Genomic DNA, 72,089 nt, shown 5'->3' on the forward strand with positions numbered 1-72,089 from the left:
GAACCTCATATCAGCTATAAAGAAGAATCACCGCTATATCACAATCGGTCTCAGCACTATCTCATTGATTAAAAAAATATATAAGTATTACAACCACAATCAGTCTTAGTACTATCTCAACTTTAATCGCAATAATCACCTCCGAAAGCTTCGCCCATAATCATCTTGAAGCAGCTTGAAATGCAGTAATTTTTTTTGTCGTAAAGGACCGCTCGGAAAACACTACAGGACGTCGAGCCTGGTCGGTGCACTTTACATGAGCATAAGCGATTTAACTAATCGAAAAATCGTATTTCGTGACCTCCTTTTACGAGCTAACAAGCGAGTGCACTTTGAATAGAGAAATAGTCACAATGGTTGTGGCACAACCTATTAGCCTTCTGCTCGCTTCGCTGACATAGCAGCCGCAAAGCCCCTCATCTCGCCCAAAAAAAAAAACATCTGCTTAACACCAATTTTTCCCACCCAACAGATGAACGCTATTTCGCTTTATGGGAAGCTCTGCGCACAGAGTTCACTACAAAAGTTGGCTTCTTTCTTTTTCTCACGCACACACGTCTTTGAAAGTTCAATGCTTTGGTATTGCAGATTTTACTAAAATAGCTATATCTATTCACTTTTTGTTGTTCTTTTAGTTTTACAAAGTGTATACCTGCAGAGCTGCTGCGGGGTTGATATAAGCTGTAACACAAAGCCCCCCCCCAGGCAGATGGAAGAGCCAACATGCGCGTCCTCATTCAGCTTGCTGGGTGCATCAGAGGAGTAGAGAGAAAGTGTGTGACAATTTAATAAACAGCAGATAGGTCGGCGTAAGCTCGTGTAATCTAGCCTGCCACCAAGGGTGATGAGGGGGACAGGAAGAGGTGGTTAATATGTACCGCAGCTACATGGCGCAATACTCTAAGCAGAACAGTAGGTCACGAAATAAGCAACCGGCGGCTAACCAAAAATAGCAGTCATAGAATTGGCTGGGTTTGCATCAATGCAAAGTCATTCTGCCAGTGGGGCACGGTGAAATTCACAGCTTTTAGTGGACGCATTCTCCATAGACCCGATTAAGAATAATATTTACGACAAGATGGAAGTTATCTGAGAGTGCAGCAACAGCGCCTCCACTAACACTTTCGCAAGAGCCCGATATACATCTAGGGCCATGAAAAAAAGCATATTTATAAACTCCCCGCAGGGGCGTCTGCGCAATTAGGCGTTTGGTGCGTAGCGACACCACGGACCCGAGCTAACGGGGGAGTTTTGTCTCCCTCCCACGAGTAGCTGTGCGTGGCTTTGCCTTGTTCGTGAAAAAGGAGATCCTGGGGGTTAAGCCGACGCTGGGTGATTGGACCTTTAAGGCCCCCCGGCAGAAGCAACACACTTCTTTGGCCCAAGCTTGACGTATACGGCACCCCTTGGCTGACCCACCCTGGAGAAATTAGCTGTCGCCTTTTCCTATCTCTCTCCCCTAGAACTTCGTCTTTATCTCTCACTAGCCTGTCCTGTTTACTTGTCTGTTCTGTTCTTCCGAATTGGCGGCAAGTGTTAACCCTGCGCAAATAGCCAACCTTGGCGTAGGCGCATTGGGTTAAGGCAGTGTTGTACGGCTGACGCCTGCAAGCTTTCAGCACACGCAAACTTGCAGCGTGCCCTTGTTGGGCTCCTTGGTGGGTGGCCGCCAACGCTGCTGAACAAAAAATAAGACTGGCATGCATAGAGCATTCGCCCTACTTACTAATCGTACCGGCTTAATGCTGGTACGCACGGACAACATAAATTTTTTCAACTAGCCAACACAAACATTTTCTCACTTCTATGTCATTCACTGTGAGAAAACAGGAAAACAAGCCAGGACAGTATCTCCTTCGTAGTTGGCAGGTGTCTTACCGAAACTCTCGGGGCTGGATAAAAGGTAACCAAAATGGCTAGCGGAGACCTCCTCCTTGAAATTCGCGACAAAGAACAATTTGAAAAGCTAGACAGCAAATCATGTTTTGGTGACGTACTGATTACCATAACACCACACAGATCAATGAACATAACTCGCGGAGTAGCATCTGACGCAGACCTACTTGACCTGACTGAAACTAAACTTTTGGAGGGGTAGAAGACCCAAAATGCGACTAATGTACAGAGAATTATCATCAGAAGAGATAACAAGGAAACGCCTACAAAACACCTAATACTCAAGTTTGCTTCCAGTAAACGGTCGGAGTCCGTTCAAACAGGGTACACGAAGACCTCTCTCAGGCCGTACATACCGAAGCCTCATCGTTACTTCCAATGCAAGAGGTATGGCCATGGCTCTAAAAGCTGCCATCGTCGCCAGACATGTGCACAATGTGGAGTACTAGGCCACGTGTCTGAGAACTACAAACAACCGCCACACTGTGTAGACTGCGAAGAAAACCATGCCGCATATTCACGCTCCTGCACATACTGGAAGAAAGAAAAAGAGATAATTACTTTGAAGTTTAAGGAGAACATTTCATTTAGGGAAACAAGGAAGCCCCGCCGTGGTGGCCTAGGGGCTAAGGTACTCGGCTGCTGACCCGCAGGTCGCGGGCTCGAGTTCCGGCTGCGGCGGCTGCGTTTCCGATGGAGGCGGAAATGTTGTAGGCCCGTGTGCTCAGATTTGGGTGCACGTTAAAGAACCCCAGGTGGTCGAAATTTCCGGAGCCCTCCACTACGGCGTCTCTCATAATCATATGGTGGTTTTGGGACGTTAAATCCCACATATCAATCAATCGAAGCAAGCAAAAGGGTCTCACCATTTTATGGTCCAACATATGCTGATGCAGCGCGTCACGGGGCACCGCACCAGCCCTCGCCACTCCTTCTGCCCGCGCACACCGAGCCAGCGGTTGTGGCACCTGCCCCCAAGGTGGCTATGGTCCAGACTACATCGCCTACTCCCGAACAGAGATCGGAGACTCCAGGGTCGTCAGGTCTGAAGGCCTCACCTCACCAGGCGAGGCCCAATATTCGAACTACTAGCTCGCACGTGCAGGCATCGAGTGCCTCTGAAGAAGAAATGGATACATCGGTACCCTTGGTGCTGAAAGAGCGGCGTGGCTTCTTGGAGCGCGCCAAGAAAACAAAAAAAAAACAGGGCCTGGTGACGGCCCTGTTAGATGAACTCAAACTCCCCGCCTAAACAGCCACTCACTTTTCGTACACACAGCATTACATTACTCTCACCATGAACAGTCAAATTATACAATAAAACGTCAGGGGCCTTATCAGAAACCTTGACGACATCCAAGAGCTTTTACACGAACACTCACCAAAAGCGCTGTGTGTACAAGAAACACACCTTAATTCAAAACACACCAACTTTCTTCGTAAATACGTTATTTTCCGAAAGTACCGTCATGATGGCACGACATCATCCGGAGATGTTGCCATTGTAGTGAATCAAGAGATTGCATGCAAACACTTACAACTACAAACATTCCATAAGGCAGTGGCTGTTCAAGCTGTTCTTTTTGATAAACTGATCACAATTTGCACTATTTACATTCCTCCTAGCTATTAGCTGCAAAAACGTAGTTTACACTGTTTAATTGATGAAATTACGGAGCGTTATGCTCTAATTAGAGACTTTATTGTACATAGCAGGCTACGGGGCGATTCTCATTGCCACGCGTGAGGTTGACTGATTGAACAGTTTCTTTTCTCGTCGAGCGCGTGTCTCCAAAATCGAAAAGAACCAACCTATTTTAATCTCGCTAATAATACCTACTCCTCCATAGAACTAAGCATAGTATCGCTGTCTCTTGTGCCTCTACTCGAGTGTAAAGTCGCCAGTAACCTGTACGCAAGTGACCACTTCTCCGTAGTTTTGAGCACAGCTACAGCAACTCAGAGTCCACCTTGTGTTCCCAAATGGCTCATAAACACAGCCGACTGGGAACAGTTTTACACCATCGCTCGTTTAGGTTGGAGTGACATGTATTTTGAGCATTGATGTTGCTGTCAACTACTTCAGAGCGTTTTTGATTGATGCTGCAACAAAATACATCCCGCAAGTAGATGGACACCCTGGAAAACGGCGTGTGCCATTGTGGAACTCTGAATGCCGAAACGCACGCAAACAGCAAAAAAGAGCATGAAGGTTGCTTCGGAACTCACCGACAGCGGAAAATCTTGACACCTTCAAGAAAATAAAGTCTCAAGGCAGGAAAACAGGTCGGCAGGCCAGAAGAAAAAGCTGGCAGAAAATTTCGTCAGGGATCAATGTGTATAAACACGGGAGGCGAAAGTCTGGAACATGGTTGGCAGAGTAGCAGGAAAACAAGTACACACACTTCCACTCGTAAACACACAGGGTGATACCTTGGAAGATAAGGCGAACGTCCTCGGTGCACACTTCGAACGGGTGTCCAGCTTGTCACGCTATACTGACACTTTCAAAAATACAGAACAAAAATAGAAAAGCAGAAACTCGAGCACAAATCCACTAGATACGAGGCATGTAACCAAGCTTTCAGTTTAGCTGAGCTCGAAACATGTCTAAACTCCTGCACACTTCTGCGCCAGGTTCTGACCGTGTGGTATATGAAATGTTAAAAAAACCTACTAATCAAAACACAAAAACCTTATTTTGTTTGTACAATGTTATCTGGTTTTCTGGCGCTATCCCTATACTTCTTGGAAAAAGGCTATTATTATTCCCATTTTGAAAGAGGACAAGGACCCTTCAGTTTCGAACTATAGGCCTATTGCACTTACAAGCTGCTTGTGCAAAGCCTTCGAAAAATGATAAACCGCCGACTTGTACATTTCCTTAAAACAAACAATTTTCTCGACCCATTTCAGTTCGGGTTTCGAGAGGGTAGATTCACCACAGACCACCTTGTTCGTATTGAGGCACAGATCAGAGACGCTTTTGTCTATAAACAATATTTTCTCTCTGTGTTCCTCGGTATAGAAAAGGCTTACGATACCACATTGCGCTTTGGAATATTAGGAGACCTGTCCCATCTTGGCGTGCGTGGAAGAATGTTTAACATAATCAAAAGCTAGTTGTCAAATCGAACATTCGGAGTTCGAGTAGGCAGCATTCTTTCCCAAACATTTGTCCAAGAAACAGGCGTGCCGCAAGGTGGTGTACTTATTTGCACATTTTTATTGTAAAAAGTATAATATAGAACGGAGACAGTCAAAACTGTTATCCGAGACCAGGTAGGAGCGTAGGCCTAGCTATCAAAATCAGCGACAGTCCGGGCCGAGCGTCTCGTGCTTAGCACTGACAATGTGTGTGCCGAGATTTGCATGACCCACTACAATCATCATTACATATTTCCCCCTCGCTGAAGATAATGCCAAGTAAGTGTTCTAAGGTATCGTGAGGACAAGTGGTTCGTGATATGGTTTGAGGCGATTCACATGTACGATTTGGCGGCCTCGGCGACGCATGTCCACAGTGGCCGTGAGGGGTTCGATGAAGTAGTTAACAGCGGAAGTTTGTTCTATGACGCGATAAGGTCCATGGTACCTGCTGACAAACTTTGTAGAGGTACCAGGAGCAGCACTGGGGGGCACCCACAGCCAAACAAGAGAGTTGGGCGAAAATTGGTAGTTGGACCGTCCATCGTCGTGACGAAATTTCTGTAGCCCTTGTTCTTGTGTTGTAAGGGTGCGAGCTAATTGCCGACATTCTTCCGAATACCGCGCGGCTTCGGAAAGTGGTGTGCCTTCGGATGAGTCGGGTCGGTAGGGGAGAATGGTGTCAATTGGAGACGATGGTTCTCGACCATAAAGTAAAAAGAATGGAGAAAAGCCTGTCGTCGCTTGAGGTGCCGTGTTGTAAGCGTACGTTACGTAAGGAAGGATGAGATCCCAGTTGGTGTGGTCGGAGGCGACATACATAGAAAGCATGTCGCCAAGAGTACGGTTGAAACGCTCGGTCAAGCCATTTGTTTGTGGGCGATATGCGGTAGTACAGCGGTGAATTACATGGCTTCTGCAAGAAGTTCTCGAATAACATCCGCGAGAAAGACGCGGCCTCGGTCGCTCAAAAGTTCACGTGGAGCGCCATGACGCAGAACAAAACGTTGCAGCAGGAAAGACGCAACGTCACGTGCCGTCGCGGCTGGTAGAGCGGCCGTTTCTGCATATCTCGTGAGATGGTCGATCGCTACAATAATCCAGCGATTCCCAGCTGATGTATATGGTAGAGGACCATAAAGGTCTATTCCAACCCGGTGGAATGGTCGCACTGGGCACGGTAACGGCTGCATTGGTGCAGTAGGACGGCTAGGATCGTGCTTGCGGCGTTGGCACTCTGTGCAAGATCGAATGTACTTTTGAACGAATGTGTACATGCCGCGCCAATAAAACCGAAAACGTAGCCTGGCGTAGGTTTTAAACAAACCGGCGTGCGCACACTGCGGATCGGCATGGAAAGCAGCACATATGCTGGCACGGAGGTGCCTGGGTATGACGAGTAGCCATGTGCGACCGTCAGGGTGGTAGTTGCGGCGATAGAGTATTCCATCACGGATGGTGAAGTGAGAGGCTTGTCGTTGTAGCGCTCGAGATGGCGGGTGGGCGAGTGTTTCAGATAGGTAATCCACCAGAGACGCAATCCACGAATCTTTGCGCTGCTCCGCAGCCATGTTGATGGGTCCTGATAGTGGAAGGAAGTTGTCTTGGATGGAGACACTCGCAATATCAGTAGAAACAGGCGAACGCGAAAGAGCGTCGGCATCGGCGTGCTTCTGGCCTGAGCGATAAATGACGCGGATGTCGTACTCTTGGAGCCGTAAAGCCCATCGTGCCAAGCGTCCTGAGGGATCTTTGAGGGAGGATAACCAGCAGAGCGCGTGGTGGTCGGTAACAACATCGAAAGGGCGGCCGTACAGATAAGGCCGAAATTTTGTAATGGCCCAGATAATCGCTAGGCATTCTTTCTCAGTTACCGAATAATTTGCTTCTGTTCTTGTAAGAGTGCGGCTCGCGTACGCAACAACATATTCTTGGTAACCAGGCTTTCGTTGGGCGAGTACAGCGCCAAGACCGACACCGCTAGCATCTGTGTGGATTTCTGTGGGAGCGCTTGAATCGAAATGACGCAGTATGGGTGGTGTTGTAAGCAGTTCACGGAGCTTCGCAAAGGCACTGTCGCAAGCTGGAGACCACGCAGATAGATTGCGGTCTCCCTGAAGTAGGTCTGTCAGAGGCGCCATGATCGAGGCGAAATCTCGGACGAAGCGGCGGAAGTATGAGCAAAGGCCAATGAAACTACGTAGCTGCTTGAGAGACGCGGGCCTCGGGAACTCGCGAACAGCACGTAGCTTAGCGGGGTCAGGAAAAACGCCATCCTTCGACACGACGTGTCCGAGAATGGTCAGCTTGCGCGCTCCAAAGTGACACTTCTTCAAGTTGAGTTGGAGGCCGGCTGCAGAGAGGCAGCGTAGAACCTGTTCCAAGCGACGAAGGTGCGTGGGAAAATCGGGTGAGAATACCACTACATCGTCTAAGTAGCACAAACACGTGTTCCATTTGAGGCCTCGTAGGATAGTGTCCATCATGCGCTCAAATGTTGCCGGCGCATTGCATAGCCAGAATGGCATCACGTTAAATTCGTATAAGCCGTCTGGTGTAACAAATGCAGTTTTTGGCCTATCATCCGGATTCATGGGCACTTGCCAGTACCCAGAGCGTAGATCAAGGGAGGAAAAGAACTCTGTGCCTTGTAAAGAGTCGAGGGCGTCATCAATTCGAGGCAAAGGATAAACATCCTTTCGTGTTATTTTGTTTAGGCGACGATAATCTACGCAAAAGCGTATCTTGCCATCCTTCTTTTTAACTAAAACAACCGGCGACGCCCAAGGACTGTTTGACAGTTGAACGACGCCTCGCTTTAGCATGTCACCTACTTGTTCATCGATGATACGGTGTTCAGTTGGCGAAACACGGTATGGTCGCTGCCGTAGTGGTGGGTGATTACCTGTGTCGATCTGGTGGCATACGGTAGATGTGCGACCTAAAGTAGCGCTGTGACTGTCAAAAAATTGTCGAAACTCGTCAAGGAGGCTCAAAAGCTCACACCTCTGTTGTGGGTTTAGGCCTTCGTCGATGACACGGTTGAAAATGTCGGTAGTGGGAGGGTCATTCACGGAACCACAGGAGAGGGCACTGACTTCCGATGATTCATCAGGAACGTCAAGTGTAGCGATGGTTTCGAATGATTCTATCGAACCAATACATTCGCCTCGAAGTAGCGTAATCGTGAATGGGAACGGATTCTTCACAGGCACGTTAGTCGCACCACCTTGAAGAGTAACGAGAGCGGTTGGGAGCGGTGATAGGTGGCGATGAACGAAAGCAGCGGAAGGCGTGAAGAATGCGGTAGCGTCGACGACGGTGGAACACGACACAGGTGCGAAGACAGTAGCGCGTGGAGGGATTTGGGTGTCGTCACTAATGACCAACTTCGCGTCGGAAGGGCGATCGTGCACTGGTAGCGCATCACCAAGGGGACAAAAGGCGACTTCGGCACGGGCGCAATCAATGACGGCTTGGTGATGGGAGAGAAAATCCCAACCTAAAATGATGTCATGAGAACAGTGCGGGAGTACTACGAACTGGACTGTGTAGGGCACTCCTTGAATTACAAGTTTGGCAGTACACGCGGCCACAGGCTGCACAGGCTGTGCAGTGGCAGTATGAAGACATGAACCCAAGTAAGGCGTTGTCACTTTTCGAATTGAACGGCAAACTTTTTCGGCGATGACAGAAATTGCGGCACCAGTATCAATAAGGGCAAATACGGGTACACCTTCAAGAACGGCATTAATTACATTCGGCGGCGAACGAAGAGGGCTTGTGCTTTGCGACGAGGACGCAGTTCTTGCCTCGGGAACTGCGTCATTTAGTTTTCCGCGTCGATTGTAGGGGGGCGTCGGCGCATCGGGGAGGGCGAGCGTCGACGTGGAGAAGGAGATCGGCGATCAGGAGCTGGTCGGTGGCTTGGACGAGGAGCGTACAATTCGGGGTCTGGGGTGTATTGAGTGTACGTGTAATCGTTTTCGTATGGACGTAGGTTTTCACGTGAGTGGAGTGGACGGCGGCGGCACAGACGTGCGACATGCCCAGGTAGACCACACGAAAAGCAGATCGGTCGGTTGTCGGCAGTGCGCCATGGATTAGGGACTCGGCGAAGTGGAGGTCGTGGCGGCAAGGCGGCATAAACAGGAGCAGGCTGTGGAGGCGGCGCTTGGAACGTTTGTGGTCGTGGTCGTGCTGCTGCTTCGGCGTACGTCAATGGTGCATTGACTGGTGGCACCAGCTGTGGAGGAAGGACCTCAGACACTTGATCTCGTATAATAGTCCGTAGAGTAGGGCTAAGCGGTGCACTGCGCTCCGGTAGGCCAGAGATGAGCGAGAGTTGGCGGGCAACTTCTTTGCGCACGAAATCTTTGATCTGCGAGAGGAGGACGGGGTCTTGCGAGGGAGTTAAGCCGGACATCGATTCCTGATGTGGGACAGCACGGCGGGTGACGAGACGTTGCCGGCGGAGCTCATCATAGCTTTGGCAGAGCTCGGTAACTTGGGCGACAGTAGCAGGGCTTTTCGAAATGAGCATCTGGAAAGCGTCCTCGTCAATACCCTTAAAAATATGCTTGATGCGGTCCACCTCTATCATGTTCACATCGACGCGCTTGCACAAGTCAATGACGTCTTCTATATAACTTGTAAAGTTCTCACCAGGCAGTTGAGATCTCGACTGAAGGCGCTGCTCCGCACGAAGTTTGTGGACAGAAGGACGACCAAAGACTTCGCTGAACTTTGCTTTGAATGCTGTCCAGGTGGGAACGTCGGTCTCATGGTTCCGAAGCTATAAGTGGGCAATGCCACTGAGGTAAATGCCGACAGTGGCCCGTCTCGTGGCTTCGTCCCATTTGTTCAAGACACTCACGAGTTCATAAGTAGCCAGCCAGTCGTCGACGTCGTGGTCGTCAGTGCCGCTGAATATGGGAGGATCCCGCTGACGGACCGCGCCGGAGCACACGATGGCCTGGGAAGCCATAGGAGGAGGGCTTGTGGCAGATGCAGTGGTCATGACAGCAGGTAGAGTCCGGCTTCGCAACTCCAGGATTGCAAGGAGACCCAGCAAACTCCACCAATTATAATATAGAACGGAGACAGTCAAAACTGTTATCCGAGACCAGGTAGGAGCGTAGGCCTAGCTATCAAAATCAGCGACAGTCCGGGCCGAGCGTCTCGTGCTTAGCACTGACAATGTGTGTGCCGAGATTTGCATGACCCACTACAATCATGATTACAAAAGGAAATATTTACGCTTGTATTTCATTCAAAATATCTTTTACTCCACATATGTCGAAGACGTACAGTTCGGTTTTAAGTCTTGTAATTTGACCATGTGTGAGCGGCAGGTTCAGCTTGGTTTGAACAAAGTCTACAATTGGGCTTAACAAAATGGGTTCCGGCTGAATGCACAGAAGAGCACGTGTGTCTTGTTTTCCAGGAAGAGAGGTATTCATCCCAAACCCGATATTCAACTGCATGGGCAACGCCTTTTCGTTAATACCGAACACAAATTGTTAGGCCTAATCTTGGACACCAAGCTAAATTTCATACCACACATCAAATATTTAAAAAACAATTGCATAAAAACTATGAATGTTCTAAAAGTGTTGTCTCGCACTACGTGGAGAAGCGACGAGAAGTGTTCAATGAATTCGTATAAAAGCCTCGTTCGTACTCGCCTAGACTATGGTGTAATAGTATATCAATCTGCGACAGCTACTGCCCTTAAAATGCTTGATCCTGTTCATCATCTAGACATAGGTCTCTCTACGGGTGCTTTTCGCGCTAGCCCTGTAGAAAGCCTGTACGTGGAATCGAATGAAAGGTCGCTCCATCTACAGAGATGTTACACGTCTTTTAAATATTATCCTAATGTAAACGCAGACAAGAATCATCCATCACATTTCACAAGTAATGACATGTAAAGCCTTGCTGTGTTTGAGAAACGGTTTTCTACGAGACAGCCCTACTCACTCCGTGTGAGGGCCTAGCGAAGGAAACCGGTGTGCCACTCGAACACCACTTGATGGATCCCGCAGTATGCCTGCCACCATGGCAGTGACAGGCAATAGATTGCAACATGTCTTTCTTGGAGGTTACAAAGCATGCACCAATCACACATATCTAGACATACTTCTTTTAACTACAACATAAATACGTATGTCCTGAGTTCTTTACGGATGCTTCATAGTCTAACACTGCGGTCTCGTACGCAGCCGTTGGCCCATCCTTTTCGGAAGCCGACGTTCTGCACTATGATACAAGCATTTTTCATCTGCGAAGTTTATGCCATACTTGCGGTCGTTAAACTCAATAAACAAATAAAACTACAGAAGACAATAATATAAACAGATTCCCTAAGCGTAGTAAAAACTCTGAAAACACCTGAAAAGCACAAAAACCCTGTCCTTGTCTCGCTTTATTCACTCCTACGCACTGTGTACTTATTCAAGCAGCATGTTGTAGTCTGCTGGGTGCCTGGACCCCACGAAATGCAAGGCAACGTTCTGGTGGACCAGCTAGCTGGATCTGCCAACAAAACGGCTAGCACTAGATTGATACCAGTACCTGCATTCTACTTGAAAGCCTGCACCCGACGAACGCTCAGGGATTATTGGCGGAGCACATGGGACATACACACAGGTAATAAATTGCATATCATCAAGCCGCAACTTGGTCATTGGCCGCCAGTATCAAAATCACGCCACACAGAAGTAATACTCACAAGGTTGAGAACAGGAAATACATAACTCTACACATTCACTTATTTTGTCTGGTGGCGATCCACCTTTGTGTGAAAAATGTGGTGAAGCGCTCACCGTACTTTCTATAATCCTACTGACAGCAGATACCCCTTCACCCTGCAATGTTCGTCAGTAGGGAACCACTTTTTACACATAATTCATTGCTAGCGTTTTTAAAAGAGGTTCATACTTTTCATATTATATACCCGGGCATTCCTTAGCATGACGTCTCCCGAAAAGTCTCCGCTGCGGTTGCTACACTCCACAAAACACTTGCCTCACGGCCCTTGGACGCAAGGATGTGAATGATGGAGGCACTTGTGCGAATTCCATACATGTCTATCATCATTTTTATTATCACAAACTTTGGATATCCATTAACGACACACACTTTTCACGGTATGGTCATGTTTTTATTACTTCTATATTTTACCCGCCTTAGAGCGAGGAATTTTATGGCCCATACACAGCCGCTTACCACCATGATTGTCCATATCTCTTGTAACATGAACTGGCACTCTTTGGTCATGAAATGGCTCTTGAGCCACAAAACATCAAACATCATCATCACATTTGTAAACTATCACCACGGCCGTGATATTACCAGTGCTGTTGTTGTTGTTGTTTCTCTTTGCAAATGGATCGTACTCAAAGGAGGGGATTGGCCGATTATAAGGTGAATTTGCCCTATACTGTCAGCATTGCGTCATTCCTACAAAACTTTTGTAACCTAATTTTGATTTGAAATGCCGATATCAAGTTTGCAGAAAAAAAATGAAAGAAATAGTGAGACCGCAATTTAGCATGAAAATCGTTTAGTCGCAGTGATGTATTCCTGAACGGCGAATAAAACATCCCTGTGGCTGAAACCCAGTGTAGAGGCTCCAAATGAAAGAAGATCAGGTTGTGATAATTGCAAGCCCAGTATTTGAAGAGATGGTGCTAATATGCTTTGCCTGAATAAATCGAAACGGCGACAATGTAATAAAAAATGACTGATCGTTTCCTCTTGATTACAGTAAATGCACATAGGGGAATTCAATATACCTGATCTGTGCAAGTAACAATTAAGGGAGGTAACGCGGCAACGAAATTTCTTGATGACAACTTCCATCATCTTTGAATTAGACATTTCACTGTGCCAGGGAAATAACAAGTGTTTGTGCTCTGGAGAAGCCGTCAGTGCAGGGTCTCATAAATTTTGCCTGATTTTAAGCGTGCGAAATCGCGCCACCGTAATGTATATTGTATGAGGGAAAATAAGAATAATTGGTTTTGAAAGCGCTGCCTTCGCAAAAGAATCAGTTGTTTCGTTTAACAACAAACCTTTGTGTCCTGGTGTCAAAATTAAATGAATACTTCGGAAATGACAGGGAACCAATGATTTGCAAAGTTTCAGTATGGGTGAGCGACCAGATGTAGACAAAGAAGAGCACCCTGATAATGAAGCAGTCATGACTGCTACGACTGGAATGTAAATATTTATCTTTCGCAAAGCTAACATTATTGGCATGAATTCAGCCACAAAGACAGGAAGCAAATCCGGTAAGTGAAGTGAAAATGGCCACTCAAGTACGGGGCAATATATTCCAACGCCTGATTTTTCATGTGATTGAGATGCGTCCGTTGCTATAGTGACATTTGTTGGCAGAGTACTTAAATGGTCCTGCAATAAACCATTTAAAATGCCTTTAGGTAATAGCTTAGCGTGAGTTGGGAAGATATCATGGTAAACAATTTCTGGAGAATTTCGTTGCTCAGTTAAAGGAATTAGATCACGAGCTTGTACATTTAGAGGCTCAAGTAACGATTGAACAAATACTATTTGTGGTTTGTGAAATCTGGACCAATGCACGGAGAAGAATAGGTGAGGATTGGAAATAAAAATACTTTGTTCAGGGTTGAACGGTGCTTCATATAGTCGTAAAAAGGTCTGCACAGTAAGAATGTTAAAGCGACATAATGAGGGTGGTATTCGTGCTTCAAGGTATAACACTGCATTTGCAGTATACTTTGGAAGTCCTAAGCAGAGCTGTAAAGCCTCTCTTTCCAGTAGAATGAGCAGCCAAAGTTTGTAGGCTGGCGCACCAGAAAATAGAAGCAGTGCTATGTGCTGGCCATCGCTGTAGCAGCATCGAATACGACCCCCTGCTACCGACATCTTTGGGCAAAGCTCCTTAGGGCGTAGGCTAGCCACACGCTAGTACTCGGAGTGCTAACTACATGGTGCTGCGGTTCGCTTCTATAAACAGCTCATTCGCATGGTAACAACTTGAGAGTCGCGGTAGCTAGCAGTCGGACTGTTCACATAGCTGTCGCTGCAGCGCTCGCTTTCTTCAAAAGCTCGTTCACGCAGCAGCAACTCGAGAGTGGCGGGCGTGAGTTTATGGACAAAGCGCTCAACCGATACCTGGCGTTCATGCGGTGCGTGCCCAATACGGTAAAATACTGGCAAGAACGCCCCAAGGAGCTCTTTGCCATAATTCGCCAGCTGGGGTAACCGCACGAGTTCCTCCCGCAATCTCTCGTGGACATACACTGGAAATTCTTCTTGAATCCATGGGAGTAAGATTCATGGTGTACCGATGTACATCCAGTGCTTCGCTCACTCATCATCATTCATTCTGCAGATGTGCTGTGGTTTTTTACTTCAGGCTTTGTTTCAGTAACATCGAAATAACAAGAAAATGTATCCACTTCATCATTCGTCTTGTGCTTTTAACAGCTCATCGTCATCATTATCATCTGCATAATAACGACAGCGCCCACTGTCGGGAAGGTATTTGAAGTCAACCCGCCTTGCTGTGCTCGATGCGTCCATGTCATACCCACACACGTAATTGCATCTGCCCTCCGATCATTCAATGTTACCTCGCATGTTGGCCGTCGATTAGGAGCCAGTCTGTTAGGATACTCGTAATAACTAGTGGTTCTCTCGATTGCGGGCTACTTCTGCAACTCGTGACCGTTTATTCTTTTCCATTAGGCCACTTTTGAAACCCGTTTATTCACACACCCACTTTCTTTTCTTGTTTTTTTCTTGAGATCACAGCTATCATTTTATAGGAAGGGTGTCAAACTCGCCTCCACCACTGTTGCGTACTTTTATCTCATAAGGGCCGAGACTGGGAAAAAATAGAAACAATCTTGGGGAGAGGGAGGTGGAATTCTTAAGACGCCTCACAAAAATAAAATTTTGAACCGCTCAGGCATTCAACCTGACCAGTATACTTACGAAGAAACAAAATGAAAAAAAAACTGGATGGGGAAAGTTATGTGCGGACTCCGGGTTTTAGACCTATGTTTATCGCTAGACAGTGAGCATACTTATTGTTGAACTTACACTTTAATTTCAGAGAGATTGTATGTGCACACATTTCTGCCTGCGAGGTTCACTTCAAATTTAGCAATGCATCATAACTCTTCCTCATCCCTTTCAAGGACACACTGCACGTCCATTGGTACAGCCTCCGCCTCGTCATCAGCTAGCCCGGCATGACTCGGCTGCACCCTGCACTACGTCTTCAATAACACACAACGCCACTGTAGCGTCACCCGTGGCCTGATCACCAGCCATGTCTACAATAGCAGGCTGCCACGCCGTGGTGGTCTAGTGGGTAAGGTACTCGCCTGCTGACCCGCAGGTCGCGGGTTGAAATTCCGGCGGCAGTGGCTGCGTTTCTGATGGAGGCGGAAATATTGTAGGCACGTGTGCTCAGATTTGTGTGCACGTTAAAGAACCCCAGGTGGTCGAAATTTCCGGAGCCCTCCACTACGGCGTCTGTCGTAATCATATGGTGGTTTTGGGACGTTAAACCCCACATATACCAAACAACAAGATAATTGCTCCGCTACCTCCAACAATCGAATCCTTGTTGGATGCCTCTGCTAGTTGAATAAATAGTTCTTATGTCTTTCTGCTGGGATTCATCGTTCCGTCGACTCGGCAGCTTATACGCATAGAACCCTTATCGCCATTTACAAATTGGCCTTTCTATGCCTAGCTTTTGACCACTTTTCTAATGTATGACGATATTACAACGGTGAAGCATTAATTTCAACAAAGTGCGTAAGTACTGACACTAGGCAACGACTGGTCAGAAACCAAACGTACTAGCCAAGCTAGTAAAACACGCAATACCCAAAGCAATCACGGGCATCCGTCCTCGATAAGCTGATCCTTGGTGTAACGGGTCGGCTTTATTATATTCTTTATTGTACTTACCGCACTTATCGCTCATGCTTGCGTAAGTTTCATATTTTATACACGGCTTGTAGTGTAGCAAAGGCAATAGACGAGAATCGCCGACCACGTTATACAGTGTTCCAATACACTTAGAAATGACTTCCGTTCACTGGTACACGTCCAAGAGTTTTGCCAGATATTATCAACATCATGCTCACTACGCCAATATAGCACAGGGCAAAGCAAAGCCTTCTTACAGGTACCGCTAATCAAGCTGGTCTCGTGCTTTCTGTTGCCACGTTATACTTGCGAACTTCTCAATCTCACTTGCCCAACTGACATTGCGTCTGCCCCTGAAATGTTTACTTTCTTTTTATTCCAGTCGGTTATACGTATTGGCCAGTCGTTTTCCTGCTCACGCGCCACGTGCAAAGCCAATGTCCACTTTTGTTCTTAATTTTAACTATGATAGCCTTAACCCCGGTTTGGTTCCTGACCCACTGTGCTCTCTTCTTGTCTTATAAGGTTACACCTATCATTTTCCTTTCCATCGCTTGCTGCTTCGCCCTAAATATAACCTGGGTCTTCTTTGTAAGTATTCAGGATTCTGCTGCGTAGGTAAGTACAGGTAAGTTGCAGCTGTTATATAGCTACCTTTTCAGACACAGCGGCAGACTGCAATTCATTATTTGAGATTGCTTGCCGAAGGAGGTCCACCCCACCCTTATTCTTCTAGTTATTTCACTTTCATGCTTCAGCTCTATGGTCCCAAGTAGACACATTCCTTCACACTTCCACTGTCTCACCACTTAACGCAAAGCAGGCTCTGTTGAGGCACCTGCAAGTTATAGTTTCGGGCGTACTAGAATAGGTTCAAAAAGAATAGGTTGTAAATTATGCCCGGATTTACTCTTCAGTGCCATGTCTCAGGCGAATCACGGGTTGCAAATGCAAAGCACATGTTAGGGAACTTCGGCGACTTTGGGCGTATCTATCTATCTATCTATCTATCTATCTATCTATCTATCTATCTATCTATCCACCTAACAGTATTGATACCAAACTTAGTATGGCGTAACATGACTGTATGAAGAACATATTTGACTAGTCATGACATGAAAATTATGACATGTATGCAATGAATGTCATGATTTGGATTTCATATTACTGGAGTTCTTGTGGTGGTTCCGTTCACATGGCATGTTGCAAAACTGGTATGGTATAGGATAATTCCAAGGTGAACACAAGCAACAAACCCTAACATGAAAATCATGGTATGCGTTTCATGCAACAGCATGATTACATACCACCCTCATGATGCGCTCGCGGCCGTTTTGCTAGCGTCACATATTTTAATTATTTATTTGTACAATACTGCGAACCTTGAGAGGTCCAAGCAGGAGAGGGATGTACACATCCAAAAGACATGCGTACGGATGCAAGATCGACACATGAATGTGAGGGTACATAATCAACAGGTGAGTATACAATCATTATACATTGGATGACAGCAAGGGTGAACACTCTGGCAAAACATTCCAATCGGAAACAGTTCTGGGAAAAAATGAATATTTGTATTGGTCTGTATGGGCAAAGAACGGTGTAATACTTCGGCTATGTTTGTGACGAGACGCTCGACTAGGGTTATTAGCTATGTAATCTTGTGGCTGGATTCCCAATTTATTAAAATATAGCTGGTGTAGAAAGTTTAGACGGGCACTTTTACGTCGGTTGGCCAATGGCTCTAGGTGTGCGAGCTCCAGCATAGCTGAAGGGGAGTTGCGACGTCTAAAACGTTTATTAATAAAGCGAGCTGCCAATCTCTGAATTTTTTCAAGCTTTTCTTTATTAGTGATAGTATGGGGGTCCCATACAATGCTTCCATATTCCAGGGTGGGTATTACAATGGATTTGTATGCAATGAGTCTAAGCGACGAGGGGGCATCACCTAATTTATGCTTCAAAAATCCTAACTTCTTTCTCGCGGAGGAACATATGTTACTTATACGTGTTGACCAGTTAAGTCTGGACGTCAAGGTTAACCCCAGGTACTTATGTTCCTCCACTTGTTTAATCTGATAATTGCCAAGACTATACATGAAGTGAGATTTATCTTTATTGGAGATGCACATGTGAACTGTCTTGTCGAGATTTATAAGCATATCCCATTTATTGCACCATTCCGTTATTGCATGCAAAGCATGGTTAAGAGCGTGCTGGTCAGCGGCAGACACTACGTGGCTAAATATGATGCAATCGTCTGCAAACAGCTTAAGGCGTAGAGGGGGCTTTACAATTTGGCCAAGATCATTAATATAAATGTTAAATAGAACCGGTGCCAAGACCGAACCCTGTGGGACGCCAGAGAAAACATCAAGAAAACGAGAACAGGCACCGTCAATTTCAACATACTGTTTGCGGCCAGTTAGGTATGAAATGACCCAATTGACGACTTGTGATGGAATGCCTAAGTTTTTCATTTTTGTTATTAGTTTCGAGTGTGGAACTCTATCGAACGCTTTCGAGAAGTCTATTAGAACTGCGTCAATCTGTCCGCCCTCGTCAAGTACCTGTGCCATCTCATGGACGGTAACTACTAATTGAGTTGCAGTTGAAAAACCTCTTCGAAAACCATGCTGTACGTTAGTAAGAAGATTATTGTTGTCAAGAAAATTATTTAGGTGTTTAGCAATTACGTGTTCGAGAACTTTACAAACTGTGCAAGTGAGAGATATGGGTCGGTAATTACAATAATCGGTGACAGAGCCTTTTTAAAAATTGGTTTCACTCGGGCAACCAACCATTCAAGTGGGAGGCAAGAAGTTTCAAGAGACTTAGAATACAACTGTACCAAGAATCTAGCTAGGAGCTCTGCATATCTTTTGAGAAATGCGATGGGAATGTTATCAGGTCCTGCGGATTTTTTAGGGTCTAATCGTAAGAGCAGCTCAGTAACACCTTCGACAGTAATATGGATATATTGGTTGCTATCGTTGACGTAAGGCGTATTACCCAGCGTGGCTGGCCTTGGGAATACGCTCTGGAAATAGGAATTAAACGTTTCAGCAATTTCTTTTTTATCTGTAACAATGCGAGCACCAACAGCTATTTGATCTACGCTTCTTGAGTCTTTGTTTGATAAAAATTGCCAGAATTTGTGAGGGGATTCGGTAGCAAAGCGCCCAAGGGTGGTTGAATAGAAGCGCTCTTTAGCATCTCGTAGTTTAGATTTCAACTTAGAACTTAGCTTAAAAAGGAGGGCGGCATCCCTGTTCTTCCTTTTTCGGTACCGTTTTAGTTTACGTTTTAAATGTATAATTTCTCTGGATATCCAAGGATTGCCTTTGTTGATTTTTTTTCATTTTATCTGGAATAAACTTATTGACTAAACTTATAAACTAAGTAAAATAAACTTATATACTAAGTTCGGTATTACTGTACGGGAATGAATTACGAAGGTATATGACTGGTGCAAACTTAATAATCATAAGATGCGTGACATGAAATAACGTGACTATATGCCACACTCATAATAAGCTGGCAGCCGTTTCGCTTGTTTCACTTATACCAAATTTGGTATTATGGGACGTGAATGGATGACGAAGGTATGATACTGGTGCAAACATGATAAACATGAGATGCGTGTCATGCAAAAACATGACTACAAGCTACTCTCATGATTCACTCGCGGCAGCTTAGCTAGCTGCACATGTACCAAACTCAATATGATGTGACGAAAATGGACGATATGGGTAAAAGATCATTCCAAACACGTTAATGATGACATGTGTCATGTAACAACATGACTACATGCCACACTGATGATGCGCTCGCGGCCGTTTAGCAAAGTTCACATATGCAAAATTTGTTATTACGTGACCACAATGGATGACGAAGGTATGCGACTGGTGCAAACATGATAACTATGATATGCGATATGCGTGTCACGTGAGAGCATGACACTACTTGCCACAGTCAAGGCGCCAAAACAATTCGACATGACGCGGTGATCGTGCTCGCTGGCGTTGGTTTTGTCGCGTCACGCCGGCGTTGCCACGCCATGCGCCAGTGTTGCCACGTGCTGCGCTGCGTTGCTTTGATGCATGCGCGTTTCAGCGTGCCGGGCATCCCTCCGTCACAAAAAGAGGGAGACGCAGTGTTGTCTGGGTATCGCATGGACGCTAAATGCAGCATATCGCTTTTCGCACCTGTTTCCGTCAAGCCGCTCCGACAGACGCTGATCGCGCCTGGCGTCAGACTATAAATTGCTCGTGTTTTGCTAAGGTAGCGTCGCTGCGCCCAGCATGCACGCACTTCAACGCCACATTGGAGTATATTGGGTCCTTCATGGTGCGCTCGTGGCTGTTTCGCTAACTCTAAATATACCAAATTTGGTGTTACGTGACTTCAATCGATCAAGAAATATATGACGGGTGCAAACATGATACTCCTGACACGCGTGTCATGTAAGAACATGACAACATACCACGCTAATTGCGTGCTCGCGGCCGTTTCACTAGCTCCACACATACTAACTTTGGTATCACGTGACTTGAATAGATGACGAAGGTAAACGACACATCCAAACATGATAAATATGACACGGAAGTCATGTACGGCATCACATACCTCCACCTTGTAACGTTGTGCTGATTTTAAAATGACATATTAGCAGTTCTCATTCGTGCTTCACATATCATCGATTCTCACTGTACGTGGAATCTGCCTATTTTTGCTAACTCTTTTCAGCATAAGGCGTGGAAAATCTGCTGTAAACGCACAGTCAATGTCACTGGCGACATCATGTCTCCCTGCCTTACGCACTTGTGTATTGGTATTCTGACGCTTCAGTTATGGAGGACCATGGACACTGAATGCAAAGTTGATTTCTTTCAATATGTTTAAGCTTCGTCAATGACCCAGTTTGGTAGTGCCAGCATGACTGCTGATATCAAGAAGTTATCGAATGCCTTCCTCCTATTTATGAAGGCTATATAGGTACAAAGTTTGTTGCATTCTGCACATTTCTTTATCGCCTATTTGATAGTAAGATTATGATATTCAGGTGATTGGGCTGCAAGATTTTATAGAGATTTTCCGAATAAAGTCCAATACCATTGAAATGAAAAGTCAGGTTCGTTTTCATGTTTAGGGTAGTGCGTTTAAATACGTGTCGCCTGTCTCCAACCCCCCACCACAGAGTTTTATTTGAGGCACGTTGTGACCTATCAAACCTTTATTTTTGACGTTGATGTTTTTTATGACCCACTGTTCTTTTAGCCATCTTGCAACAAATTCTCGAACTAACACGTATGACGCGTATTGCCCAGAAAAGCTGTTTGTCTGCTAGTGAATTAAGGCCGACGACATCGTCTTGCCTGTATTAAGTGGATAATTCGAATCAAATACCATCTCCACCTAACTCTTCACTTGGGCATCGTTGAACATACATACATACATACATACATACATACATACATACATACATACATACATACATACATACATACATACATACATACATACATACATACATACATACATACGTACATACATACAAAAAAGCTTTACCGAAAGATCAGAGTGACTTCTTAAACGATGTTGAAGAACCCATGAACCAGTCCGCGGGCCCACTCAGGTCGGCCCCGAAAGGTGAAGACCCGCCACGACTGCTCGGGCCCTCTCGACAGCCAGTAGTCACAGACCCAGGTCCGCAGTCTGTAAGGTCCGCCGCCACGACCTCTTCTCAGAAAAATCCACTTCATTATTTGTGTGGTACTGCTAGATCATATGATGCAGTGACCTCGTGGCTGATCAAATATTCTTTATTGTTAATCAACAACAAAGATAAATGCTTATTGTTCCACGCATTTTGCTAATTTTGCCAATTTTGGTGTTTAGTAAGTTTTTAAGTTTTGGTTATTCTGGCGAAAATCCTTAGTATATGCGATCATGTTAGGGAAAGAAGATAACTATAAAATCACGAATCTCACTACAAGTTGTTTTTGTCTAAACTATTTATTCTGAGCCTTATACACATATAAGCGGAGCGTCAAGAGTAGGTACAAATATGGTGCCTAAAAAGAAGAAGTCCACGTTTGTGTGCCTTGGGCGGTGTTCTCTCTTTCGTCAAGGCTATCGAACGTCTGAATCAAGCCTCTCTCACGAGGTTGCGAAATAAAAACACGGAGCATATATGTACCTAGGTAAAAACTCAGCAAAAATATTCAGCAGATGGCCATCTGGCAAAAAACAATCTTTTTTTCCCGACTACTGTTTCCAAGAACACGAAAATACAAAAAAAAACTGCTTGGTTAGACAATGTTGACCCGCTCATGCCGCAAGGTAATCTACCCCGGCCTACCGTATGCAAACATTTCAACTGTGCTTCCTTTATATCTCTTTTTCTTACCGGAGACTTCTTGGAAGCCTCCGCTCCCTTACTTTCTTTCGGCAGTCAACCGAAACGAAAATTTGTTTTGTGCCGAGAGGTTCTAATAGTGAGAACATTGTAAGCGAGTAGATTCATGCAAATGATTTAAGTACGTCGACCTTGGTTTTTCATAGCCGGTGCACTGAACTAGATTTCTCTTTACAACCTAGATCTTCGAGGCTAAAAACACTGATGCGATAATTAGTTTTAGTGTTTACGTGAAATATCCACGATATGCTATTGTGGCGCGCTGTAGTTGAGGACAACGGGTAAACCTGCATAACCTTAACGCTCTCGAATTTAAAAACAAATATTTATTACCACGGTTCCTTGGCTGATATAAACTCTAAATTACTTTGGATGCATTGCGCTCAAGTAAAGTTGGGCTTAAAGTGACGTGATGGCTGTATTGTAGGAGTACATATGTAATGTTTAAAAAAATAAGGGGACCCTAACATTTTATTTGTAGGGGTTGAACGTGATAGCGACATTCTCGCTTGTTTGCTTCCTTGATCCTCTCGCGTGGCTCTTACCCACTAAGGGGAACCGGGGAAGAAGCCCGTGGTCAATATAAGTGAACAATTCAGCATTACGCAGACTAAAGAAAGATGTTTACTTCGTTTCAACAAAGGGGATATTTTTTGGCACAAAGTGATAAAGGTGAAAGATGAGAAATAAAAGTATTTCTTGAATAACTGAGGCATAATCATAATACATAAATTTTCAGTAGGTCAAGTCAATGCTGTGTTATTGTGAAGTACTAAGTTTAAGCTTAATTAGTAAAAATTCCAAACTGACCAATGACTCTGCAAGGCAATCTTCTTGTGTCACATAGGAATTCGCGGAGGACGCGGTAAATGTTTCTGTCACTGAATTCTAATAAATCAGCCCCAAAGGACAAAATATCCGGAGTACTAAGTGAATTTTTCAGTTTTATAACATTTTTCATTTTTTTTTTAAATGGCGTCTTGTTTTAATAAGTTAGTCTGTATTATCACGTTTGTTACATCTAAAGCACAGAGGGCATGGTACCAGACCAGACTTGTGTATGTAGAAATTAAAGGGTGGTAAACGGTAACGTAATTTTGTTACGGAGACTTCCAATTTACCCATGGAATGCTATTTATCATTCCGTTCGAATCGTAGCTCTGAAAATTTGGATTCGGTATCGTAATCTCTGATTTGATCTCAGGAGCGGAAAGTTTTCTGTACCTCGCTGCTGTTACATAGGCTGTAAGAGGAATCACTTGCACCATCGAAAGATCAAGGTGTGCTCGCGCAAGTGAGTCGGCCACCTCATATATATGTATACCACAGTGACCTGCAACACATGTCAATCGCACTCGACGACTGTTTGTTGATATCGATGATGTAAATGTATCTAGTACTGCTGATGCTGTACTAGGCCATCTCATAAATATACTGCGGTGACTCTATTATGCCTTCATATTTGTAAGTATACCATGGTGACTGGAAACTCATAACAATCGCAGTAGACGAATGTTTGCCGGGATCAATGATGTAAATGTATCTAGTGGTGCTGATGCCAACGACGATGATAAAAATGAACGCACAGTTAACAAGTCATTCACTATCACACCTGTTTAATAAGTAGCAGGGAGTGTTCGAAGAGCTAGCATAACAGCCGTTGTTTCCGCTACAAATATGAGTGTAAATCTTGAAGGCGTAATGAAAAGAACCAGGATAATGAGAAAGAAATTACACCCACACCTGCTTCCTTGTCTTTCATATATGCATGCGTTGTAATTACAATATTAGAAACTATTTGAGACAGTTGTTCTTCTAATGAGCCAAACAAATACTTAGAGAGCAAACGTTTAGCATTCATTGGGAAGATATCATCAAGTTCTATTCGTACATAGCCTATTGGTTTTTCTGATGGTATGATCTGAAATATGTTAACATTTAAAGCATCTAGAAGTGTTTGAACAAACAGCACTTCAGGTTTACATACATGGAAGCAATGCTCATTGAAAAAGATACCAGCCTTGGCAAAAAATACAAGCTCCTGCTTTCATAAAGAAGATTCTTAAAATATAAGTGTGTTTTCAGTGTTAAAATACGGAACCTGAAAGCGAGATAGGGTATCCGAGATTCTTCATACAGAACAATTATAGCTGTGAATTGTGGCACACATAAGCAACTTCGAAGAGGTTTCCGCTCTAAGAAAATCAATAGGTTTCTTTTGTATGCTGGTCCACCAAAGATTAGCACGCATCCGAATTCAAGAATTGGACGAAAATACATGCAGTATATCATAATCAGCGTATCTCTGAAAAGATAGATTGGAGCTGGCCAAGTTTACCTATCATACCAACAGCACGTGCAGCCTTAATTTTAATATATAAGTTATTAGGCCAATTCAGTTTTTGTTCGTACCCAGATATTTATAACAATAATTTTGGGCAAGAATTTCTTGGTAGTACTGTAAAGAAATAGTACTGGCACGTCCAATGAAAAAACTATTAAAGCACTTTTATTAACTATAAGATTCATATGAATATTCTAAAACCAGGTTTTCACTATTGCTAAGTATAACTGTAAAGTTGAATGTTGTAAATGAATATCAAAGTCAGATGCAAAAAAAATGCAGTGTCATCTGCACATTCGTATACCTGTGCCTTATGGCACAGTGGTATTTAACTTCACAAAATGTTAAATTAAACTGGCGAGAGAACAGAGCCCCTGTTCTCAATGCGTGTTTCAAACACTAAGAGCGGGAAACCTTTTAAACTTTGCTATGCACCCACCATACGTGATCTTAAGGAAATAGGCGCAGTAGCGTATGTGCCTTTTATAGTAAAGTAGCGGTTTGCAACCACGGAGCCAATATGAAAATCACATTTTCTGACGCCCATTGGCAATGGTGGCCTTAGCACGCGCCATTACAGCAATGTTTCATGTTCCAGTGTGAAGCATGTATACAGGATGCATATGTTTGTAACGATTGAAAGCTGCTTTCACTGCGAATCCAAGCAGAGGAAGTTTTTTCCACCTATTTCACAAGCAGACGTGTGGCAGTGTGGTAGAACGTCCACTTTCGACGCAAACGAAGTGGGCTCGATCTCCACTAGGACCCAATCAACTCTGGTGCGATTGCCCACTCAGCTTCAGGATTTATTGTTAATCATTTATTTCATTTGCATTCTTGTCAATTTTTTGGGCACACATGCGATGACTTTTCGCTCAAAACCAAGTATGCTGACGCCGACACCGGAATTTCTGCGAAACGAGCTCTTTACGGTATCGCGTTAAAGTTGGATAGCCAACACTGCATTACCAACTGACGCTTCCCGCACAATACGTGAAAAGCATACGTGATACCAGGCGTGGCTCTGTGGTAAATACTTAGTCAACACACAGAGTGCTGGCCTTCGACTCCTACAACAACATTTCTTCGTACATTCGCCGGGTCAGGCAAGGCGATTTCAGCTTTTTCCTTAACACTCACGCATTGAAATTACGCAACTGTGTTCTCGCCATTATTGGGTAGTTGAATTGTAAATGACCTCTGGTGCATCCCCGCATACCAGTGGCGCACACCATCCCGTAGGTATGTGCGTCTGCATGGCGGAAAGTGTTTGTCGACGCACGCGACCGGAATGTGACCATGGGGGGGTTTAGAATAGCGCACAGCACGCCCTTGTGGCAAGTTCTTGCGGTGCGGTAGCTGCTACTGCGCATGCGTCATAACGCGAGCCACCGTTCGCGTTCGTGGCCAGCAGGCAGAAATTCTAAAATAGCGTGCGGCGATCGCAGCCCGAGAGGCCCCCGAGGCCTGCAAAGTGCTGTGTGTAGCTTCCGTTCATTTGGGTTTGCGATTGGGGCAAATGTTCCTAGACTTTTCTCTGGGGGAAGCAAATGTCAGTCATATGCTACCCACCACTAAAGCAACGCGCGCAACGCTTGCGAACGTTATTCTAAACCTCCCTGTTATACGTGTCATGACCAGTGAGTCGTACTTGTAAAACCTTCCCAGCCTCCCGTAATATTTTAGTTTGCCCCAAGTTACGGGGGTGATAAGGAGATCATCCAGACGTACCATAGATAGATAGATAGATGCTAGAACGCAGAATTTAGGCTGTCTGCCTATATGTATTTGTTTCTGTCATTTTGATTTGGCCACCCGACCCCATATCTTCTATGGCGAAAATCAAACCACTTCGAAAGTGACCAGCCACCTTAATCTCGTATTTCGGTACACATATGCTGATATTGTCAATAAAAAACTAACATTATGCACATTTCAGCACAGCAACAGTACAGTGTCAATAGATAGTGTGTGACTTTATTTCCTAAATACATATACACCTAAATATACATAGTGTTGCGCACATACACGATGACAACGAAGCGTATACAGTAAACGCACTTGCCACCCGGAGTGAGAAAAGAAGAAGAGGGTCAGGAGAATCTCTAACCAGTCGGCCACTTCTGAGCTGCCCCTGACGACCTGATAAACGGCCCCCTGAAACCTCTACCGGTCTATTTCAAACATAACAGAGTGGGGGAGGTGCTGAGTAAGCGCTTCACCTACGAAACGATCAGTGCCACAGCTTCGATGAAGCCGTCGACTTGCCTGTCTCCCACCATCTGCCGTGAGTGACTTCGACATGCTCGAAGAAGCAGGCGTTCCCAGAACAGCACCATCTGGTCCGCTTCCGTGCTACCGAGTTCCACCACCCTTTGGAGGAAAAGCCGAAGAAGATGTCGACGATTGGCTCACCAAGTACAAACGTGTGGGCAAGTCCAATGGTTGGGGTGCAGCTGCTATGCTAGACAACGTAGTGTTTTCCCTGACGGACACCGCACTTGTAGGGTACGAGAACCACGAAGATACACTCACGACGTGGGACCTTTTTGTTGAAGAGCTCAGGACGTGTTTCGGCGACATGGTTGCTAAAAAAAGCAGGCTGAGCAAACACTGTCACAACGGGCACAGCTATCAGGTGAGACATGCACCACTTAGATAGAAGAAGTGTTAAGGCTGTGCAAGGTGGTCTGTGCTACCATGTCGGATGAGGACAAAGTGTATTATCTGCTCAAAGGGATTTCTGAGGACGTGTATAATTTTCTAATTGGATAAGAAAGCCCCAGTTCTGTGTCTGACATCATTCAGCATTGCCGAACGTTCGAAACGCTCAAGATGCGTCGAATTGCGCCCATGTTTGGTCGGCTGGCTCACGTTACAACTGTTGCCAGTGTGGACACGAATCCTGGCCTCAAACTATTTTCTCCCATTCAACAAATTGTTCGCGAGGAACTGTCCCAACGAGAAATTTCGTGTTTGACAGCTGACCATCCCGAGTTGTGTCTGCCACGTGAGGCTATGGATGTGCCTCCTTTGACCCCATGGCAACCGATGATGAGTCCGGCAGTCCGGCAACTCCCACAGCCCGAGAGGCAAGCCCCACTGTCAAGGATGACAATCCGATTTCCCGCGTCGGGGCATGACCGACGCTCTTGGCGCATGCCTACTCGACACCCGACGTCTCGTTACGATGTACGCAACCAGTACATCCGTTACACAAGAACATATGATGACGCTCGATTCATCGACGAGCGACCAACGTTTCGACCTTGGCCGCTCTGCTATTCCTGCGGTGTGCCAGGCCACATATCGTGGTTTCGCAACCGTTAGGTGACTCCTTGGAAAAATCATCCGATTTTTCACGACCCTTCGAACAGTCTCATGGTGTCCGGCAGCCGGCCCACATACCACCTGTTGACCACTATTGGCCCAGAAATTTTTGCAACCACTTCCTCGCATCTTATAGGAATTTAACGCCCCCACCGCGACCCCGTGCTCATCGTTGTCCTTCCCCGCTGCGTCGCAAAGCGTCCTCATCGCCACCGGAAAACCAGCCAGCTAGGCCAATGGAGGTGAGGTCACTGGAAACGTGCTACTGAAAGAAATACCTCCTCTGCGTATGTTTAAAAACAAAGTGCGTGTTTTTGTGGATTATGTGCCCGTGATGGCCTTGGTAAACACAGGTGCAACGAGTTGCGTGATAAATGCTTCCTTTAAAGACGTGTTACGGCGGAAAGTTGTTTTTACCTGGGATGAAACTCCGACGTTCTGTGGAGTGAGTGGGGAGCCGTTGCTCTCTATTGGTGTGTGTAGGGCTGAAGTATTTTTGGGAAGCCTTATCGTAACATCAGAGTTTGCGATTACTTCTCGGTCGACACATGACGTCATTCTCGGCATGGACCTCTTGTGAAAATGTGGTGCCACTGAAGACTGTCGCACGGGGAAAGTCTTTGTGGGTGGCCAGATGCCGTCAGAACTGCTCGAAACTGCAGCGGACGACCAAACTACGCTGTGTGTCTGTGGCGATACGTTCATACCTTCGTTGTCTACCGTACGTGTTCCTGTTGTTAGTCGCAGTGCAAATTCTGATAGCTTCGGTGCAAGCGTAGAACTGATGCACAAAATTTGCGTGAGGAAGAATGTGTTGGTTCCTCATTGTGTGGTGTCGATCGATGGCGGACGAACTGGCCTATGGACTGTACACTGTTCAACTGAGCCCGTGACACTACCCAGTGGTTTAAATTAGCTTCTGTCAGCAAAGAACACGCAACCTTATCAGTGGTCGAGCTCACAGACATGACGGAAGAACGTGACGAAACTGGTGTCACAATTTAGACGGGGCGCTTATGGCAACGATAAATAAGTGGCTTCTCTCAAATGAGCGCCCGACTCTATTGAATGTACTGTTGAAGCACGTTTCGGTATTTGACTTTGCGAAGAAGGGCAAAGTAATACCAATCCCCCTGTCTCGAACACGCCATACCATCAAAACTGGCGTGGCAAATTCGATTCACCAAAAACCATATTGTTTTTTCTTGTCAGAAATACAAATTATCAACAAGCAAGTGCAGGAAATGATGCAAAAGGGAGTTGTACAAGAGTCAGCCAGTCTGTGGGCAGCACCGGTAATCCTTGTTGAAAAGAAAGATGGATCTTGGAGATTCTGCGTCGACTATCGCCGACTCAATGCCGTGTCTAAAAGGGGCGTATACCCGCTGCCCCGTATAGAGGACGCAATCGACTGCTTACATTCGGCCTCTTATTTTGCCTCCGTAGACTTACGATCCGGCTATTAGCAAATTTTCATGCACCCAGAGGACAAGCAAAACACTGCCTTTGTAACACCTCATGGGCTCTTTTAATTCAACGTGATGCCATTGGTATTATGCAATGCACCGGCAATGTTCGAGAAGTTTATGGACACCATGCTGCGTGCGTTGAAATAGAACATCTGCATGTGCTACCTCGACGACGTCGTTATCTTTGGCCGCACGTTCAGTGAACACAACTCTCGTCTGGATATTGTCTTGAGCTGCATCCGAAACACTGGCGTAGTTTCAAACTCGAAGAAATGCCATTTCGGAGACCACCAGACGCTTGTGCTCGGGCATCTCGTTGACAAGGAAGGCATCCGCCGTGACCCCCAAAAGAGAGCCGCAGTGAGGCATTCAATGCGCCGCGTTCCGTCAAGAAGCTTCGTAGTTTCTGGTAGCTTTGCTCGTACTTTTGCCGCTTTATTCCGATGTTTGCCGACGTTGCGTATCCTCTCACATGCCTCTTACGAAAGGACAATTCCTTTGAATGGACTCTGGAGTGCGATTCTTCATTCCATCAATTGAAGTTTTTGGTGACGTCACGACCCCTCCTTCAGCACTTCAGTCTCTCTGCTTCGACAGAGCTTCATACGGAGGCTAGCGGCATAGATGTTGGAGCCGTCCTAGTACAGCGTTAGGGTGACCTCGAAAACATCATCGCATACGCAAGTCGCTCCCCAAGCAGGCCCGAACGAAACTACTTTGTCAATGAACAAGAATGCTGGGTGGTAATATTTGCCATTCAGCGATTTAGGTATTACCTCTACGGACGCCCATTCGAAGTCGTAACCGACCACCACTCGTTGTGTTGGCTTGTCAACCTTCGTGACCCTTGCGGCCACCTTGCGTGCTGGGCACTCCGGCTACAAGAATACAGTTTTACCATCGCTTACAAAAGTGGTCGTCGACATGCTGACGCGGACTGTCTTTCACCCATGCCACTCAGCACCACGGACTGAATCAGAAGACCTTGAGCAGCGTGTAGCGTCTGTGTCAACTACATTTCCGGACTACCCCAGTTTCAGAGCAGAACAGCGGAAGGACGCTAAACTAGCACCACTATTCGCCGCTGCATCCGCTTCCACTATTGCACGCCGTTTCTGTATGCGTGATGGACTGTTGTTCAAAAGGAACCTCTCCAGCAGTGGCGCGCGTTTCCTTCTAGCGGTCCCGGAGAGCCTGCAAACAGTTATTATGAGGCTCATGCACGACGACCCTACATCTGGGCATTTAGGTTTGGCGCAGACGCTCCACCGGACTAAAGAGCGCCTTTATTGGCCTGGTATGCAGAAGTTCGTTGAGAGTTATGTGGAAAGCTGCATGCAATGTCAGCGTCACAAAAGTCCATCATCTGGTCCAGCTGGTCTTTTACAGCCGATGCCAACTCCAAGCGCACCTTTCGAGAAGTGGGGATTGACTTTCTGGGCCCCTTTCCAAAATCGGCTAAGCGCAACCGATGGATAATTGTTTGCGTCGACTACCACACACGCTACTACGAGACGGCGGCCATCCCCTCCGCAACCGCCAGTGACGTCTCGTCGTTTTTGCTACAGTACGTCATCATCCGACACGGCTCACCTCGCCTGATTATCAGCGATCGTGGGCGACAATTCACAGCGGATGTCATGGAGGAGCTACTTTTTTTGTATGAATCCCGCCTACGTCACTCGACACCATACCACCCCCCAAACTAATAGGCTGATGGAGCGTACCAACCGCACCATTATCAACATGTCAATGCATGTCTCATGCGACCACAAGAACTGGGATGACGTACTCCCGTTCATTACTTACGCGTTCAACACCGCACAGCATGAAATTACAGGTTATAGCCTTTCTTTTTGCTTTAAGCACGTTCGTACCGGCACACAATCGACACAGTCTTACTTTTCTGTGGTCACAACAATGTCACTGTCACCGAGACTCTCTGCATCGCCGAAGAGGCGCGTCGCATAGCTCGACTATGCACATTGGCATCACAAGACCAAGCGAAAGCACGCTATGACATTCACCATCGACCAGTGCTTTATCGCTGTGGCGATCTGGTGTGGTTGAGGACTCCGATTGCCAAGCGCGGTTGACGCCAAACGTTTTTGGCCACTTCCAATGGACCTTTTGTCATTGTCGACAGTCTTACAGGGGTCAACTATGTAATAGCTCGTTTCACGGCGAGTGGTCGACGACCTGTCAAAACTCAAGTGATTCATGTTGCCCGCCTGAAACTGTACACGCCACGAGAAGTTGACTGACTCGCCCGGCCGCCTTCGTTTGCGCGGAGAGGAATGTTGCGCACATGCACGAAGACAACGAAGCGTACACGGTGAACGCACTTGTCACCGGGAGCGAGAAAGGAAGAAGAGAATCAGGAGGATCTCTAACCAGTCGGCCGCTTCTGAGCTACCACTCACGACCTAATAAACGGCCCCCTTCAACCTCTACCGGTCTGTTTGAAATGTAACAATACATATGGAAATACACATATATAAGGGACACGCTTCGTCGATCGGCTACAACCTTAAGCAAGTCGCCAGCCAAAACATAAGCTGACATCACCGCGTAACTTGGGTTGCTAACCAGGCACGTTGCCGGAAATACGTGCTACTCTGCTCCCGTAGAAATCATATATAGTTAATCTGGTGCTGCCACCTACCAATGACCTTATAATCTAGTAAAACTTAGTTTCTTCAATTACTGCTAGTTCGCACCCACACCTTACACAGCACCTACTCGCTGATTTTCTCGCGCAGAACGTTAAATAAAAGGTTTATTCTCTCTCTCAAGAGAAAAGTCTATTATCTTTAGTTGACATTTGCCTACTAAGTAGACAGATACGCCGCCAATTTTTATGACCAGTCGTGTGACGTTACCTTAAGCAAACTTCGAATCTGATGTCATATGTATCTAATATTACTGAAGAACTTGAACAAGGAACAGTGAATTCGTTATAATTTCATTTTAGAATCAGACAGAAAGTTCCATTTCAATATATCGCACTAGTTTGGGCAACAAGTTTGTCAGCTCCTAAACACCACGGTGAATTCTACGAAGAGGTGTACAGAAGCTGAACAATTCATTATTATATCATAGGAAACAATAGTAACCCAAAGGAATGCCATATTATACAAGTTACTACCGGGGAAGTAAAGAAAACCCTAGACGGAATGCAAAGAGTAAAATCAGCTTATATGAGGAGCGATGGTATCACAACCGAAATTCCTATCGCAGAACACGACTGTATGAACGGAATAATTGACTACTAATAACATGAAAATCATGAAATGCGTGTCATGAATGCAATGATCTATATTTATTGGTCTTGATTCTCTTGCGGTGATTTCGTTCACATCACATGTTGCGAAACTGGTATGATATGACATGGCTGCATGACAAAGACAAGCGACAGAACCTAGCGTGGAAATCGTGACATGCATGTTCTGTAAGTTATGACTACGTCTAAAATCTTGGTGCGCTCGTGGTGGTTTCGCTAGCTTCAAATATCGCAAATTTAGTATTGCGGGACTTGAATGATGACAAAGGTATGGGACTGGTGCAAACATCATAAACACGAGATGCGTGTCATGAAACAACATGACTTCATGCCACGCTCATCATGCGGCCACGAACGTTTTACTAGCTTAACATACACCTAATTTGGCGTTAAATGACGCCAATGTACGACGATAGTATATGACTGGTGCATACATGATAATCATAAGATGCGTGTCATGTAACAACATGACTACATGCCACACTCAGAATGCGCTAACGGTTATTTCGCTAGCTTCTCATATACCCGATTCTACATTACGTGACACGAACGGCCAAGGAGGTAAAGGACACGTCCAAACTTGATAATCATGACATGCGTATCATCTAGCAGCCTGACCACATGACAAACTCATGACCCACTCACGGCCTTTTGGCTAGCTTCACATATAACAAATTGGTATTACGGGACGTGAATGGACAACGAAAGTAAATGACAGGTTCAAATATAATAAACATCACGTGCGTGTCATATAACAACATGACTACGTGCCAGATTCATGATGCGCTCGCGGTAATTTCGCTAGCTTCGCGGGACGTAAATGAATGACAAAGGTATGTGACTGATGCAAACCTGATAATCGTGAGATGAGTGTCATGGAAGAGATGACTACATGCAACGCTCATAGTGCACTCGAGGTCGTTTTACGCCCTTCACACAAACGAATTTTGGTGTTACGTGACGTCAATTGATGACAAAGGTGTATGACTGGTGCAAACATGAAAGTCATGCCTTGCATTCCATGTAAATATTTGACAACATACCACGCTGATGATGCGCTTACAGCCGTTTCGCAGCCAATACGATACCGGTGGTTTTCGGCTATGCTATGAGTTCTTTTGGTATGTTTACAATTTTAAATGCAATTAAGATTGTGTGATGGAAGTGATACCGGTCGTTTCGGATTATCACGACGACACGCTGAAAGACAGAGTGGGCTGGGCTGTGAAATGTTTGGCAAACTTTAGTTTTTTTTACACACACTGACATCTGTTAACAAACAGAAGCCGGGGTGGCAACTAAACCGATATCGGGATAACAACTAGGCTGGTTTTATACCAGACATTTTCTTCCAAGCCCATAACACACTGCATACATCAACACTCCTTTCTTGATGTATTTTCTCCTCCCTGAATCACGGTCGGCCCCAAGCCCGACTCATGTCCACTTTTCAGGACATACGCCTCGAACACCAAACTCCCTTTTTTTCTTATTCTCTCTCTTGAATACCTCCTGCCTCATCTAAGACCACCATGTGGGATGAGTTCCTTTCGGTGCTCCAACAATAAAGCAAAAAAAAAACTTTCTTTTGTCAGAGGCGTGTCTCCACTTTTACGTCCTCACACTTTGCTACCCTCATCCTGCAGGAAATCCACCACAGAAGCAAGCAGTCGTTACGTCAAGGAACAGCTGAGATATAACGCCGCAGACCCTACATGCCTGTTCTACACAGCCGGTCGCCTGTCCCAAGTTTGTATGAGGAAAGGTGTCAACACTTCTCCAAAATTACTGTCAAGCACACCTTCTGTCGAGAGAGGGGTCCCGACTGAGACAATTTGATTGTCAGTCGGGCTCTCCGTAAAAATGCTTCCACCACACAGGCGCTTTTCCGGTATGAAGAGTGGTGAACAAAATCTTGCAGGGTTTGGCGACAAAGGCGAGTGCACGGGCCAGTCGTTTAATGGCCTGTATCAGAGTGAGCTTTTGATAGTGTTTCTATTTTGTCAGGCACCGGGTATCGACCAGCCATCGTTCGCCAGCCCCGAGCATAATTAATTTCAAACTTCTACACCTATATTGTGTAACGCCAAGAAGGGTCACACACGCCCACTTATCCGGTTTATTTCAACACAAAAGTCTTTTACGTCGGGGTCCACAACAGCTCCGTTTACGTACTTCCATCATGGACGTGACGGTGCAAAATGTGAAATTATACATCGCAAAGAAAAAAACCAGAAGACAAGCATCTGCAAAACGGACTCGAAGCCGCAACCTGCAACTATACACTCGAACCAATAACGTGGCACTGACGACTACGCCACAGATTGTAGGTTGTGTGCCACGCTAACGATGAGCCGTTTATATACACCATACACCGTTTGGCAGTCCTCAGAGCTTCCTAACTTAAGCGCGTTTTTGTATCAGTGGCAGAATGGCGTGACAGGCTCAAGTTGGCCATGCTCGCAAGGTCCATGTAGCGCCACCTCCACTGAACCTCGTCTTTCTTGCGCGCTCTGATCAGACTCAAACTTCGCCAGCAGACGAAATTCACTTCACACGCTGCGACGGCCGCCTTTAGGAAAGCATTGCGCTGCTCACACACGACGCTAGATCAATTGTGGCAGTTGTTCGTGCTCGTCCTATGTGTACTTGTGCACTCGTTTCATGCGTCTTGCTATTAAAGACGATAGTTTGTCTTGGGTACCTTCCACGCAAAAACTTTGGTCTGTCTGTCTGTCTGTCTGTCTGTCTGTCTGTCTGTCCACCGTTACCGCGAACTTAGAACTCGTAACAGCACCGGACGATACCCCGAACGACCGACCCCATCCGCAGCGCCCACCAATGTTGCTCATAGATCAGCGTTCATACGTGTGCGATTGTCAGTTAAAAATCAATTATTGCGCATATCTGAGGCACCATAACAACACATATATATTCTGTATGTTCGTCTTTTACTAGAAAATGCATACATAAGTAATTCTAAGGAACGTAGCGCTTATGACGCTGTGCTGCCCATGCAACGCTTGCAAGAAGAAGCGAGTGTTTCCAACGCTTTGCTAAGACGCGTTGGCGGTGGCACCTACCGGTCACCTTGCGTTCTACACCTTATCATCTCTGAGACGGGCACACACTCCCATCTCAGGGCCACGCAATTTGTTAACTAAAAAAAACTGCCAGATGGCGCTCATGTCTCACGTGTGACGTGACTTGATGCGCTTGTTCGCCTTCGCTGCATGCTCGAGGCACTCTTACGCAGGGCTTCCAGAATACCATTCACCAATTTTCTTGCGAATAACATCAAATAAATGTCTTGTTCACTCTCTCCACACGCAACACTATCGTCTTTCGACGACAGTTTCAGATTACATGCAGATACGAGGCCAATTTTTGAACAGCGCGCTTTAGGGTACGAGCTTTTTCAGTTGTTGGTCTGGGCTCGTTCTTTGTATGCTAATTTTGTGCGTGCTTTCTGCTTGAGGTGTGCGCAAGTTTCGAGCTGCTTGCCGTTCCTAACGTGACTGTTACTAGTTATCGTTGCTGAAACAATGCGCAATAAACACTCGACTATCTTTTTAAAGACACGTTTCACTTATCTGGTATATCGCTTTTTGTATAAAAAAATTCTGGCACGTTTATTTTTTGTCACATAAAAGAGGCTCTTGCAGTCCAGCATGTGTCGTGCGCTTGCGCGTTGTCGGCAGATCTCTTTCGCTCTCGATAGTAATAGATACTGCCACATCCCACGGTAAGTGTCAGGCTATACTACTGCGAAAAATAAAGATTGCAAGAATGTTCACGAAATAGAACATATAAAAAGATAAAGAGTAGGGATAAACTTTCCAATACACACAGCACGAGCGCGTCAGCCGGTGTAGCAAGGGGAGAAGGGGAAACAAAATTTTGTCTGTTGTCAAAACTTTTAATTTTACAGGTCTATGTTGCACACACAGACGCATGCGCACGCAGGAACACACATGAAGTATGTTTGAATCACTCCGAAAAAAAAAAATCCACCTACGCTATTGAACGAGACCCCCAGGCTTTCCATACATACAAAAAAAGGTCCTGTGTGATCCGCTGGTAGTTCTTCAATGAAAATTTTCCCGATTTTTCGAAGAGTCGTTGCAAGACAAAAACAGAAGTTTCTATTGGGAGCTTGTTTCCAGCAAAAAAAAAAAAGGCTGGATTCTTCTGTCTGAATTGTTGGGAGCCGAGCGGGGATGTTGTCCTACAGTATTGCGGAAACACAATATTTATAATATTCATCTGTATCTTTTCTAACTCATGGTATATTGTGTTGTGAAAGTTTTATGAGTTAAGGGCAAAATTATTTTAATTGGGGCATCTCAAAAGGGCGAAATGTCACAAAAAGGTATTGAATAAGGGCAATTTTCAGCGAAAGATTAATTTTGTCACTCACATAGTATAGAGAATATGTTTTTGTTCAATAAAATTCGAGCGTAAAAATGAAAATAGCCTAAATTTTGTTTTGATCAAAGGAACCTAGGAATTCAGCCAGAATAAATTTAGGGAAAAACATTTACACAACAGAGTTCACTCTAATTGTCGCTGTCACTCGCAATCAAAATTTAATTTCTAAATTATTGCATGTTTACCCATGCTTCTGCCAAACGCTCCAGTGGGTAGATGCCTATAATATTACGGGAATCAACATCTTCATACGTTGTTGCTATTGGGAGGTTGCGCGGTGTCCCGAAAAATATTATCGAGGGGGGCGTTAAGCAAAAGAAATAATATTGCAACAAAGTACCTCACAACAAGAAAAACAACTCAAGGAGTTCAAGGAAAATCTCGCAGTGTTTGACCTATAGGATGTTGTGGAGAACCACAGCTCTAACTTCTCGAGAGATTTACTGGGCACCGTATAGTAAATGGCGCGTGTCAAGGCTCCGCCAAGGGTCACAAAGTGAGTTCCAGGTCTTTTTCCGGCAAAAAGTACTATTCACACTTTTTCATGTTTTTCTCGCCTCGCTTCATTTTGATACAATCAGCACGTTAGGCTATTTTTTTTTTCATTATCGAATTACTTTTGCTAACGTTAAAGCAGCTGAAAAATAACTATTTTTGTGTACTACATGCCTTGTATACATATAAATGGCACCCAAATAAATTCAGAAGTATTCACTGCTTGTGTATCAAATTTCCGCCAGAATTAGTCCGTCTTCGTCAACAGTAATTTTTTTAATTACACGAACAGCTTTTTTTTGCGTACGCTAAAAGAGCCTGCAGTATGCAAAGAAATGATTCGCATTTAGAGCCTTCTGCGGGACAAGACGTTTAGCTGACATGTAGAAGTGCAAATATCATGAAACCACATACTTAGTAAAATTTTTATAATAGGCACTGGTTCGAATGGATGAAGCTTGCACATTTTATGCGACAGAGTTCAAGACGGTGAGAAGACTAAAGCTGAAAGACGGCATGCTGATGCCATCAAAATATCTTTTCAGTTTGAATCGGCCTCTTATGCATTGTATCCTGACTTCTGATTTATGTACCTGTCCTGAAATACAACTCAGAGAGACATAAAAAAACATGAAGGCGAAACTGAAAGAACCCAGAAAAGGCTGCTCAGTATAAAGTTCGGAAACGGTAGCAGGAAGCATACGCGAGATACGTGGGGTCTCGTGAGTAACCTGCCTCAAATCTCAGTCCATTCGTGCTCCTAGCATTTATATCGGAGGGCGAATGCAGCAGGCAGGCAGCAACAACGCTGGTGTTCGAAATGAGGCCGGATTCCTGACAAACCAAGCTAAATTATGGCATCTCGTTTATGGCGTATGTGAGTGGGTGAAAGTTTTCATTGTAATTAGATAGGGTTTATGACCACGTGTCAGGAACGAATGGGCAAGGTTTAGTCATTTGTGGCACTTCTACGCATGTTTTTAGCCCGTTCACTACGCTTCGGAATGTGCAGTTTTCAACAAGCATTTTTGGATCTAGAAAGGCTGATTGATTGATATGTGGGGTTTAACGTCCCAAAACTACCATATGAATATTAGAGACGCCGTAGTGGAAGGCTCCAGAGATTTCGACGACGTGGTGTTCTTTAACGTGCACCCAAATCCGAGCACACGGGCCTACAATACTTCCGCCTCCATCGGAAATTCAGCCGCCGCAGCCGGGATCAAAACCCGCGCCCTGCGGGTCAGTAGCCGAATACCTTCGCCACTAGACCACCGCGGCGGGGCTTCTGGAAAGCTACTTGGTTCTTTTGTTTTCAGAACGGCGCTAAGATAAATTGTTGAATGCACAAAAGAAAATGGTGGTTGTAAGGGGGGAAAGAGTGATATAGAAACGCCTACACACAATTACTCAGCTCGTCATTCACTTTTGAACGGTGCGAACTGAAAATCCCGGCAAATTCTGCCTATTCTGAGGATATACTTCTGGAGAAAATGTCAACCATTACGAGCAGAATTGATGTTTTTGCTATATTTCCTAGTAATACGCGTATCATAGGCTTGTGAGCCATATGGAGTGCAGTGGCGTGTATAGGGCACCGTTCGTCGTAGGGCTGACCCACATTTCAATATGGTTCAGGCTTATCAAAACAAAATGCTGTCATACCGTGCATGTCAGATTTATTATTTGTCGGCATATTCGAGCAACGCTTGGTTGTAGCCGGAGAAGGCCTTGTTTTTTTTGTGTAAACGCATATCGCGAGCACGGCGACAGTAAAGTAGGGACTTTTTAGAAGTGTTTTCACTCATTTCCCAACTCTGACTCGCGGCAGTATTGTCACCCTCTATTAGGAGGCTATGGAAACGAATACGAGAGAGCCCAAACTTAACCTGCTGATAGGTAGATAGATAGATAGATAGATAGATAGATAGATAGATAGATAGATAGATAGATAGATAGATAGATAGATAGATAGATAGATAGATAGATAGATAGATAGATAGATAGATAGATAGATAGATAGATAGATAGATAGATAGATAGATAGATGGCTTGTGCTGCTAGGATGATTCGCGATAATTGAAAAAAAACGTTTGTCCAACCTAATGTTCTGTTTATGTGAAAGCACATGGGACTGTCTTGCTGCTGCTTAAACACGCACAGGCGTGTTTCCTTCTCCTTGCTCCGCGACTGAACCTCGCTTGAAACGTTCGTTTTTTTATGTGAACCCTTTCTTAGTGAGTTTCGGCGACTTTTAGCGTTTCTATCTCGCTATCTAGCCGCTTACGTTTGGGTGCTCTCTTAGTCTCCCCTCAACTTGGCGTGAACTAAAACTAGCCTGGGAGGGTAAGAGGGTTTCACGAATATGACGAGGTGACCTTCCAACCGCTTCAGAAATTGCTGCTCAGCCTGTAAAATTGCGATGCGCAGTGACTGATCAGTTGAGTACGAGTGTGTCTGTATTGGTTACTCGAGTAGATTGCAATTGTCTTCCTCATAACCGGCAAATGATGCTGAACTACTTAACGGAGTGCGATGCTATGATGAAGTGTGTAAGACAGGACACAACACCGAAGCAATACGGATGATGGAGCCAGAGTATGTGTATCAAAGTTCTAGTGGTAGCGCTAACGCCACGCGGCGCGCAATGGAGAAACAAAATGTCCTGGCAAGACAGCCGCGAATGACTAACGCTGCGTTGCTTTTTGAGCAGGGCAGTTCCAAAGTCACGCTCTCGCCCAAGAAGGTACTATGGAGGACAGCGAGTGGCTTGGTATATTCAATGTAAATCCTCCTGCATAAAAACAAAAAGGAGATTAGCCACTGGCCAATATGCAGCGTCAGGTGAAAGAGGATCGCGCGTCGAAGTGGCTGACGGACAGTTACTCTATAATGGGGAGTAATTAGACGGGGAACAGCGCTTCCAGTGAGTAGTTGAAATGTCGCGTGAAGACAAGACAAAGTGTTTCCGCATTACAATTCTTGAGGTGGCAACTTCTCAGGAACGAAAACGAGAAAGCACTTAAAAATAGTCACTAGCATTGGGTTCAGCGGTAAAGCAAGTGTTTTCTAAGTCTTGCGTATAATTCATTCAAAAAAAAAGTCGTCAAAACGAGACCATCAAGTGTGTGACCCAAGTTCGAAGTGGAGCCGTAAGCTCTTTGGAGATTCTAGATACGAGATTTTTTGAGGTTAATTTTGTTTTGAGTTGTTGATCTTAAGTGTTTACGGATTTTTTTAGCGTGATCGCTGCAACAAGGAGTTATTCTAGTAAATAGTTTTGTGAGGTTTTTTTAGTGTTTAAGAACTGCATGTTACTGACGGTTGGTTACGTTGGGTCCCCGGTTGGCAGCACCGGACCCCAGCAAAGCGTTTTGTTTTGCTATGAATGCATCGAAAACGGCGATCGGAGCTTGCCTCTCCAAAATGATAGGTGAACATGAATGACTGGTCACATCCATCAGTAAGAAGCTGAGCCAGTCGCAACGAAGGGCGTTCACAGTTGAATGAAAGCCGATTGTGACACTATGATTGTTCGTAATAAATGGGCGCCGAAAAAGCCTTCTGATGCTCCTTGGCGTGTCTAATGATCATCGGGCTGTATGGTTGTAACTGTTTAGTACCAACAGCATGTTTTGGCTGAAGCTTGTTCTTCTGTACCATCGGTTTGCGTTTTTCTAGTTGTTGTTGTTGCTGTTGTTGTTGTTGTTGTTGTTGTTGTCATTGTTGTTGTTGTTGTTGTGCAGGAGTTTGCGTCGCACGTTCAGATGTGTGTTGTGCATTGTGTCAAGTTATTCGAAGAGACTAATAGTTTCTGCATGATTTGAAAAGGTCCAGTTTATAGTATCGAGCATTATTGTTTTTGTTGATGTTCAGGTGTTTGCAATAGAACCTGTTCCACAGTCATAGAACTATTCTAGGTGCATTAAATTGGTCTGTATCAATAGGTTTGTGGTTAAAATAATTAGGGTAACGTTTGTGTGTGGGGTTCATTATAATAATTTTCTTGGAGCTTGATGCGATCCCTTTAAACTAAGATATACATAGCGCTGGGTCTGTCGCTCTTTTTCAGTGTGTTATGCAGAGCCTGAAGGGTGCAGGGAGTGAGTTTCAAGTGTTGGGACAATGACGGTGTGGTGTGGTGACTTTAAGAGAATATGCCGCAGGACTCAGCACGGTATGCATGCCCTGTCGGAGGCTATGGCGAACCTATTAGCACCGATGATTTTATACAGAGTTGCTGTCTATTGCTGTGCATTGCGAGTTTGTTTCCTTTCGGGGGACCATTTTGAGTAATATATACGATTTTTTCCGTGTATACTTTGCAGTAGGATGCAAAAGTTCTTCCTTTGATATTGAGGTGAAAATTTGTTGACTAATGTGCGCGCACCGAGAGTGAGTCACTTATTTTGAGTGATTTTTTTGTTGTAACGCGTCACTGAACACCGAGTGTCCAGTAACACTCCTGAGGGTAAGGAGTTATCATAAGGTATGCCTACCGGAGGCTCAGCCTCAGGCAGACGCCTGAGTGCCTCGGGCAGACGCCTGAGTGCTGCATTAAGGCGTCTCTATATTGGACTACGGCTCTTACTTCACGCTGCCACCAAGCACTCGAATCATAGAGGGGCACTCGTTCCAAACCTCAAACACCTCCCCTCCATAGCCAGTGTAGAAGCTGGCCAAGGAGTAGGACAAGAAACCGGCATGCACCGAGAACCGAAGCAGGATAGCATTTCAGAGGGCGAGGCGTGCGACGCCCGGTTACGCTATCACAATCTGCTCTTGAAGGCGAAGGTCAAGCGTCTTCCGGGTACATTGTTTTTTTTTGCGATAGTTTCAAAAACCGACATAGCTCAGTAGCAAAAGCTCTGCCCGCTAGGCTGACCAACTGAGTTTCAAACTAAAGCACTTTATTTATTTGTATCTTCGTTGACTTTCTGCTCAAAACAACGCAAACTCATCACTTACAACGAGACTAATGACAAAGGCTGTCAAACAAGATCTTTAAGAACCTCGCCTTGTAGTGAATGCGATACTTAAACAAGGGTAGAGTTGCCGCTAAGTCACAGGCTGTGCGTTCTCTGTTTCATGAGCATAACCGTTATGTAAGCATCAAGCTTTCATTTTCTTCCTGGCTTGTAAGCGAACGGCCTGCTTCAGAAAGCTTCCGAGGGAAGCTTTTGGTTGATATCACCGTCTTTCCCACCATAAAATCAAAACACACACAGCAGAAAAGTGGCACATAATTCAACCTCTACAGCGGATACTTATGCTAGTTGGAAACTCAGTTTTAATTCATTTCTTAAGAACATTCCTTGCGCATGCATTAATGCATCAACACACCTTCATGCCACTGACCATTTTACGGCCCCGTAAAAGAAAAAACACACACACAATGATATAGGCATATATAAGGAGCTCAAGGCTGTCCCAAACAAGGCTGTTTTTTGGAAGCAAAAAAAAGAAAATGTGCTGCATCGCCTTTTTTACGAAACGTTCCCTTAAGATCGAGAAACAAGTAACGTAGACAATAGTTTGTGAGCAAGGAAAAGATTCTGTCCTTACCACTGAATTAAAACTTCGCTCTCAAGCTAACCGTGAATGAAACAAAAAAAAACAAACAAAAATTGAGTAAAAGTTTTGGTGTGTTTCCTGAAGTTGTCTGTCCTTGATTAGCATGCTAAATAACGAACCAACATCTTCGCGCGCTTTTTCAACCGAAATATAGTGCATAAAATATGTGACGTGGACCACTTGCGACCCAAAACGCCCTCCGCCCTATAAAAGCCTCATCAATGTACAACAGCTCCAACATCCTCAGCACCACTGACAGACTCGTTTTTGTTAGATGGACGGCATCATTTGATGCGACGTGCAGCGCGTCAAAATAGAAAAGCCGACAGCAACTGCTGCCGTACAGACGTGCCATACAGACGTGAACTTTCGCACAAACCAGTGGGTTGCGAGACATGTGATGGCGTCACCCGATAAAGGTAATGTGGCGACTCCAATGAAAAAAGAAAGGTGTATATTCTTGGTTAATAAAGTATGCTAAATTTTAACGAAAGTGCCAATAGCGATGACTAGTCAATTTTCACAGTTTATATGATGCTGTGTAAGCAAGACCAAGGAACAGCTTTAGCTAAGTTACTTTTGGATTTTAATATGTAATAGAACATTAAAACACTTACAAAAGAGCTGCGCCAAAGGAGCTTCTACGATTTCGATTATCCTCTCATTTATTATGCCACTTGATCCAACGTAGAACATTTATTGATAAATAAGAGCATGTTTCAATGATAACTGAACCGCAGGAGCTCTTCTGTGTTGAAATTTAGGAAACAAAGAGAGGTTGAACAGCAACTCCGCACGCTAACGAAACTGAAGTTTAAACTGCGTGCCTTAAAAAAGTTTGACTGACATCTTATCAAATTATTTTCCCAGTGCAGTTACCAGGGTCTAGTTATTTGATGCAATGCTTTTTTTCAGTTGATATGTGAATAATGAAGAAATTTTTCAAAAAAAGGCTTACATAAAAATGCTTGCAAAGAGAAACGTTGCATTGGATTTTCGCTTTCGGTTTTCGCTATTGGACAACATATTATCGTGCTCAAGCGGTATAAAACAGCAAGTGTATTGTTATGTGGTCAAAATTACAAAGGCACATTTTCCACAAAGACATACACATCACATTCAACATAAACCACACCACAAAGGAAATGAAATTGACGCCTGAGATAATAGCCCTAAATAAAGAAGATAAGGAATATAATTTGTTATTTTCCCCCAGTATATATATATATATATATATATATATATATATATATATATATATATGAATGTGTGTATATATATATATGATTCAAAAAAGAAATTCTGTGGGTCCGGTGCAAATATAATTAAGAATAAAGGAGCACACTTACGAAAATTTGATAATTGTTTACTCTACGTTTCGGCCGTGGCACGGCCTTCGTCAGGATTAACAGAAATACGAGTATGTGGCCGCTTTTATGGGCAGGCATGAACACGTCAGTCAAAACACGTGCGATCAGCATGTGAGTGTCACAAAAATTCTTTGAAACAGCCGTGACTACACTACAAACTATTAAAGTCTAATACAATAGCCAAGATTGTGGGCATGTAAAAGGCATTTGTAACATTCACCATTGACGACGAGGATCACGCATGAAAAAAAATAACTATGTGATAAACTTTAGGAAGTATATTATACGTCAGGGATGCTTCTTTAAATATTTCTCAAAATTTCGGACGTCAGGGCATCGTAGAAAGGCATGACACTTTGCCTACGCATTCGTTAATGCCGGATAACAGACTGTTGAACTTGTGAATCAAGAACAATTCTCGAATTTCGCGATCATGGTGCGATTTAAAGCCCAATTCTAATAGTGTCACCATAATCTTGTCAAACGAATGACCTGGTAGATGACAATGCTTGGACAATGGAAGATGTGGCAAACTGTTTACGTGTGATTTGTGGTTGTTGAAACGGATGCGAAAAGATGTCTTGGTTTGACCGATGTATTGCAAGTGGCAGATTGAGCATTCAAGTAAGTAAATGATGTTGCTGCTATCACAGTTTAAGTCCTCTTTAATCCTAAGTCAAAAGTTAGATGCCGTGCTTTTAGCAACAGTCGCAGTGGTCATGTACGCACAAACTTTACATCGCGTTTTTTTACAGGGGTGACAACCAACGGGAGCAATGAATCTAGTCTTGGAAGAAGTTACCATGTCGCGCAAGTTCCTTGATCTCCGATATACAACCCGCCGTGATTCAGTGAAGATGTCCTTAAGCCGATCGCTCTGTGTCAGTAGGTTGTAATGCTTTCTGAGCATATGCGACACGTTAGGAATAGATGCAGAATGCGTTAGAACGAGGTTGGTTCGGCAAGGTGGCGCTAATCGCTTGTCTTTATTGATGAGCTCTTTCCGATCGAGACATTTGGCCCGTTGGAGAGCGTCGTCAATTACTTGTGAAGAATATTGTTGTTCGGTTAATGCTTTACGGAGCTGGTCACAGTTGCGAGTGAAATCCCTGTTGTCCGAACAAATTCTTTTAAAACGGATAGCTTTGCTATAGGGGATACTTGTTTGGCAGTGTTTGACATGGCTACTTTTAAAATGAAGATATCTTTGTCGGTCAGTGGGCTTCTTGTATAGGTTTGTCGTTAGTTTACCATTGCTTAAAGCTACATTGACGTCGAGAAAGTTTATGGTAACTGGTGAATAGGAGTGGGAAAAGGAGATGGATGGTTCTACTTTGTTAAAGTCTGCAATGAAAGAATGTAATGCCGCTTCACCATGGTGCCAAATTAAGAAAATGTCGTCAATGAAGCGTTTGTAATAAAGTGGTTCAAGGTCACGAGTGGCGAGAAAGTTATTTTCTAGAATGTCCATGAAGATGTTCGCATAATTGGGACCTATTTTTGTGCCCATTGAGGTGCCGCTGGTTTGAACATAATGTTCACTGTTAAATTCAAAGTTGTTAAGCTCGAGTATCAGTGATAAAATAGTACCCAAGGTGGAACCGTCGATGGGTTTGTCATTTACTAAGTCATTGTATGCTTGGAGTACAGAACGAATCCCGTCCGCATGTAGTATATTTGTGTACAGTGACACCACATCTAGTGTTACCAGAAGAGCCTCACTCGGAACACGCATATTTACAATGTCACGCAGAAAGTGATTAGTGTACTTGACATATGAAGAAAAGTTAAGAGGAATTGAACTAATTAAGCTGTCTGCATATCGAGACAGGGTTTCCGTAATGGTTCCTATTCCTGAAATTATTGGCCGGCATGGATTATTTTGTTTATGAATCTTAGGAAGCAGATAAAATCTACCAGCTACCGGACTCAGGGGGACTAAGGATTTAAGCACAGTTTCTGGAATTTTATTTTTTCTTACAAGCTCTTTTAAAGTTTCTTTTACTTTGGTCTTGAATTCCTGAGTTGGATCGTAGCTCAAATGTCTGTAAAATGTGTGGTCATTTAATTGCCTGTGGGCATCACGAAAGTAATCAGCCATATTCATTATTACGATTGCTCCCCCTTTATCGGTCGGTTTGATGACGATGTCGTCTCGGGAAGCCAGGGTCTGGATCGCTTGTTTTTCTTTGTCGCTTAGGTTGCCGTGATACGGCGATTGCTTTTTGTATGCTTCGAGTACATCTCGCTGCACTGCTCGGATGTAAATATCGAGACATTTATCCCTTTGGGAAGGGGGAGTCCAGTGCTTAGTAGAAAAAAATGCTGTTTTGATAGACGGAGGCCGATTATAAAAGTATTCGCGTAAACGCATGCTTCTTTCAAAATTGTGCAAGTCACTGATTAGTTGGAATTCATTATATCCTCCAGTGGCAGGACAAAAGTTCCAACCACGGGAAAGAACGCTCTATTCTTCAGCCGATAACGTGGCACTAGAAATATTTACTACATTTTCAGCTTCTGCGGAGGACGAATGCACTGAAGACGTTGCGTCATCAAAAGTGCCGACGCTTGAGCAAATGTTATCGCGTATAAACTTTTTATATTTTTTGTCGCTGAGCTCGTGAATTTTTTCTCGCGTGTAGTTATCAAGCGACGTTCTTTCATTGGCAGTGAAATTCCGCGTAGCAAAGAGTTGGTTCTCTTTGTTCCTTAGCTGTTTTCCGGATGACTCATAAGGGTTAGTCACAATGCGCGTGAGTTTCAGAGACGCTTGTTTGAGCGTGTTGTCCCACCTGGAGAGATTATTGCTAGTCATTTCAGACGTAGCAGGCCTTAAGTTAAGGCTTAAACCTTTAGGTACTGTTGATGTAGCAATATACATTTTTAATGTGGAAGAATGCAAGTCGTGACGAATGTCGTGACAAATCCTGACGAAGGCTGTGCCACGGCCGAAACGTAGAGTAAACAATTATCAAATTTTCGTAAGTGTGCTCCTTTAATCTTAATATATATATATATATATATATATATATATATATAGCCCCGGGCTCGACGCGCACAACACAGGCTCCCTTTTGTTTCTGCAGTGGATGGTGAATAAGAGGCTCATGAGTGTCCTCTTCTACGCTAGGCGCATCTCATGAACCATAAACGAAAAAGTCGAATGTATAATGTCATTTGCAACATAACAGCTTTTGCGCCATTGCCGGAAGCTGCAAATCATCTCGCGGACCAAAAGATCGTTTTGTAGAAGCCGCAGCGGCATTTACTGCACAGAAACTATGCTTTATCTCAGGGTCGCATAGGTTTTGTGTCCACAGCCTCATGCCAAAACTTACTGGAGCATGGTACATTAATACTATACGTGATGCACCCCAGACGTAGTCCAGACTGCAGTGTTGTAGGAGTATGGTCCGCCAGAATTCACGCCTTACGAAAGCTCTGATTGAATTATTCTGTTTGAGAAAGCCTGCGGCGATGCGTTTACTTGAGAAGCGGTGTTGTGATGGAGGAAAGTAACTTAAGTGTCTTGGAAAAGACATTGGTATGCAAAATGAAAGCAAGCTCGCAATTCGAAGAAACTAGCTCGGTGACTGTTGGCTGCTCAATTCGTCACATCGTGTTTGGTCAGACTGAATAGGAGGGAGATTAGCGCAGTGAGCGTGGTTTGCTCGGTTCTCTTATTGACCATTGTATTTCTTCTCTAACGAAGTTGCAGCCTTCTGGATGAGCGCTTATAAAATGAGGTGGTTCAGCAGAGTCCCCATTTCATTCTCCCTAATGACAGGCCTCGAAACCCTTGACACCATCTTTTTTTCGCAGTCAGTATTTTCTTCGCGACGAGCAAAGTCGACTTCCTTAAACTTACACACCAACTAGTGCTGTTGCTTTGTAGTACACTGCCACGCATTTCTTGCGGAAACTTGTTTTCAGCGCATTAACAATGACGACACAATAACATTGCATGCGTGGTCATTAGAACGTTTTTATCGTAAAGGACCGCTCTGAAAACACCGGAGGACGTCGAACATGGTGGCGCGCTTTTGACACAAGGATAAACGAGTTGACTAAGCAAAGAATCGTTTTTCGTCATCTACCTTTAAGGTTAACACGCGAGTGTGCTTTGAATGGAGGAATATTCCCAACGGGTCTCAAAATAGGCAAAACTAGTACTACGACCTATAAGTGTTCTTTTCACTTCGCTGCCATAGCGGCCGCAAAGCCTCTCACCGCGCGTTATAAAAAAAGAAAAAAAAATCTAGCAAACAACAATTTTTTTCACGCAATAGATGAATGCCTTTTCGCTTTACGGGAGGCTCTGCACTGGGTTCACTAGAAAAGTTGGCTTTATCCTTTTTCTCATGCGCATGCGTCTTTAGAAAGTGCAGTGCTCTAGTATTGCTGATTTTCTTAAACAAAGGACTTTAGCTATTTTAATTTATTTGACAAAGTGTTATACCCACAGAGCTGTTGCGTGATTGGTATAACCTGTAGCACCAAAATCATGGTGAAAAGCCAATCAGCGGCAGATGAAAGAACCAACATGCATGTCCTGACGTTCGGGTCACTGGGCACGTCTGTAGAACCGCATAGAGGAAATTCGTAAAAATTTATGAGATGGCAGATAGGTCAATCTGAGTTTGTGCACTCTACTCTGCTACTTTACACAAGGGATAAGAAACGGGGGGAAAAGAGGAATGATGGGTGATAATGGGGACAGGAAAAGGTGGTGCAGTACCCTACTAGAGAACAACAGCAGACCATGGTGTAAACAACTGGCCACAAACCAATTGTAGCGCCTACAGAATTGGTCGCTGTTCGCATCGACGCGGTGGCACTTTTGCTGCACGGCAAAACTTACAGTTTTTGCTAGGACGCGTTCTCCACTGGCCAGGTTAAGCTTAATATTTACGAGAAAATGGGCGATACCAGAAGGCGCAGCAACAGCGCCTTGGTTAACACTTTCGCGCGAGCCACTTGATTAATATAGGTCCATAAAAAAACCTTGGTAAACTGGTACCACGTGATGTTGCTAGTGTTACGTTGCAGGCTATCGCTGTGGCTGAATTGCATACGTTCCCCTACTACCGACATTTAATGGGTGAAACTCCGTAGGGTGCAGGTTAGTCGCTCAACGTTGTCGTAGTCACCCGCTGGTACTCCGAGTGCTCACTACGGCACTCGCTCGCTTCCATCACCAGCTTGTTCTCGTGGTAGCAACTCGTGAGTGGTGGGCGCTAGTATTTGGATCGCTCCCTAGAAGGCGCTGCAGCGCTTTCTCTCATCACCAGCTCGTTCATGCGGCAGCAGATTGAGAGCGGCGGGCACGATTTTCAGGACAACGTGCTCGAACCGAGAACTGGAGTTAATGTGAGCCGCATCCAACACTCTACAATACTGGCAAGAATGGCGCAAGGTACTCTTTACCATGATTCGCCAGGTGGGCAAAGCGCACATGTTTCTCACGCTATTTACCATGAAAGTACACTAGGACACGCTTCTAGAAACTGCGGAAGTGGGATTCACATTCTGCCGGTCTACCTTCGGCGTTTCTCCTACTCATCATCATTATCTCCGTGGATATGGTGCGTTTTTTTATGAGTTCATAATTTGTTTTTGCCATAATGAAGCAACAGGAAAACACATCCACTTGACAATTCTTGTCGCGCTTGTTGGAGCTCATTGCTACTAACATCATCTCTATATTATTGACAACACCCACTGTCAGGCAAAGGTATTGCAAGTCAACTCGTCTTGCTGTGCTTGCTGCGGCCATGTCATGCCTGCACACGTAGTTGCATCTGCCCACCCGTCAATAAATTTCTGCCTCCCGAGTTGGCCATCTCTCGGAATCCTGTCTGTTTGGGTACTCTTAATGAGCAGTGGTTATCCTGCTTGCGGGCTACATCCGCAAGCCATGCCCATTTATCCTCGACTTTAATGTAGCTGTTCCTTATTCCCAATTATTCACATACCCTCTTTCTTTTCTCCTTGTCTCTTGAGATAACAGCTATCATTTTAATTTAGGGGTGTCAAACTCACCTCCGCTGCAGTAGCGCGATTTTGTCTTGCGGAGGCCAGGGCTGGGAAAAAATAGAAGCAGCGATAGGGCAGGAGAGTTGAAGTTCAGAGGACACCTGACGAAAATAAAATTTTGAACAGGTTATACCTGTGAACCTCACTAATATACTTAAAAGAAAAAGGAAAAAAATGCCGGATTGAGAAAATCATGTGCGGGCTGCGGGTTTGGGGTGGTGTAAATGAACACCACCTCAAAGCATAGACAGCCAACACAATTGTTGTAAAACGTACGCCTTCAGTAGCAGGACTCGTGTGGGCACAGATTTCCAATTACGAGGTTGTATTTACAGTTTAGCAATATATGATTACTCTACGTCCCCTTTTTGTGGCGACACACTGCGCGTGAATTGGCATAGCCTCCGCCTCGTCATCAGCTAACCCGGCATGACACGGCTGCGCCCTGCACTACATCTCCGCTAACACACAACACCATCATAGCGCCACCCGTGGCATGATCACCAGCCATGTCTACAAAAGCGGGCTGCCCAACATGAAAGAATACTATTGCTCCGCTACCTCAGACGTCAGAATTCTCGCTCGATTCTTCTGTCAGAAGAATAAAGAGTTGTTATGTGTTTTTGCTGGATTCGTTCTTACGTCGACTCGGCAGCCAGCACATTAAGGACGGTTATGGTCATTTACAAATTGACCTTTAAATGCCTAGCTTTTGACCACTTTTTTCTGGTGTGTAACGTAGTTGCAGTGGTGAATCATTCATTCCAATAAAGGCCGTAAGAACGGACACAATGCGCCGACTGGTCAGAAACCAAATCCACTATCCAATCCAGTAAAACACACAGTACAATAATCGAGGCAACCACGGTCATCCGTCCCCGATTCTTGGTGCAACAGGTTGGCTTTATTGTGTTCTTCATGGTACATAACGCACATATTGCTAATGCTTGCGCAAGTGTCAGAACCTGTACACGGCTTTTAATGTAGCAAAGGCATGCAATAGACGAAAATCATCGACGTTAGACTGCGTTCCAATAGCTTAAGACGTGACTTCGGCTCCTTGCTAACACGTCTAACAGTTCTGCCAGACTTCATCAACAACAACCTCACTACGCCCACATAGCCCATGGCAACGCAAAGCCCTCGCACATGTGCCGCCAATCAGCCTGGTCTCATGTTTCTGTTGCTACGTTATACACACTAAACACAAATAACCTCATATTCCACTGTCTCACATCCTCACGCAACGCAGACTTTGCTGAGACTGCAGCAAATTACTTTAGTTTTGTGCACACTCACAATGATTTCACAGAGAACAGGTTGTAATTCATGTCCTGCTTTACTCAATAATGCAATGTCATATTTATGCGAATCACTGGTTTCTATGAAACTTTCCATTGACTCTTATTTCTAGCTCTTCTCAGCATAGTGCATTGAAAAAATCTTGTAAACACGCGGTCAATATCATTAGAGAGATGGAGTCTCCCTTCCTTACACCTTCTTTATTGGGATTGGAGCGCTTCCTCTATAGAGGAACATGGAAGTTGATGATGCACAGTAGATTTATTTCCGTATGTTTCTATATGCTTCGTCAATGACCTGGTTTTGCAGTGCCAGCATGGCTGCTGATTTCTCGACGTTGTCAAATGCCTTCTAATATATGAAGGCTGTATACGTACATAAGTTTGTTGTACTCCGTGCATTTCTCTATCACCTAATAGATAGCATAATATTGATATTTAGTTACTGAGCCTGTAAAATTTTATAGAGGTTTTACCTGTAAAGTTCGTTACAACTGAAATGAAAAGTCCGGTACCTTTTCATATTTATGGCCGTGCGTTTACATACATGCGGCCTGTCTTCATTTACGTTTTCGAATGATTTCCAGCAACCCTGAACAAGATAGCTTTAGTTGAGGCGCGTTGTTTATGACCTATCAAACCTTTGTTTTAGACATTGATGTTTTTTGATTAGCCATTGTTGCTAAATGTTTAAGCCATCATGCAACAAAATCACCGACACATACGAACGATGCATATCGCCCAGCAAAGCTGTTTATCTGCTAGTGAATTAAGGTGTCGGCCAAATTTGTTAACTCGAATAAAATGCCATCTTCACCTGACTCTTCACTTGGGAATGGTTAAATATACATACATACATACATACATACATACATACATACATACATACATACATACATACATACATACATACATACATACATACATACGTACATACATACATACATACATACATACATGCATACATACATACATACATACATACTGCAACGAGCGAGGTCACGTAAAAACACTGGTTATTAATCAAGAAGCGTTAGCCGGAACAAGGTGGTACAGGGAGGAACCCAGCAAGCACGAGCCACACACGAAAACCAACGTCTTCTTTCACACTGGCACAGAGCTGGCGCCACTATGCTCCGGTACAATTACTCCCCGCGCAGAAAGGAGCCATCCTGGCGACCTAGGGAAGCGACACGACAAGGGGGTCATAGCACGGTTTGAGGCGTGATACGTGTACTGTTTAACGCCCACGGCAGCGTTGGTCCGAAGATGGATGAGTGGGCTCAACTTCATATTGACAGGAGATGTTTGTCGCACCACACGGTTGGGGCCTCTGTATTTCCACGATAGTTCGGGGAAAAACCGGCAGGGGTAGACGGTACCCAGAGCCAAACCAACATTCCTGGGTTGTAGTGAACACTAGACGCCGAGGCATAGTGGTCAGTTTTCCGGCGCCATTGGTCTAGTGTTGTAAATGAGCGAGCGAGTTGACGACACTCTTCGGCATAAGCAGCTGCTTTTCGAACAGGCTTCGCTTCGAGAACATCAGGCCTGTAAGGGAGAATGGTGTCCATGGAGCATTGTGTCTCACGTCCGCACAGGAGGAAGAAAGGAGAAAAGCTGGTAGTTGTTTGTGGCGCAGAGTTCTACGCGTACGTGAAAGAAGGGAGCACTTGGTCCCAAAAAGTGTGGTCGTCAGACGCGTACATAGAAAGCATATCTTTGAGACGTCCCCCGCTACGCCAGCGATTTCCAAAGACAGGGAAGACCACTCAACCCTTTGTCTATCCGGTTCCCTCTTGGCTATGTGTCTCAATCACTTCTCACATACAGGGATTCTTGCTGGGTCCAGGAAGTAAGAGGCGCTACGACCTGTTTCTGTTTACTGATTCATTTAATTTACTGCAAACATCGTATAGCCACGTACATTAACCACTACACAAAATTATAACACATGATTTACACACTCGCGACGTGTGACGCAGGATACATAAGAAAATAACTTTGACAATACAATGATGCGACGATACAGAGTAAACGCATGACGACACAAACACGATGATGTTATCGGTTACCGAAACCCGCAATGTCTCAACACGCCACCTCCCTTCCCGCAAAGCTAATCTAAATAAGGTGCATAAAGTCCGTCTCACGAAAGGTCCATGTTGACGGGGGCCTCGCAGCTGGCTGTTCGAGTCGGGGCTCAGGGCTTCTTCCTGGGGTCATTGTCCAATTCGTCAGCGTCTTCATAGTCCTCGTCCTCGTCGCGTTTGTCGTGCCTCTCAGTGGTTTCCAACTTAGCCTCCTCTCGTAACGTTCCATTCACTCGCCTCCTATCCCTAACTTTCATTTCTCATCGTACCGTCCTTGCCCCAGTCATCATCTCATCGCCTCTCATCGCTATCTCTTCGCACCGTTATCTTCCTTTTCCATTCCGTCTTTCTACCATCTCAATCTCAACGCTCCGTCTCTCTCTGACCCTCTTCGTGTCGTCTCGTAGTCTCTTTTTGTAGGACACGACTCCGCCCTACCGGGGCACCAAACCAATTGCCACTATCGACGCGGCATATTTTGTCGTCAGTCGGAGTGTATCATCTTGGACGGCCGCCCCCGCGGCCCACACCAGAAGAAAACCCTCTCCCAAACAAAGCCGAGTAAGTAACAATGTACAAACTCCAGCTTCAGAGAGAGAGATGGGCGAGCTGTCCCAAGACACTTTAGTTACGGGCTAAAATTGGTCCCGATGCTTCCGGTAGTGGATGAGCCGATGTCCAGACCCAGTCTCAACGTTTTCATGCAGCTCGGTGTCTCCCGCGAAATTCTCCGTAGCCGCCGCTTCTTCGTCATTCAACGCCGCGGGTGGCCATCCGCGCAGAACGCAGTAACGAGTCCTGGAACCACGGATGCTGAGGAAAAGTCAGACGGGACCCGGCACAGGCGCTGCGGCAGAGTCGCATTCCCCGAACCAACAAAAGGTGCTCCGCTGATCCCCCATGCCACAAATCTGAAGGGTGCGCGCGGATTACCTCCACCGTACACTGTCACACGGTCTGTAGACGACAAGGCGCCGCCCGGTCCTCGTGTTTGCGCGGGGGGGGCCGCGAGAACAGTAGAAATATTCCTTCCAGGTACTCCACTTCGGAATGCCCATTCGTTACACCAAAGGTTTTCTTTTCCTTTTTTTATGCTTGAGTTTAAGAAAGGAGCGAAAACATCTTGAAAGCACCGGGCTTCAGTCCGTCTTTGCGGGGACGTCACAATCCCTTCATCTTGCAGAAGAATTTTCACAGCGGGGAAATTCAAACACGAGAAATGCGGGCGCATAGCGCCTTCGGGTTGCGCAGCGAAATTGAGACATTGCGGCAGTCTAAAGAATACGGTATGCGAAGACAGAACACTTGTGATTCTGCCCTGGTGGCAGCGCGTCGCTGAGAGGAACCAATCTGTGGTTGTCGCTTTAGCATCACCCACCACGAAGCACTTTGATTCCACGTTTCTACCGCGCACAACACACTTGAAACATTGAGTATCACCGTAGAAACTCGTGGATGACGCGTGGACAAAACGCACTGGTCACAGCTGCTTGTCGGATGGTTTAGCACGCAACGTTCAGTCAAGTGTGCGGAAGGTTCACTACCATGCGAGCACATCACACACTTTGCCTGCAGTGTCCACTCTCGGCACAACCGAACAGAGGATACACACATTTCAATATTCTTTCGTTCCACACATGCACAAAATTGTAAGATCTTATTGAACATTTCCAACCAAACGAAAAGTAGAATGGCGGGAGAACATAGGTCATACAAGCAGCAAGACTGAATTACCCTCACGTACCATCTCCTGTCCGGCCTCTGCTGCACCTGTCAGTGAGGGAAAGAGACCTTCAACGCGAGTTGCGCGTTCGGATTGGCTGAGAAAGTAGCGTATATGCTGTCCTATGCAACTGTGACATTTGGCGTTGTACATCAATACCGATCACGACGTCCCCTGCCTCCTAACGAGGTGCGACACTTCCGTGCGGGGAGACGCCGTGAAACCATTTCAATTTAAACTTCCACCTCGCCTCGTCGTTACCGGGGCTGCTTCATCTCTTCCCACAAGCCAGCCCTCCCCGCCTCCTATCGGAAAGGAAATAATCCTTCGAGGTACTCCACTCCGGAATGCCCATTCGTTAAACCAAAGGTTTTCTTTCCCTTTTTTTATGCGTGGGTTTAAGAAACGAGCGAAAAACATCTCGAAAGGACCGGGGTTCAGTCCGTGTTTGCGGGGACGTCCCATCCTCAAGGGTACGTTTAAAGCGTTCTGTCATGCCATTGGTCTGAGGATGGTATGCCGAGGTTTTCCGATGGACAGTGCAACATGCCTTGAGCAGCTAGTCGACAGAGTTCGAGTGAAACACGCGTCCACGTTCACTTAGTAATTCACGAGGTGCACCATGCTGCAAAATGAGATGGTGAAGAGGAAAGTACGCTAAGTCTCTCGCAGTGGTAGCAGGCAGCGCAGATGTTTCAGCGCAGTGAGTCAAGTAATCAACGGCGACAATAATCCACCGGTTGCTTTGAAGAGTGTTAGAAAGAGGACCGTAAATACCAGTTCCGACGCAGTCGAATTGTCTCGCTGGGCAGGTTACGGGTTGCAAAGGGCCAGCAGTGCTGTGATAAGACATCTTGCGGCGTTGACACGTGGTGCATGAGCGAATGTACTGGCGAACATGCCGATACTTGCCGCGCCAGTAGTATCTTAGACGAAGGCGAGAGTTATCTCGAATATTCCAGCGTGGCCACACGGGGGGTCATCGTGAAAGGCAGCGCAGATGTCCGAACGAAAATGACGAGGGATGACAAGGAGCCACCTACGGCCGTCCGTCACCTAATTGTGGCGACACAACAAGCCTTCACGGACAGCAAAGTGTCTTGCTTGACGAGAGAGGGAGCGTGAAGTCGATTCTGACGAACAGTGAGAGAGGAAGTCGAGCAAAGAATTGATTCAGGGATCCTTGCGCTGTTCGGATGGCATGTCGGTGATGCTCAACGATGACGAATCGCAGGTGGCAGTTGGTAAGCAGGCAAGGTCAGGGGGCAGCGGAGAACGGGATAGGGAATCGGCGTCTGAATTTCTGCGTCCTGATACCTAAATAACACGGATGTCGTATTCATGAAGGCGTAAAGCCCAAAGATCGAGGCGGCCAGTGGGATCTTTCATGGACGCTAGCCAGCATAAGGCATGGTGATCTGTGACAGCATTAAAGTGGCGTTCATAAAGGTAAGTGCGAAATTTTCCTATAGCCCAAATGATACCCAAGCATTCCTTTTCCGTGACGAAATATTTGGACTATGCCTTTGTTAGGGTACGGCTGGCATAGGCGACAACGTACTCGTCGCAGCCATCCTTGCGTTGAGCGAGAATGGCACTGAGGCTGACACCGCTAGCAACCGTGTGAATTTCAGTGGGTGCATTGGGATCGAAGTGGCGGAGAACTTGCGGAGACGTGAGTAGCCTGCACAGCGCCGTGAATGCGTGATCGCTGTGGGAATTCCAGCCAGAGAGGTCCGCGCTGCTGGAGAGAAGCTGAGTCAGGGGGATAATTTTGGAGGCAAAGTTGCGAATTAAACGCCGAAAATAGGAACACAAGCCTACGAAACTAAGGAGGTCCTTTAGGGTAGTACGATTGGGGTACTCGGCAATGGCACGCAGTTTGGCAGGGTCTAGTGATGTTCCTTTTTTTAAAACAATGTGGCCGAGAATTGCGAGTTTGCGGGCGCCAGAACGACAATTCTCGAAGTTTAGTTGCAACCCGGCTACCGTAAGGCACTAGAGAACTTGTTCCAGACGAGAAAGATGAGTTTCAAAATATGCCGAGAATACAACTATGTCATCTAAATAGCAAAAACAGAGGTGCCGGTTAAGTCCCCTTAGGACACTGTCCACCATCCTTTCAAAAGTCGCGGCGCATTGTAAAGACCAAAGCGCATTACATTAAATTGATATAAGCCGTCAGGGGTCACAAACGCCGTTTTTGACAGTCTGGTTCGGCCATTGGCACTTGTCAATATCCAGAGCGCAGATCCAGTGAAGAGAAAACATCCGCACCTTGAAGGCAATTCAAGGCGTCATCAATGCGTGGCAGGAGATACACATCCTTGTGTGTGATCTTGTTTAGTCGGCGATAATTTATGCAAAACCTGGTGGAGCCATCCTTTTTTTGCACAAGGACCACTGGCGATGCCCAAGGACTGTGTGAGTGTAGAATAACACCACGTTGCAGCATCTCGTCAACGTGTTGAGTGATGCCGTCACGCTCAGCCTGCAAGACGTGGTAGGGGTGCAGACAAAGTGGATTATGATGACCGGTGTCTTTATAGTGAGCGACAACTGACGTGCGTCCCAACGGAGGTTGTCCGTGGTCCAAGGATGCGCGGAAACGGTCAAATAATTGAATAAGCTGACTGCGCTGGTCTTGTGTAAGGCCCGTGTCTACGCTGCGCAACAGAACGTCTTCATCAGGTAGCGAGGGCACGTCGGCAGCTGTGACAGTGTCCACGGACATCGGCGTAGTATCAGAAGGAGCATCGAAAGGAAAGATGTCATCATAGGTGTCAAGACAGCCAATACATTTGCCATGCATTAAGGTAGCAGGACAATGGAACGGGTCGCGCACGTACATCGCACTGGAGCCATCGGCAAGTGTTATGGCGGCAAACAGGACTACAAGGTTCCGTTGACGAGCGCATTCTTGCGACGGCATAAAGAGGGCAGTTGAATCAGGGTTAGAGTTGCACATAAGAGATACCGCAGCGACCGAAAATGCAGAGATGACAAAGTCAGCAGCGGCGATCACCTTTTTGAGTGAGCAAGGGAGATATATGAATGTCGTGCTGAATTGAAACAAAACGAGTTGAGCACGAGCGCAGTCGACAGCCACATGATCAGCGGAAAGAAAGTTCCGTCCCAGGATGAGTTCATGAGACGCATGGGGAAGGACGAAAAATTCCCAAATGTAAAGCACTTCTTGAATTAAAACACGAGCCGCGCATGTGGCGTAAGGTTGGACGTGCTGCGAACTCGCTGTGCGTAAAGTAATTTCAACCAGTAGAGTCGTCACTTGTTCAGTTTGCGGCATAACACTTTACTGATTACACAAATAGCGGCGCCTGTGTCGACAAGAGCAGTTGTGGCCAAATGGTCCACAAACACGGCTATCTCGTTAGGGGGCGAAACATGAGGCCTTGGAAGTTTTACCGGTGGCGCAGCTCTTGCCTCAGGAACGGCGACTGTTAGTTTTCCTCCTGAACATGGTTGGAACGGCGAAGCATGGGGGAAGGAGACCAAGGATGGGTGAAGGAGATCGACGTCGGCTGAAGTCTGGTCGACGTAAGCGGGGGTCAGGTGCATCAGGTGTCACATGCGATTCTGATTGCCGAGGTATGTTGCCTGAATGCTGAGCATCATAAAAAATAATTCACGGGGACGACAGTAGCGCGTGACATGTCCTGTAATACCGCAGTTGTAGCAGACCGGCCGGTTATCCCGAGTACTCCAAGAGTTTACAGGTTCTCGAGGTGGTGGAAAAAGCCGATGTACCGGATAAACCGAAACTGGTGACCCGTAGTAGTTGGTGGCTAGACTGTATTTAGGGAGCGGTGATTGGACAGGAGGTCGGTGGAAGGCTTCTGCGTAAGCCAGCGGTGCTGCAACTGATATATGCGATGTGGCCGAAGGAAGAGCCTCGGCAACTTGCGCCTGAATAGCGTGGCGAAGTGAGTGCTCCAGTGATGTGGGAGTCTCGTCGATGATGACCACAAGAGAGAGCTGTCGAGCAACTTCCTCCCGGATGTACCTTTGAATTTGACGCATTAACATGCTGTAGTCAGGGCCACTGCTTTTGCACTCCAAAGCTGAAATATCCACTGTTTGCGTATTAGCGCGACGTGTAGTAATTTGCTGCTTGCGCAGCTCATAGAAATTTTGACATAGCTGAATCACGGCCGTGAGGGTTTATGGGGATTTGCCACGAGAATATAAAAAGCGTCGTCATCAATGCCTTTCAATATATTCTTCATTCTGTCAGCCTCCGTCATCCTTGTATCAACTCACCTGCAGAGGCTGATCACATCCTCAATGTTGCTCATGAAGCTTTCACCACTTCGCTCTCACCATTTCGCAGGCCAAGTTCAGCGCGAAGCTTGCGCATGGCTGGACGACCGAGGTCACGGTGTCTTTGAAAACCGACCAGGTGGGGATGTCGGCTTGGTGGTTGGTGAACCATAGGTAGGCTAAATCTGTCAGGTAGAAGATGACGTGAGTCAGCTTCGAAGGGTCATCCCATTTGTTAATAGCGCTGGCACACTAGTACTCTGCCAGCCAGTCCTCGACATAATGATCTTCAATGCCGTTGTATACTGCTGGGTAACTCAGATGAAGTACACCAGGGCACATGACAGGCGGCGGCGTGGAAGAGGCTTTTGGGGGATCGACGCGCTCGGTCATCGTGGAATGAGATGGTAGCTTACGGCTGCGGAGCTCCAGGACGTTACCTAGCACGTTTCCACCAAATGCAACGAGCGAGGTCACGTAAAAGACCGGCTATTATTAAAGAAGCGTTAGCCACAACAAGCTGGTACAGGCAGGAACCCGGCGAGCACGAGCCATACACGGACTTCAACGTCTTCTTTCACGTTGGCACAGAGCTGGCGCCCCTATGCTCCGTTACAATACATACACACACACATACATACATACATACATACATACATACATACATACATACATACATACATACATACATACATACATACAAAAAATTTTTACTGAAGAACCAGCGTGATTTTCTAAACGATGTTGAACCAATCAACCAGTCGGTGGCTCCACTCAAGTCGGCCCTCTAAGGTGAAGACCCTCCACGACTGCCCGGGCCCTCTCGACGGTCGGTAGTCGTAGACTCAGGTCAGGAGTCTCTAAGGTCCACTGCCACGAGCTCTTCTCAGATAAATCCACTTCCACATTCGTACCACACTGCTAGATAAAGGGAGAGAGTGACCTCATGGCGGAGCAAATATTTTTATTGTAAATCAACAACAAAGACAAATGCTGATTGTTCCACGCATTTCACTTATTTTACCAATGTTGGTGTTTGTGTAAGCTTTAGTTATTCTTGTAAACATCTTCAGTACATGCGATCAAGCTATCGAAAGAAGACAACTATAAAATCATAAATCTCACTGCAAGTTGTTTTTGTTCAAAATATTTATTCTGAGCATTATGCACATAAAATTGCAGTGTTACGGGTAGGTACAAATATGGTGCCTAAATAGAAGTCCTCGTTTGTGTGCCTTGGGCGGTGTTGTCCCTTTCGTCATGGCTATCGAACGTCGGAATCAAGCCTCCCTGACGTGGTTGCGAAAAAACGAAAACACCGATCATTTATGTACAAAGGCAAAACACAGCAATATTCAGCAGATGGCCATCTGGCAAATAACAATCTTTTTTTCCAACTGCTGTTGCCAAGAGCAGCAAATTATAAAAAACCCGCTTGTTCAGACATTGTTGACTCGTTTGTGCTGCAAGGTAATCAATCCCGGCTTAGCGTGTGCAAACATATCAACTGTGCTTCTTTTATAATTTTTTTACTAACAGGAGACTTCTTGGAAGCCTCCGCTCCCGTACCTTCTTTAGGCAGTCGACCGAAACGAAAACATGTTTTGTGCTGGGAGGCTCTACGAGTGAGGATATTGTAATCGTGTTGGTTCATGCAATGTATGTAAGCACGTCGACCTTGGTTTATTCATAGCCGGTGCACTGATCTAGATTTCCCTTTACAGCCCATATTTTTAGGGCTAAAAACACTGATGCGACAATCAATTCTAGTGCTTACGTGACATATCCACGATATGATATCATGGCACACTGTTGTTGAGGACTCCGGGTAAATCTGCATTACGTTAACGCTCTCGAATTTATATTACCAATTCACGCGGTTGCTTGGTTTATATAAACTCTAAATTTCCTTGAATGCATTACGCTCAAGTATAGTTGGGCTTAACGTGACATGATGGCTGTATCGTAGGAATACATATGTCATGTTTGTAAAAAAATAAGGGGACCCTAAGAATTCGTTTGTAGGGTTCGAACGTCATAGCGACATCCTTGCTTGCTCGCTTTTTTTATCCTCTCCTGTGGCCCTTACCCGCTAAGGGGAACCGGGGAAGAAGCCGGTGGTCAATGTGAGTGAACAATTTAGCATTAGGCAGAGTGAAGAAAGATGATTACTTTGTTTCAACAAGATGGCATATTTTTTCGCACGAAGTGGAAAGGGGAAAGAAGACAAATGATAATATTTCTGAATAATGGAGGCATAGTCATAATACATAATTTTTCAGTAGGTTACGTCAGTGCTGTGTAATCGCGAAATACTAAATTGAAATTTATATGTAAAAATTGAGAGCTGATCAACCACTCAGCAAGGTTATCTTCTTGTTTCACATGGTAATTCGCAGAAGGCCCCACAGACATTCTTTTCACTAAATTTTATTGAATACAAAATATCCGGTGTTATAAATAAAATTTGTGGTTTTTTCAATAGGATTTAGAAATTTTTTTTTATTTGTGAAATGGCGTCATGTTAGAAGAAAATAGTCGATATTTTTGTGTTTGTTACAGCTAGTGCACAGAGCGCATGGCACAAGACAAGACTTGTTCAAGTGTAAATTGAGAGGTTGTACACAGCATCGTAAACTTGTTACGGACACTCCAAATTTACGCGTGGGACACCAACAATTACTTAATGCGACGTGTAGGAAAAAAATCAGCATTCGGTATTGTAATCTTTGATGAGTTCTTGAGAACGGAAAGTTTTCTTAACCTCGCTGCTGTTACATACATGTAAGGGGCCTGACTGGTACAATCGGACCATCAAGGAATGCTCGCGCCAGTGAATCAACCATCTCATTTATAGTTATACCACGGGGACCTGGCAACCATATCAATCGCAGTAGATGAATGTTTGCTGATATCGATTATGCAAATGTATCTAGCACTGCTGATGCCAACGACGATGATAAAAATGAACACGCAGATAACGAGTCCATCACTATCACAGCTGTCGAATGAGTTGGAGAAAGTCTTCGACGAGCTAGTATAACAGCCTTGAATCCGCTTCAAATATGGGTGTATATTCGTGAGGCATAATAAAAATACCAGGATATTGAGAGCGAAAAATTACCCACACCCACTTTCTTGTCTCTCATAAATGCATCCGTTAAAATTAGAATATTAGTACCTGCTGGGGACAGTTGTTCTTCTAATACGTTAATCAAAAACTTAGAGGGAAAATGTTTACCATTCGTTGGAAAGATATCAAGTACTATTTGCACATGACCAATGTGTTTGTCTGATGGTATGATTTCGAATATATTGTTACGGAAATGTAGTAAAGGAAGACGAAGGGCAGAAGGGCTGGCAGGTGTGCGAGTATGGAAATCAGCCATTGTGACTCTTGCCTGCGGTTTTCCTCTACTAACGCACCTTGTACAGAAGTCACCATCCCCGTAACATATAGGTGAGAGGTGCTGGGTAATCATCAAGCAATGGAGCTCCGAAGCGGACGTCGCATCGCTAGTCCAGCCTGGGGAATGCTGAGCACTCCGTGTTGATGTCAACGTCTCCGATGAACACGGTGTCACAACCATACATTTTCACGCTACTTAGGGATCCTGGTGCATTCTGTGGCGCCGATGGCGTCGACGTTGGCGATAGGTCGGCCATGTTAGAATGGGTGAGTGTGCTGAACAGATATGATCTCACACGTCATTTGGCTAATGTGCTGTCTTTGAAATTGCCGGCCAATGTATGGTCTGAAAACGACGAGGAAATCGCAAGCTGGGACCAATGCAAAGAAAAGATGCGAGATCTCGTACCGCATAGCTTATCAGAAGTTCGGTTTATTTGGGTCCCCGGGCATGCTGGAATTGGACTAAATGAAATTGCTGATTCGCTCGCTTCGGCATCTTTAAATTTCCCGGTGGTGCTAGTAGCTCCACAGTTTCCTTTTATTACTGTCGAACGATTCAAACGCCTGTTAATCTTAAAAATCAACGAAACGTCGCTTCTGCAATCTGAAGAATTTCGGCACTTGCAATTCACATGGAACACCACAAAATGCCTTTCCCGTCAATGTGAGGTGACCCTCACAAGCTTTCGCTGTAGAGTTCCTCTGCTAAATTTTTATCTCAACAAATCAGGATTTACATTAACTAACCTATGTGTAGTTTGCAATGAACCGGAAACAATAGATCACTTTCTTCTCACATGCCGCCGCTTCGCCTCACTGCGCCGAATAATTCTCGAAAGAACGATTGGTATGCTCGGATTGCAAGTCAATACATCCACCCTATTGTCGTTTGGATCCAGTCAGTTGGGTGTGGGCCGCAGTGCTATTCTGTCAGCGCTACATAAATTCATTTAGGAAACCGGAAGGATACACTGCTAGTGGTACTGCCAGATATATCCAATTCTTTCTCCCTCTTCCTCATTCTTGTAATTTGTTTTATATATTCTGGTTTATCGCATTCTTCTGAAATTTTTCACGTTTTTTCAAAGGAAGATTATTATTGTTCCTATCTAATTTCTCTTTATTTTTTAGCAAGCGTTGTAAAAAATGATCTATTATTAGGTACAGTGTGGCCAATACCCCATGTGGGTATGAGCCAAGATCTCCTAGGAGAGAAGACAAGACAAGATGCGAGAGGTGTTTGACAAAACCGCCAGTCGTCAGATCATCGCCAAAAAGCAATTGGCCTGCCGTGCCCTATCCCCAATGGAATCATACCTTACATACATTCAAGACGTGCTGGCCCTCTGCCGAAAGGCCGAAAGTGGCACGACAGAAGGTGGCAAGGTCAGGACCTCGTCAAGCTCTTGAGCTTTTAGTCCTGTACTCAACCTTATCTAAAGAAAATAAAATGATTGATTGATTGATTGATTGATTGATGTCCTGAAATGGATTGCCGACGACGAGTTCAATCTCCTGATGTGCAAAGGCTCTTCCACCGTGCGTGCAATCATCAAAGAGTGTCGCCAGTTCGAGCAAGTGAAAAGGCCCCGCATTCTGCAAACATTCGCCCGACTTCCAAACACCGCTGCAACATCGACTTGCGAGGATTAGTCCACACCACAACATCCATCGCTGCCGGGAGATCTTACACGCATTGTTCGTCGCGAACTGGAAGGAATGGCGCCCTCAGCGTTCTGTTCGCACAGCACCCATTCCACTCCTGTTACTGTTCCTCTTGTTCAAGCCACCGTGCGCCAGGAGCTTAAAAACATCGGAGTACATTGCGTGAGCCATGTCACCACTCCCAGAGTCAGCGAACGCCCTTTCGCAATGTCTTCCTCCAACCGACGGTTTTCTCCACGTACTCGCAACGCGACTGAGTGGCGAACTGCAGATTACCGCCCTATACGTTTCAACTACCACCGCATTAGACATATTGCTCAATACTGCTGAAACACATGGTCTTGGCCCCCTCGTGACACGACCAATATGTCCCGTTTCGATGGAACCAACCCCACCTTTCCACCTGCCCATGAGTCCAATGCCGTTGACCAATCTCGGAACTTTAGGTACAGCCGCTCGCCTTCACCACGTAGCCACCAGTTTCGTTTACCCGAAATACATCGCCCATCAACACGTTTGCCACAGCCGCGACGCTTCTCATCCCCCATGGCTTCCAGCCGCACCCTCTCGGAAAACTGAGAAATGCAGCTCCCGGAGCTGGTTGGTGTTGCATTGAATACTTCCACAGGAAATACTCTCCCCGTGCTCACCAGACAAAATGTAATAGACGTCGAAGTACACGGCGTACTTGTAAAATCACTTGTCGACACCGCCGCAAGCATTTCGGTCATGAGTTCAAGCCTACGCGCACGTTTAAGGAAAGTTCTGACACTCAGCGGCTGCACAAATACTTTGTGTGGCCGATAACGGCCCAATGATGGCTCTCGGTCTGTGCACTGCCTGCTTAAGTGTAAATGACCACACTACTTCTGTCATTTTAGTCGTGATTGTCCACTGCGCTTATGACGTTATCTTAGGCCTAAACTTGTCGGATCATTCTCGCCTTATCCATTGTGCCACCGGCGTCCTTCAGCTAAAGCTGCCTTACATAGTCACTGAACCCCAGACTGTCCCGCCGCGCCTGTGCTCTCTTCAAGATGCGCGCCTGTAACCTCAGGATGCCTACTACGTTGTTTCGACAGCACAGCCACTGGTTACCGATGGTCAATACATCCTCCTTCCTCTCGCTAACGTCCTTTTGAGCTGTAGCATCACCAGTCCCCATACGCTTGTGACTGTCACTGACAACTGTACCTCGCTACCACTTCTCAATTTTATTTTATGCCATCAAGTGCTTCCTCGTCGCATGTTCTAGGCCAATATATCTAATGTTGGACTGCCTGCTCGGTGCTACATACTTCTCGTCTATTGATCTTTGGTCCGGCTACTGGCAGATTTCTGTCAATGAAATGGACCGTGAGAAGACGGTCTTCATTACACCGGAAGGTTTATACCAGTTTAAGGTCATGCCTTTTGAACTATATAACGCCCCTGCGACATTCGAAGAATGATGGACTCTCTTCTGCACGGTTATAAGTGGGCTGCTTGTCTCTGTTACCTAGACTACGTGATAGTCTTTGAAGTCCCCTCTGTTTTTAATTGAAGTCTCCACTGATCCAATTTAGGTTCCCTTTGAGCCACTTTATTGTGCGGAACTCAACCTTATTGACTCTTTTCTATCACCGACACTGGAAAATAAATAGATCGCCTTCTCCACAGATTATGCGACCTGTTACGCGGTAACAAAGGTCCTGCCAATCAGTTGCGTCACCGAAATCGCGGATTTTTTAGGGGCAAAGCTCCTTATAGCGGCACCCGTTTGTCCCTAGTAGCCGTTGTAGTATTTAACAAGTATAACATTTTGACCTCGAAGGTGGTGCCGGTGAGAGATTTCTTCTGTGCGTTGTTGAACAATAAAAAAAATTGGCAGCATATCCACGGAAGGAATGATGGAGATTGGGGCAAAGCGTTTGTCCGTCCATTCGTTCTTGCTTCCGTCCATCAATGCGTCCGTCTGTGTGACGGTCCATGCGTTCATCCGCCCGTCCGAGCGTGCGTCTGTTCGTGCTTCCGTCCCTGCGTTCGTCCATGCATCCGCCCCAGCGTCCGTTCATGCGTCCATCCATGCATCTGTCTGTGCGTACGTTCGTCCATCTATTCAACACTTCAACTACCACCATATCCCATTTTTTCATCATATATTCCACATATAAAGCACCACCATCCTGCGGACATTCCAAGGACTAAACGAGAGGTGGCACACGCACACTTTCTTACGGCTTGCGCTTCGGGTCTACTTCGCACCTTTAACCACCTCGAGTTCATGGTATATACTACTTCACTGTATTCATGGCACTGCGGCCCAACGCTTGCTAAACCTTTCTAAAACGAAGGAGGTTACGCCCAGCGAGTATAACGTACCAACCTTTTCCCGTCAGATAGTGCTCAATGTACATGCGAATGGCTACTAATGGGAAATGAAGGACAGGAGAATTCGGCTTTTACTTTCTTACGGCTTGAACTTCGTATCTACTTCCCACCTTTAACCACCTCGAAATTATTCATAGTATATACTAGTTCATTGTATTCATGGCACTTCGGCTCAACGCTCGCTAAACCTTTCTAAATTTAAGAAACTTACACCCAGCGAGTATAACGTAGCAACCCTTTCTTGTCAGATAGTGCTCAATGTACATGCCAATGGCTGCTGATGGAGATCACAGCGTGCGCGTTAACTAAAAGCCAAATGCTCCTGTCTCTCATTCTTCATTAACAGCCATGGGTATGTACATGGAGCACTATTTTTTTATTGTTCAACAGCGCACAGAAGAAATTTCTCATGGGCACCCCCTTGGAGGTCAAAATGTTATACTTGTTACATACTACAACGGCTATGAGGGACGAACAAATGACGCTATAAGGAGTTTCATCCCTAAAAATAGTGCTCAGGATTGTAACAACAGCAAGGGGGTGATGAAGAGAGCACCCAAACGGAGGCGGATAGATAGATAGATACTATCTAGGACGCACAATTTACAGTATATCTGCCTATCTGTGTCTGTGTCTGTTTTCTAATTTGGTCACCTAATATATAATATGGCGAAGTAACCCCTTCGAAAGCGACCAGCCACATTATTCTCGTATTTCTGTTCACACGTTTTGACACTGGCAATAAAAAAAAAACAAATACGCATATTTTGCACAGCATCTGTACGAGTTCATTAGTAGGTGTGCGAGTTTATGTCTATAATGCATATAAACCTAAATATGAAGACCGCAGCGCTTAATACGCAGCGCTGGCAATGACAAAGATGGCGTTTTTCAATGCCTAACTATAACTAGATTAACTTTTACGTAGCAGAATAGCCCATTTGTTTTCAGACGCCGTTAGAAACTGTGCGCAATGGAGAAGCTCGTGCACACGCCACACCACCGAAAGCAGCTGCCGTCCACCTGAAATCTATCAAGTTACCATCGTGCGCTCTGTAGCCCATTAGCTACAAACTGGTGCATTTATTTCCTTTGGATTCATGTTCTGAAGCTCCGACAGCAAACTATTTGCGTGGATTCGGAGCCGTTTTCGAAAAGCATGCTGAAATAGTCATAGTTGTAGGCTTAGTGGGGTGCTTCCTGAATTTAGGAAGAGCTTTTGTCTGTCTGAGTTCCTGCGTAGCTTCCATAGATGGCCGCACTTGAGTAAGAGCCAGTGGAGTTGCATGTTATTTAGCACTACGCTACGCCTTTGCGCTTTGAGTTACGAGACATGCTGAATACGCTTTTGAACTTTTGTGGCACCCTCCTGAAAACAGGTGTTTTGTTCCCTCTTCACCGGGCTTTGACACGCCAGGCATGTCGACTGGCGATCTGCGACATGCTTCGTCGTTCGGCGACAACCTAAAGAGAGTCGCCAGCAAAAACAGAGGGTGACATCACCACGTAACAATGGTTGCTAACAAGGCACGTTGCCGGACCTGTGTACTCTTGAAAAATGAAGTGATGTTCTCTCCATTTAGGCAGAAACGACGATGTCCCAAATATTCGTCTTTAAATGAAGAAACGTTGCTCCCTTTGCCATAAAGAAACGTGTTTCTGCCAATGAGAATCAAGATGGCTAACCCTGGGTTAACGAAGCGAGTAGGCTTGGCGAATGCATCAATTCTCGACTAGAAGAAGTACAGGGCTATGGCAATCGCAAAAAAAACGGTTCCCCTGAGCTTGATATCGAACGAAATGATTAAGAAAGCAAGCAGACAAACCTAGGGCGATGAGAACATTGTCGAACAGAACGGCGGAGCTGGTAGGTTTCGTTCGGCCAGCGAGACGACGTTCACTTTCAAAAAGATGGATACAACGGCGTTCTCACCTGGTAAATGCCTGCTAAGCTTTCTGTATTTATTTCTCGCAGATTCTCATAGTGTAGCGACGTTAACCACGCAATTACGGGGCCGCAGGGCACGAGATGTGCCTCCAAACCATAGACTTGATTGGAGCGAAACAATTCGAGAACAGCAGTGCAGTTTCGATGTATAGATGGTCGACGTTATATGAGTAGCTGGAGGTGTAAGAACGTCTCACCCGTGAAGTAGGCGGTAGCTGGCGCCATCTGGAGGGACTAAACGATACTGAAAAAAAAAAAGTTGCCTCGCACCCGATGGTGTTCTTTCGTGAGCGATGGCTGTGGCTCTTGGCATCGCAGCAGCTGGATTACTTGAATGGACAAAATAGTGCTACAGTGCACGAATTTTCTATAACAATATAGCATGCTGTGCCTATATACTTCTCGCCTTCAGATGTGTCTCTTGGTTTACCTCGCGTGCCAACATGTGGTCATTGTTAGTGCCACAATTGTGTTAGCGTGTGACTGTGGTGGTTACTATTACTCTGGATTTGGAATACTCTTTTCACAAAGGTGAGGCAGAGTGTTGGTACTTACCTTCTGTGTACAGCTGTTACTAGAAGTGCATTTTTTGTTGAGTTTCACACGACAAATGAGTATCATGTGGACGCGACAGGCATATTGCTCGCGTGTATGATCCCGTCCTAACTCTCAGATCTCGCCTTGGCAATTCAAAACACATGCGACTAAGAATTTGGTTTATTTGACAGAAGTCATTGGTATACTTTTCAAAAAGTGTAGTTAGGATGATGTTTAAAAGGTTTCTGATGATTCTGACCCAGCCTGACAAATGAATGCTCAGTGAAACTTTGCAGCCCGTTTCCCTTTGTGCTTTCACCTGCCGTGGTCATAGCCTCATTTGATGTCGTGTTAGTATGCTGAAGGGTGCAGGTTCGACTCCCGGCCATGCGGCCGTGTTTCGATGGGGGTATATGCGAAGAACACCCATGTGCTCATGCTTAGATTCATGGCAAAAAACTTCATTGGGCGGAATTCACACGCAGACCCCCACCATGGCGTGTCTGATAATCGTATGGTGGTAGCGGCACGTATAACTCCAGCAAATATATTTGATCGTGCTTTCACACATGGGCTGTGCAGTGGTCTCACGTTTCTTAGAGTGTTGAAAAATTAGGTGTCACGTTTCCTAGAATATTGAAAAATTAACTGCGACGCTTTTTTTATGCGCCCCGTTGAATTGATGGGTGCCATTGGTACCATGCAAAACTACAAACGCGTATTTTTATCAATTATGTCGACACAAAAAAATACATGATTTGTGTAGTCTGGAGTAATCAATAAATCAATACTGTTAAGGCGAGCAGAGCTACTTGTATTTGTGACAAATTGGTAGTAACAAACAGCACGAGACACACATGGAAGTGTGGGGAGCATCGTGCGCGTGCCAGGCGATGAAAATTAAGGCTTTTACTCTGCACCAATAAAACAAAAGTATAAACGTCACTACTGCATGGCTTGCATCAATCGTAGGTAAAAGTAATCGCACGCGACTGGCAGAAGCCGGCCAGGCTCGGCGTGCGCATGTGCACGTGCAAGACCCCCGTGGTTGAAGAGAGTTACTGAAGGGGAAACGTTGTTCCTTTTGTCCTTCCCGTGAGAAGGCGCGACGGGAGAGTTGCCCCAAAGGGAGAAAATCAGAGCGCCGAAGGAGAATTAGTGTCCGTTTCATCATTCTCGCTCCCTTTTTTTAGAGTGTGCGCTACTCTGCTCTCGTAATAAGCATATACGATTTATCTGATGCTGCCACCTACCAGTGGCTTTGTGTTTTGGTAAAACTTTGTTTCTTCAAATCACTGCTAGTTGGCGTCCACACCTCACGCAGCGTAGGGTTTCTAGATGCAGTGCCTCCCGCCACCGCCTTGGAGGGTGAATACATTGAGGAAGGAAAAATATAAGAGAGGCCATGACGCCATATTTGTGAAGCCGCCGCATCGCAAACACTCGCACTACCTACTAGTGGAGAAGCAGATAAACACTTCGCGATTTCCGGCGAGCAACCACCGCAGCGGCCTTGCAAGCGGTGTTCACTGCCGGCAGTGAGTCAATTCACAAGTGCCGCTTCTTTTCGTGCTTTTTTTAGAAAAGCTATGAGATGCCTGCTGTAGTGTATACTCGGTTCCAATCGCGTGCACCACAGTATGTACCTGGCGGCACTTTTCACATATGTTCGCTTCACTGTTGATGACATTTGCATGCGGAGCCCTCAGCTGTACGCTCCATTGGTTCTTACTCTTTTGTCAACTGAGAACACACGCGAACTTTCGTTTTTTGTGTTGTAGGCATCGTGTCGCGTCTTTAGAAGTTGTATCGTTCATATGAAAGGACAATAAACTTTTGTTGTTACTGGACTAAGTGTGTATGCATTTTATGGTGTGCGCTCGCTGCGTGTTAGTTGTGAGCGCACTAGAAATACACACTTTACGCACACAATCACGTATACGATACGGCTGTGCCATCTTACTGTAGTGAAGTACGTCACGTTCTAGGCTGGCATTGCAGGGAATAGCTACGAAGCAAGCT

Source organism: Rhipicephalus microplus, chromosome 6 (genome assembly GCF_043290135.1).
Source record: "Rhipicephalus microplus isolate Deutch F79 chromosome 6, USDA_Rmic, whole genome shotgun sequence".
NCBI classification, from domain to species: Eukaryota; Metazoa; Arthropoda; class Arachnida; order Ixodida; family Ixodidae; genus Rhipicephalus; species Rhipicephalus microplus.